Source organism: Microcaecilia unicolor, chromosome 2, assembly GCF_901765095.1.
Source record: "Microcaecilia unicolor chromosome 2, aMicUni1.1, whole genome shotgun sequence".
NCBI lineage: Eukaryota > Metazoa > Chordata > Amphibia > Gymnophiona > Siphonopidae > Microcaecilia > Microcaecilia unicolor.
In genome coordinates, this window is record NC_044032.1 from 390,355,108 (window position 1) to 390,427,196 (window position 72,089).

The 72,089-nt window shown below is 44.4% G+C and overlaps 2 protein-coding genes across 2 annotated transcripts; both read right to left on the reverse strand.

Moving 5' to 3' along the window:
- Positions 1-876: 876 nt before the first annotated feature.
- Positions 877-37,696, reverse strand: ENOPH1 (enolase-phosphatase 1). The gene is given in 10 exon segments (XM_030192138.1): positions 877-1,455; positions 9,428-9,590; positions 14,365-14,488; positions 21,424-21,556; positions 23,323-23,342; positions 23,344-23,381; positions 23,384-23,520; positions 29,303-29,310; positions 32,517-32,618; positions 37,530-37,696. Coding segments are annotated over 9 exon segments (789 nt in total). The 5' UTR covers positions 37,617-37,696; the 3' UTR covers positions 877-1,455; positions 9,428-9,450.
- A 13,202-nt stretch (positions 37,697-50,898) lies between these two features.
- On the reverse strand, positions 50,899-54,882 carry LOC115462101. The gene is given in 4 exon segments (XM_030192139.1): positions 50,899-51,348; positions 51,350-51,615; positions 51,618-51,673; positions 54,671-54,882. Coding segments are annotated over 4 exon segments (984 nt in total).
- Positions 54,883-72,089: the final 17,207 nt, after the last annotated feature.

The window sequence follows — 72,089 nt, forward strand, 5'->3', positions numbered from 1 at the left end:
TGTCTGGTCTGGGACTGGGTAAAAAAAGATACTATAAAGTCATGTACGTTATCAGAGTTGGAGCAGCTGGATGAGACATGTCTCCATTTGTGCCTATGAGTACAGCAAGACAGGAGAATGGTCCCTTTCCCTTAGGCACTGTCACTTGGTGAAATGTGCCTACATATGTAATACAAATCAAGCAAATATTGATCTCTGTAATATTAACATACCAGCTGGAGTTTAGGAATGGTCTTTTCACTAGTTGTGGTACAGCTGAAAGGGATCTGAAGTACAGTGTTCTACCCAGCAGTGGTGGAAGATTTCTGGCACATTTATTTATTAATTTACATTTTGCTCACACTTTTTTTCAATAGTAGCTCAAGGTGAGTTACATTCAGGTACACTGGATATTTCTCTGTAACTAAGGCAATGGAGGGTTAAGTGACTTGCCCAAGATCACAAGGAGCAGCAGTGGGATTTGAACCGGCCACCTCTGGATTGCAAGATCAGTGCTCTAACCACTAGGCCACTCCTCCACTTAGCCAGTTCCTTTGGAGACAAGTATGTAGAACCAAGTATAATACAGGCTAGTGGCTTTCAAACCAATAATGCTAGCTGAGCATCATAATGGTACAACGTTGTGGGATGATGAAGGACAGGGAGGGCATGCTTCACTTTACATTCAGACAGCAGGCTTAATGTCATCATTTCTGGTTTCCAGAACTACAGAAGCCAGGCTGTCCTTTAAGTTACCTTAAGAGACAGGGTTAACAACATTCAGTCCTGGACGGCTACAAAACCAGTCTGGTTTTTAGGCTATCTGTAATGAACATGCAGACATTTTATGCATATTCATTATTCCCCCCCCCCCCCCCCCCCATTAAGTAACTACACATTATTTACTATAAACTCTTTATTAGTATCAAAATCTACTTATAAAACCAACAACTTTTCTAATCCTCTATGTCTTTTACATAACATTCTATCCATGCATACTAAATCATAACCATCTCCATTTATACTATATTCCACCCACAATCACTTTACCCTTAAGGAGCTATGAAGCTAACTCTTCAATATAACACCTCTTATCAATGCACAAATACATAACATTATTATTACAAATTGGTGTTCTATATTAAGTCCAAAATGTTATAAGGAATCCTCTCTGTGCTGTAGAGCTTCTCTTGTTGCAATCATTAATGGTGTATATCAACCAAAGTTATTATATAAACGCTCTTTTTTAAATGGATGTTATAGCTGTTTTCCTTTTGTCAACACCATGTTGACTCCTCGAGTCACTTTTCAAATTCTCCTTCGGTACCTCAGTGATGTTCTTCCATTGTCATATTCAAATCTGCAAACTTAAACTTCCATTGCTGTAAGCTTTCTTCTCTTGAACTAAAGTACAGTTGTCAAACAAAAACGGTATAGGATTTGAATTACAAACTTGTTGACCTGATCATGTATACCCTGGAAGAAAGGAGAAACAGGGGTGATATGATACAGACATTCAAATATTTGAAAAGTATTAATCCGCAAACAAATCTTTTCTGGAGATGGGAAGGCGGTAGAACTAGAGGACATGAAATGAGGAAGGGGGGCAGACTCAAGAAAAATGTCAGGAAGTATTTTTTCACAGAGAGAGTGGTGGATACTTGGAATGCCCTCCCGCGGGAGGTGGTGATGAAAACGGTAACGGAATTCAAAAATGTGTGGGGTAAACAAAGGAATCCTGTTCAGAAGGAATGGATCCTCGGAAGCTTACTGGAGATTGGGTGGTAGCACCGGTTGTTGGGAGGCGGGGCAAGTACTGGGCAGACTTCTAAGGTCTATGTCCCGAAAATGGCAAGGATAAATCAAGGTCAGGTATACATATAAAGTAGTACATATGAGTTTATCTTGTTGGGCAGACTGGATGGACTGTACAGGTCTTTATCTGCCGTCATCTACTATGTAAGTTTTAAAGATGGATCATTAGAACCTTTCTCAAGTGGAAAGAAAAACTGCACATCCTTCAAACCTGGCTGTATAGGTGTGTCTTGAGAACTGGTTAAGAACCCTGATCTAGATGAGTGGTACTAACTCCTAGTCCTTGAGGGTCACAAATGGGTCTTGTTTTCAGGATATCATACTCAATATGTAAGACAGAGTTGCATAATAACGACATCCATTGTATGCATATTCATTAGGGACAGCCTGAAAATCTGATACAGTTTGCAGCCCTCGAGGAGTGGCAGTGAATGCCACAGCTCTATGAAAAGAAATTTTGATTAAAGATGTGAAAGCCTAGCCACACTACAACAGAAGTAAAGACAAGACTGTACATCAGTGCTCCAAATCACCTGCTGGGAAAAAAAATGTAGTCTAAGTCAGCGTTTTCCACATTGGTTTTCAGGATATCCACAATTAAGTATGCATGAAAGATTTACATAAATGAAGACAGTGTATGCAAATCAATCTCCTACATATTCATTGTGGATATCCTGAAAACCTGACTGACAATGGGATATGTCCAGGATGGACATGGGAAGTAGTGCTCTAAGGGGCCCTTTTTCTAAGCTCCGTAAGCGCCTACGTGGGCCCATTGCGCACCAAAATGGAGATACCACACAGCTACTGCATGGCTCTTATGGTAATTTCATTTTTGGTGCAGCAAATACTCGCAGCCAAAAAATAATTTTTATTTTCTGCCATGCGTATCGGACGCGTGCCAAGTAGCATTAAGCGCGCATAGGTCATTACTGCCTGGTTACCTCATGAGACCTTTACCGCTAGGTCGATGGATGGCGGTAAGGTCTCAGATGCAAAACGGGCACACGGCAATTTTGATTTTGCTGCAAGTCCATTTTTGTCAAAAATTTTAAAAAGGCTTTTTTCACAGGTGTGCTGAAAAATGATTCTGCGCGCACCCAAAACCCACACAGGCCATTTTTCAGTGCACCTTAGTAAAAGGACCCCTAAGTGAAAGTTACCTACTTTCTTTTACTTTAAATTTACTGGTAGTTTATTTCTGGGTGAGGAAGCCGTCCTCTGCATAGTATATCACAGGATAGTAAAGATTACTACTACAGTAAATGAACACTTACAGTATAGCTTGCCATCAAAAGCCATGAGTTTAGGATCAGATTCGTTTTTTTTAATTCCTTTTATTTTTTGTTATTGTGGTACAGCATATAAAATGAACTCCAGCCAGCCATGCAGGAAACTAATGATCACTTAAGGTTACGATGACATTGTAAGCCATTGAGATTTATAGTTGAGTGACTTCAGTGACAGCAGCAACAGGAAATGCTTGTTTTGAGGTAAACTGTGCTTTAGCTGAACTTAGTTCTTCAGTTTTGGATAATTCATAAATTGTATTTAACAGTCCAAAATCTGTCCTTATTTGCCTCCTTGCTTCAGAGGACTTTCATGAATTGGATCTTCATTATGGCCATTGCCTATATTTTTAGCAAGAAAATTCAGTCTACTCTCAGCAAGTATTGATTGATCTGCAAAGCCCTGTATTCTTACCATTATTTCCCACAACTGTTATCATTTGAATTTCTGAGCCTCAAGGGAAAATTAGGTTCTTACCTTGGTAATTTTCTTTCCTTTAGTCACAGCAGATGAATCCATTAACTGATGGGTTGTATCCGCCTACCAGCAGGTGGAGATAGAGAACACTATGTTGTTCCTGGATGCCCCACTCCTGCCTTCAGTATATGAAACTTCCAAAGCAGAGTGAATAAAAAAGGCAATATAACAAACTTTCCTCACAGAGAACAAACGCCCCAGAACCGGGGCAATAACCAAACAAAGGAGGGATGTTATCAACCTCCTGCAATAAAAACAGCATGTAGAAACTCTGATAGCTTGTCTTCAAGTACTCCTGATGAGGCACAATGTCTGTACAAAAGTAAAGTCAGTCAGGGAGGGATCATGGATTCATCTGCTGTGACTAAAGGAAAGAAAATTATCAAGGTAAGAACCTAATTTTCCCTTCCTTGTCATCAACAGCAGATGAATCCATTAACTGATGGGATGTACAAAAGCACTCCCTAAGTAGGGTGGGAACAGGCAACTCTGCAAGCAAGCACTTGCGCTCCAAAATGCGCATCCTGCCGCGCTGCCACATCCAGCCTGTAATGCCGCACGAAAGAGAGCTGAGAAGCCCAGGTAGCCGCACGACAGATCTCCTGAAGAGAAAAAACACCCATTTCAGCCCACGAAGAGGACATTGCCCTCATAGAGTGCGCTGTAGATGCTTCAGGCAGCGACCACCCTGAAAGCAGATAAGCCGAAAAAATGAGTTCCTTAAGCCGTCGGGCTATAGTGGCCTTAGATGCCGGAAACCCCCGTCAGGGACCTGCCAACAGAACAAATAAATGATCAGAATTCCTAAACTCATTTGACATCTGCAGATACTGCCACAGAGCCCTGTGGACATCCAAAAGGCGCAATTGCTCAAAGGAGTCCGGAAACTCCTCCTTAGAGAAGGAAGGAAGAAAGATGGGCTGGTCGAGGTGAAAAGCTGAAACCACCTTAGGCAGAAAAGAAGGCACCATACGAACAGTTACCCCAAATTCCAAGAACTGCAGAAAAGGATCCCGACAGAAAAGAGCCTGACGCTCAGACACTCTTCGAGCCGACGTCATTGCCACTAAAAAAATTGTCGAAAGTCACATCCTTCTCAGAAGTCTGTTTAAGAGGCTCAAACGGAGATCGCTGGGGCACCTTCAACACGAGCCCCAGGTTCCAAGCCAGACAAGGCAACAGCAAAGGAGGACGGAGACGAAGCGCCCCTTTGAGAAAACGGAGAATATCCGGATGAGCTGCAAGGGACAATCTGGAGACTTTCCCCTGGAAGCAGGCCAACGCTGCCACTTGAACTCTAAGGGAATTGTAGGCCAGGCCCTTTTGTAGCCCATCCTGCAAAAAGTCCAGCAAGAGCGAGACTGTCGCCAGAGTCGGCGAGATAGACTTTTGCATACACCACGCCTCAAATGTGCACCAGATCCGAGCGTAAGTTGCAGAGGTAGACCGCGTGCGAGCCTGCAAAAGCATGGCAATAACCTTATTAGAATAGCCCTTGTCCCTCAATTGCGCCCTCTCAAGAGCCAGGCCGTAAGACCAAAGTGGCAAGGATCTTCCATAGTCACTGGACCCTGAACTAAGTTTTGGAACCCGAGGCAAAGGAAGAGGCGCGTCCACCAGCATCCGCCAGAGAGACGCCTTGGCCAATCCAGGGTGAAGAAAATCACCAATCCTCGGTGCAGACGAATCCGAAGTAGAACTCGCCCTATCAAAGGCCAAGGAGGGAATACATACAGGAGGCCCGAGGGCCAAGGTTGAGCCAGAGCATCCAACCCCGCCAAGCAAGGATCTCTCCTTCTGCTGAAAAAGCGAGGGACTTTGGCCTTTACGCTTGATGCCATGAGATCCAAGCCTGGAGTCCCCCATTTGGCACAAATCTGAAGAAAAACTTCGTCTGCCAGTTCCCATTCCGCCAGGTCGATTTGATGTCTGCTAAGGAAATCGGCTTGCACTTTGCTCTGACCGGCTATGTGAGCCGCAGAAAGAAGCTCTAGGTGGCGCTCGGCCCAGTCGCAGATCTGAGACGCCTCCGCAACCAGGGCCCTGCACTGAGTGCTGCTCTGGCGATTGATGTAGGCCACTGCTGTCGTGTTGTCCGACACAACTCGGACAGGAAGACCCTTCAGCGTCCTGTGGAAGGCTAGAAGAGAAGCGACTGATGGACCATCCTGCTTCTGCGGTGGACCACAGACCCTGAGCATAGCATCCCTGGCAATGAGCTCCCCAGCCCAAAAGGCTGGCATCCGTTATCACCAGACACCAAAAAGGAAGAGCCAGTGGCATCCCCTGCCGCAGCCTGCTGTCAGAAAGCCACCAATCCATACTGCGCTGGGCCGCAGGAAGCCACCGTAGTCTGCATTGGTATTCCTAGTCTCATGTGAGCTCTCGCCCAGGGAACCGCCTCTATGGTGGCTGTCATCGATCCCAGGAGCTGAACAAAGTCCCAAGCACGAGGGCAAGGCAGCCGCAGAAGCAGGCAGACCTGATTCTGAAGCTTGAGCCGCCTGCTGTCGGGAAGAAAAACGAACCCCGAAGCCATGTCGAACCGGACCCACAAATACTCGAGAGACTGAGAGGGGGTCAGGTGACTTTTGGGCATATTGACTACCCAGCCCAGAGTCTGAAGAACTGTAACAACTCTGGCTGTGGCAAGTTGACTCTCGTCTGCCGAATCTGCTCTGATGAGCCAGTCGTCAAGATAAGGGTGAACTCCGATACCCTCTCGCCTGAAAAAGGCAGCCACTATCACCATGACCTTGGAAAAAGTCCGAGGGGCAGTCGCCAGGCCGAAAGGCAAGGCGTGAAACTGGAAATGTTGGCTCAATACCGCAAACTGGAGAAACCGCTGATGCGGTGGCTAGATGGGAATATGCAAGTACGCTTCCTTGAGGTTCAGAGACGTGAGAAACTCTCCTGGCTGTACCACCGCAATGACGGAGTGCAGGGTTTCCATGCGGAAGTGTCGCACTCCTAAGGCCTCGTTGCCTCTTATGTCGAGGATAGGTCTGAACGACCCGCCTTTTCGAGGCACCACAAAATAGATGGAGTAGCGACCGCAGCCGCATTCAGCGGGAGGAACCAGAACCACCGCTCCGAGCTTCAGCAACACCTGCAAGGTCTCGTATACTGTCGCCCTCTTGACGGCAGTGCCGCATCGGGACTCCAAAAACGTGTCTCCTACTGGGATGGCAAATTCTAGCCGGTAACCTTCTCTGATCAGGACTAGGACCCACTGATCCGAAGTACCCTTGATCCACTCCTCGAAAAAGATGGAGACGACCCCCTACTGCGGGAACCGACGAGTGGACCGGAGCCCCATCATTGTGGAGGACGCCCCTGAACTCCTGCACGTTGCCCGGACGACGACGCACATTTGTCCAAACGAAAGGAGTTCCTCTGCTGGCAACGGGTACGTTGACCAAACCCCATACAGTGCCCCAGGTGATACCTGCGAGCTTCACGAAAATGTGGCCTGGAACAGGAGGGAAAAGAAGGACTTTTGGAAGAAGGCCTCGGCCTATCCTCAGGCAACCGTTGGGACTTAAGAGTCCCCTAGGTCCTTAACAATCTTCTCCAAATCCTCCCCAAATAAAAGAAGGCCCCGAAAGGGTAACCTCACCAGCCTTGTATAGAGGCCATGTCAGCCGCCCAATGCCGGAGCCAAAGAAGGCGGCGGGTAGCAACCGCCACAGACATCTGCTTAGCCGAAGCTCAGACCAGATCATAAAGGGCATCAGCCAAAAAAAGACAGGGCAGACTCCATACGCGGGCCGACCTCAGCGAGGGAACCCGCTCCATCGGCGGGCTGCTCAACCGCCTGCTGCAACCAGGAAAGGCAGGCCCGGGCTGCAAAGGAACTGCAAATAGCCACCTGTAAGGAAAGGCCCAAGATATCAAAGGACCGCTTCAGCGCGGATTCCAGCCGCCGGTCCTGCATATCTTTCAAAGCAACCCCTCCCTCCACCGGGAGAATAGTCTTTTTAGTCAAAGCCGTGACTAAAGCATCCACTTTAGGCATCCCAAAGAGGGTCAACTGACTTTCCCTCAGGGGGTAAAGGTGACACATAGCCCTGGCCACCTTCAAGGGACCCTCAGGGTCAGACCATTGAGCTGAAATAAGCTCTTGGATGGAAGCATGCACAGGAAAAGCCCAAGAAGGCTTCTTAGTGCTAGCCATCCTAGGATTAATAGAAGAGGCAGCGCCCTCGTCAGGATCTTCAATACAAAGGGCCTGTAAGGCATCAGAAATGAGAGCTGGCAGCTCGTCGCGGTGGAAAATCCGAACCGCTTTAGGGTCATCCAACTCCTGTGGCAAGCAGCCACCCTCATCTGGATCATCACTCCGTGAGGGCCTGCCAAACCCCTCAGACTCCCCGAAACTAGACCATGGGGGAGAACAGAATGAAGAGTCCCCCCTCAGACGGGGTATTCACTCGTCAGCTTAGCGTCAGCCAAAAGCTCGTGGGAAGAAATAAAGTCTTTAGCAGACGCTGGGCTATCAAGAACCGGAGGCAACCCAGACCGACAGGAATTGTCAGGAGCTTCAGGCAGTGCTCTTTTTAACATAAAAGCCTTATGCATCAGCAGCACAAATTCAGGGGAGAAAAACTCACCTTGTACATCCACCCCCACATTGGGGGAAGCGGAGGCAAAAGCTCCTCTAGAAACCTCAAAACGAGGCGTCCCCTTGCACTCAGACCCCTCCGCAACCGCGAGGGTCGAGTCACGCGGTACCTCCAAGATGGCGGCCGCTGCCAACTCCGGCGGACGGGAAGAATCACCGCCCGCCACGCTTGTGGCAGCATTAGCATCTAGGCAGCATGTGCTGCAAAGCCCGGCTGCTGATCTGCGTTTCCCACAGTGGAAGCAGCGCTTAACCCCTTCAGCAGCCATCAAATACAGAAAACAAAATGGCGCCTTCGCACCAAAACTTACCCCGCACAGAGCGCTATCAGCGGGAACCTCCCCGGAGGAGCTGGGCACCACTCTCATTTCAGGAGTCCGAGTCAAACGAGCTGCGGTCAAGCTGCACCAAACCAGGAGCTCAGGAGAAAGCCTCTCTCTGTTTTTTTTTTTTACTGTGAGGAAAGTTAGAGGCAGGCAGCCACAGAGAAACTCTGGGAGGAGGGGGAATGGGGTAAGGCAGGGACAGGGATAACCAAGTATGCCTCTAAAGTGGGCACCACCAGCCACAACACCCCCTGCTCTACTGGCAAAGCACAGGAGCCACCCCAGGCAGAAATCCAGGAGCTGAGAAGCGACGTCCACACCTGCTGGGAGACAGAGATATACTATACTGAAGGCAGAAGGAGTGGGGCGTCCAGGAACAACATAGTGTCCTCTATCTCCACCTGCTGGTAGGCGGATACAACCCATCAGTTAATGGATTCATCTGCTGTTCATGACAAGGAATATGTTGTTTTTACTGAATACTACACACGCTGGAACCTCCTCAGTTGATACCTCACAATTTATGTTAATTTTTTCTTCTTCCTTTAATCAAGGAGTTATTTTCTCACTTTCGATGCACCTCAAGTCATACCAACAGTGTATTTATATCCCAGTTCTCTGGCAGAAAGAGAGGGAGTAATGTGGCTGGAAATTATTGAAGTCTCATGAGCAAAACTATATAAAAGCTGGTTGGTTATTTTTCATTGGTGAATGGTCACGGTCATCTCGTGTTCTTGTGACATCACCTTGCCTTTCAGGTCATGACTGATCATGTTCATTTAAATCCCCAACTATCAGTGCACACAGCACAAGCGAAATTACACAAGTGTTGGTCCCTGCCTCGAGCAGCTTAACAGTACAGTCAAGCTTCACGGCAACAAATAACTCCTTAAGGGTGACACTACTTGGTACTTACCCTTATATGCTTCTGATCATCTCTCACAACAAAGGCAGCAAGGAGAGGTCACTGAAAGACATGATAAGACTGTAGTGTAATTTCTCATCATCTGTTAGTGGTGCATTCCCAGGTCTCACAACCATGGCCACGTGTACTCCTGCTTCCTCCGCCGCTTTTGCCTCTGTTGAAACAGACTGAATAACTTAGGAAAAAAATAATGACCTAAGTGTTCTTTGACACCTGGATAAAATTGTTGTTAATTCAATTTAAATCTCTGGTCAAGTAGGTTATGTTCAATCATCCTTTTCTACTAAAAGTAAATTCTGTTCTTTGATATAACCTTAATACATACTCATCGATACTCAGATGTAGGATGCATTTTTAGAAGGTAAGATCTTTAAGTACACACCACACATAAAGCGTATGGTTAATATCTCTGAATGGACTGAGCACAGTTTGGTTTTCTTTGTGAATTTTAGAAATTTTTAAATAAATAAACAAACTTGGGCTCAGCACAGGCAGAGTTACAATATACAAATGCATTTTATAAAGCGCACACACATACATTGTAAATCTACACCAATGCATTTGGGTGCATTTACCTGATTCTTGCTGAAGGTTTGTGAGGCTATTTTACAAAAACGCATACAGACACCCAAGTCACCTTTATAAAATAGCCCTCTCTTAGCAGTTCCAACCTAGGCAACCTGTCATAAAAATTACCCTCTTGAAAGTAAAGTGAAGATACTTACCTGTAGCAGGTATTCTCAGAGGACAGCAGGCTGATTATTCTCACAACTGGGTCGACGCCCGCATTGGCCAGGGAATCGGCATTTGCAATAGCAAAAAGAAAAAATTTTTGCCACAGCCTTCTGGTACCCGTGCCGTAGCGCACTGCACATGCGCGGACTGACTTCTCAGTTAAGGTCTAAAGCAAATGGAAAACAAACAACTCCAAGGGGAGGTGGGCCGTCCTCGGAGAATACCTGCTACAGGTAAGTATCTTCGCTTTCTCTGAGGACAAGCAGGCTGAGTTGTTCTCAACTAGGGTATCCCTAGCATCCAGGCTCCAGCAAAACAATAAAGTTTGGTCAACTGGCCTCGCAACGCCGAGGACAAAACGTAGATTAACCTGAAACTATATATAGCTAGCTGAGAGTGCAGCCTGGAACAGAATAAAATGGGCCTAGGTGGGTGGAGTTGGATTCTAAATCCCAAACAGATTCTGCAGCAGCAACTGTCGCGTCAGGTATCCTGCTCAAGGCAGTAGTGTGATATGAATGTGTGGACTGAAGACCACGTTGCAGCTTGGCAAATCTCTTCAATGGAGGCTGACTTTAAGTGAACCACCAACGCATCCATGGCTCTGACATTATGAGCCGTGACATGGCCCTCCTGAGTCAGCCCAGCTTGGGCATAAACAAAGGAAATACAATCTGCTAACCAACTGGAAATTGTGCATTTTCTGATGGCAACTGCCTTCCTGTTGGGATCAAAAGCAACAAACAACTGGGCAGACTGTCTGAAGGGCTTTGTCCGCTCCACGTAAAAGGCCAATGCTCTCTTGCAGTCCAAGGTGTGCAAGCTGCTTTTGCCAGGGTGGGCATGAGGACAGGGAAAAAATGTTGGCAAGACAATCGACTGGCTCAGATGAAACTCCGACACCACCTTTAGCAGGAACTTAGGGTGCGTGCAGAGGACTACTCTGTTGTGATGAAACTTAGTATAAGGTGCATCCACTACTAGGGCCTGAAGCTCACTGACCCTAAGAACTGAAGTAACAGCCACCAAGAAAATGACCTTCCAGGTTAAGTACTTCAGATGGAATTCAGTGGCTCAAAAGGAGCTTTCATCAGCTGGGTGAGAATGACGTTGAGATCCCTTGACACTGATGGAGGTTTGACAGGGGGCTTTGACAATAGCAAACCTCTCATAGAGCGAACAACTAAAGGCTGTCCAGAGATAGGCTTAACCTCTACACGCTGATGAAAAGCACTGATTGCACTAAGGTGACCCCTTACTGAGTTGGTCTTGAGAACAGACTCCGACAAGTGTAGAAGGTATTCAAGCAGGGTCCGTGTAGGACAAGATATGGCGTTGCTGTCACACCAGACGGCAAACCTCCTTCATTTGAAAGAGTAACGCCTCTTAGTGGAATATTTCCTGAAAGCAAGCAAGACCCGAGAGACACCCTCCGAAAGACCCAAGGAAGCAAATTCAATGCTCTCAACATCCAGGCCGTGAGAGCCAAAGACTGGAGGTTGGGATGTAGAAATGACCCCTCGTTCTGAGTGATGAGGGTCGGAAAACACTCCAATCTCAATGGTTCTTCAGAGGACAATTCCAGAATAATTGTGAACAAAATCTGATGCGACCAGAAGGGTGCAATCAGGATCATGGTTTCCCTAGGGCCTTTAGGTCTAGAATGGGACGCATCCCAGTTTTCTTCTGCACAATAGAATCCCAGCCCTTCTTCCCCTGGTGGTTCGACTACATGGGCCTGTAGAAGAGCGGGGAGTTCCTCTGCAAGTACCTGGCTGTGCTGGGAGCTGTATGAATGAGCAATCTGGAGGTGTGGATTCCAGATTGAGGGCGTATCCTAACCGGACAATTTGAAGAACCCACCGGTCGGAGGTTATAAGAGGCCAACTTTGGTGAAAAAACTTTAACCTCCCCCAAACTGGCAAGTCGTCCGGAACGGACACTTTTATTGAGGTTATGCTTCCCTAGAGCCAGTCAAAAGCCCGTCCCCTGCTTTTGCTGGGGAGCAGCAGGGGCCTTGGGTACGCTACTGACGAGAACAAGCGCGCTGGGGTTGAGCCTGAGTAGGCTGGTGGGATGCCGGAGTGTACAAACGCCTAGCATTGGAATAGGGAGCACTCCGCAGCCCCCCAAAACCTCCTAGATAAGGAGGATGTAGCAGAAGGCACCCGGCGGGAGAGAGAAGCCATAGCATCAGTGTGCTTCTTAATCTGGTCGACCAGTTCTTCCAACTTCTCTCTGAAAAGGTTATCCCCCCGGCAAGATACACCTGTCATCCTCTGCTGGACCGAATGGTCTAGGTCAGAGATGCACAGCCATGAGAGTCTGCGCATCGCTATACCTTGAGCAGAGATTCTGGATGCCACATCAAAAGTGTCGTATGTGCCCCTGACCAGGAATTTACGACATGCCTTCTGCTGCCTGACCAACTGGTGAAAAGGCTCGGCCTGCTCCAGAGGGAGGGCATCGACCAAGGTAGACAGCTGCCTCACCGAATTCCGCAAGTGGATGCTCGTGAAGAACTGGTAAGACTGGATATGGGCAGCGAGCATAACGGCCTGATACGTCTTCCTCCCAAAAGAATCCTGGGTCCTAGCTTCTCTGCCTGGGGGCGCCGTGGCATAGTCTCTAGTACTCTTGGCTCTCTTGAGGGCGGAGTCCACCACCATGGAGTTATGGGGTAACTGAGACCTTATCAACCGAGGTTCACCGTGGATCCGATACTGGGACTCAGTCTTTTTAGGGATCACGGGGCCAGACAGAGGGAACGACCAGTTTCGCATAAGGACTTCCTGGAGTACCTTATGCAAAGGAGCCGTTACTGCCTCCTTAGGTGGAGAGACGTAGTCCAGGACCTCGAGCAACTCAGTCCTGGGTTCATCCTCCACTTCAGCAGGGAATGGAATGGCCTCAGCCATTTCCCATACAAACAAGGAAAAGCAGAGGCTCTCAGGAGGAGACAGTCTCCTTTCAGGTGGAGGGGAAGGATCAGGGGGAATCCCAAAGGACTCATCGGAGAAGTACCTGGGATCTTCTTCTGACTCCCATGAGCACTCCTCCTCAATATCGGAAAGCACTTCCTTTAGGGATGTCCAAGACTGAGCCTGCCTCGGATGCCAAAGACCGATGTCTTCGATGGTGGTGTCAAGTGGCCGACGCCCGCATGGACTGCAGTGAAGCTTCCTCCACCAAGGTCGGGCAGTCAACCTGGGTGGCAGCCAACATCGGAGCGGCAAGCAGCACTGAGGTCAAGGACCTCACCGCAGGTGAAGGGCCAGATGCAGCTACAGCAGACAGCACGGCAGGCGCAAGCACCCCTGACGCTGAAGCAGACTGGTGCAGCCGTCCTTCCAGAGGCTCTAGAATTAAGGCCCGGATGTGCTCGTCGAGAGCCGCCATTAGAGAAGGCTGCAGGGCCAGTGGAGCAGTCGGTGGCAGAATTGGTTGAGGCTCGGGAGCAGGAACCGGTCTGCTGGGAGGCCGACACGTCGGCACCTCCTGTACGGCGGGGGAGCGGTCCTCCCGGCGCCGACACTTCTTGGGTGCCGAATCCTTCGACGCCCCGGAGCTCCCGGTACTGTGTGTTGAGGGGGAACGGTGACGGTGCTTCTTAGCCTTTGCTCGATGCACGTCATTGAGACTCCTCGGTGCCGACGAGGATGATGTCGAATCCTCATGTCATCTTGGGGTCGGGTCCAACGATGGACGGTCCCAGGGAGCATGCATAGAACGAGACCTCGAGACAGGTGGAGACCAAGTCGATGCCTCACTGCTCTCAGCATGCCGTGGCCTCTCAGAAGCCATGCATACCTCTACTCCCGACGTCGATGCGTCCCTAGATGACGATGTTGACTCCGCCGATCTCGGTGCTGATGCCAAAGGACCAGACCGAGCCCCAAAAGGTTTCTCTCTCTGGGCTTCTTGAGCAAGTGATAAGTAGTAGTAGTCCTCTTCTTCATACGAAGACAAAGGGCACAATGAGAAGTACAAAGGAGGCAGGGTGAGGCTTAGGTGCCCTGGGGGGACTAATTGGGTGTAGGGAAGAGGGTGAGAAGGAGTTAAGGGGGTAGCGTTCTGTTTATTGCTTCTTGTTTGCTAACTGATTATACGTGCTAACTGTGATAAAACTCATCACTGAAGTTTTGTTGGCTGTTAAACATAAGTTAAAAAAAAATGACAGTCAAGTCTCTTACCTTTAGAGACATCTGTTAGAAACAAAATGTTCTCTGGGCAGCAGCCAATGCTTTCTGCAATTCTCCTGTAACTCTCACTCTCCACTTTGTGTCCAATTGTCGTATCAAAGTGGCCATCAAAAAGCTGAAATACAAGAATTTGATATCCCCTTTAGCAGCTCAGAAGCAGGTCTATCAGTCTGGCCTCTCACTGGTGGGAAGTGAGATTACAGTATATTGCTGAAGATAATTTTAATCCACATTTTCTCAACCTTTCATACAACAGGAACAGCGTCCTAATTTTAGGAATTAAGAGGATCTCCACCCCCCATCCCAGACACTTTTATGTGGAGAGACATAGGAGAAAACATAGAAAGATTTCTATACTCTAGGTGTAAGCTATTTATTGCTTCTTTCTATGTGTGTTTTAAACTATAATTAAAGATAAATCCATTATAAGAATTCTCTGGAAAAGGAGAGAATAATACTTTTTCCATAAACCACTGGCACCCAGTTGAACAACGTATAATATTAAAACTCTTATACTTACTTTCAAGTCACTTAAGATAGGGCTGTCTCTATACTTATCTCTCCCAATTCCATACTCCCCAGTCTGTTCACTTCGTTCTTTCAATGACCATTGTCTTGTGCTACCAGGTTTGAAACAGGCTCACCAGGACTCTACCAGGAGCCGGGCTTTCTTCTTTGCAGCTCCTTCTTTATGGAATTCTTTGCCACGTTCTACTCGAGCTGAGTCGTCCCTTAAAAACTTTAAAAATCTGGCTGTTTCATTTTGCCTTTGCACCTCCCTAGGTTGATTGCAATTCCATACTACTGGGTTAATGCCTTTTTCTTCTCCCTACCCCTTCGTTTCTGTCCTCTTTCCTTTTATTTTACTCTGCTCTGTCTGCCTTTTTTAGGTTTTCGTTTGGTATGAATGGAATTTATACTTTGCTGTCTAATTTTTGTACTTCCTTTATTGCTAATTTGTTTTGCATTTTTAAGATTGTAAACTGCTTTGATCTACAAGTTAGCAAAATTGGTACAGCAAATGTGAATAAACAAACAATAATAAAACCAGGATTAGCTGAGGATGTTAGCATGCATCTTTAAGAAAAAAAAAAATATGCTGTTATATGTCTTTATGCCTGTAATGAATTATATTAGTTTGGTGAGTTTAAAATATATTTTATGTTAGTTTTGTTATTTTGCTTCCTTACCTTTATGGAGCATTTTTGCTATTAGGTGCCTTACAAGTCTAATCAATGAAATGAAATCTTCAAAAGGGGATACTTAACTGAGATAATCAGATTAAAACAGTAGTATTTTACCTTTGGGTGGGGACTGCTCTCTGTTTTAGCTATAATTGTATATATTTTCTAAGGTCATAAAACAACAGAGTCCCACAACTTTATTACAAGTATTTTCCAATTTTTCAAGATTTTTCTGTTAAAATGTTAATATACAATTGGGCTCATTTTCAAACAAAAAAATATCTAAATATCTCACAAAAACGTCCAAATCAGTATTTTCAAAACCAATTTTTAGATGTTTTTCTTTGAAGTCTGTCAGAAGTGGGCGTGTTCAGGGCGGAACTTGGGCGTTCCAGAGACTTCATTTTTCAGCTATAATGGAAGAAAGCAAAAACGTGCAGGACTAAAAGACATTTTGAGCTAGACCTGTTTTTATAACGAAAAAAGGCACAAAAAGGTGCCCTAAATAAACAGATGACCTCCCCTTATTCCCCCCAGTGGTCACTAACCTCCTCCCACCCTCCCAAAAATGTGATGAAAAATATTACTTGCCAGCCTCCGATGTTATACTCAGGTCCATTAGAACAGCATGCAGGCCCCTGAAGTAGTCTAGTGGTGGGTGCAGTGCAGGTGCTTCTACCTCCCTCTACCTGTTACACTTGTGGAAGAAACTGTGAGCCCTCCAAAACTCACCAGAAACCCACTGTATCCACATATAGGTGACCCCCTTTACCCGTAAGGACTATGGTAGTGGTGTACAGATGGGGGAAGTGGGTTTTCGATGGGTTTGGGGGGGGGGGTGCTCAGCAGACAAGGTAAGAGAGCAATGGTCAGATGTGTACCAGGAAGCATTTTAAGAAGTCCACTGCAGTGCCCCCTAGGGTGCCCTACTGCTTTCCTGCGATGTCAGGGGGACCAGTGTACTAAAAATTCTAGCTCCTCCTACATCCCAATGGCTCGATTTTGTGCATTTTGCACTTGGACCTTTTTATTTTTTTTTTCAATAATGGACCAAAAAATAAAACATCCAAATCACAAAACCTTCTATTTTCGAAAACAAAATATAGACGTTTTTCTTTTTTTAATATGACCTTGTTTGCTATTTAGATTTTGGACATTTTTTGCAAAACGTCCAAAGTCGGACTTAGACGTCATATTGAAAATGCCCCTCAATATAATCTTCACATAGACTTTTTTTTCATAGGGGTGACATAATGGGCCAGAAGTACTCAGCATTTCCCCATGGAGACTTCTTTTCATGCTGGGGTGGGCGTTAAGGTTCATGGATCTAAACTGGACTACAGGACACTGATCCGCCCACTTTAATGACATTTATTGATTGAAAAAAACAATGGGCTATACTGCCCACCAGGCAGCAGCTTTGCGGTTGTCCCTGCTGACATCAAAGGCCTAACATTGTAGACCTTTGATGACTATGATGTGTATAGGGATAACCTGTGAAGTGGGGATCAATAATAAGACTCCATCTTTTGGGCCTGGAAGAACCAAATGCATGCACCGATGCTGCTGGAACAAAGAGAGGCGAGCAAAGTGCTCTCCTAAACAGAACGTTGTTTCTTGCAATTTGGGATGTTTATATTCAATCCCTACCTTATACAGCCAGGAACTTGATTCTTAATACATTTTAATCTATTTTTCTTTTCACATGCCATGGATTATTTTATTTATTTAGTTAATTTATTTAGATTTTGCTCACATCTTTTTCAGTAGTAGCTCAAGGTGAGTTATGTTCAGGTTCACTGGGTATTTCCCTGTCCCTGGAGGGCTCACAATCTAAGTTTGTACCCGAGGCAATGGAGGGTTAAGTGACTTGCCCAAGATCACAAGGAGCAGCAGTGGGATTTGAACTGACCACCTCTGGATGTCAAGACTGGTGCACTATTCACTATGCTACTCCTCCAGTCCACTCACTTCCCTTAGTAACAGGGAAGTGTGTGTTTTTATTTTCATTTTCTCTGTTATGTATGTTATCCTTGGGAGTCTCATGATGGTGATGGGAAGGATAAGAGTACACCCTTTCATTTCTTGCTTTGGAGTGAGGTAGCTATTATTTTCTTACTATGAGATAAATATTCAAATAAAATACCATGGGTTATTTTGTCTTTTTTTTTTGGGGGGGGGGGGGGGGGGAATGGGTAAATGTATGTTCTTTTGGGATTTTATGTATAAGATATATTTGAGAATATAACTGTTGACTGTTGAATTTATATAATTGTTCAATAGAATTGTTTTGTTCTAAAAGGGGGGAAGGGGAGGATTTGAATGACTGCAATACTGAACTATATGAATTTGGGTCTGAATATTTATAACTTTTATTCATTAGGTTCAATAACATTTGTTTACCGTTAGGGCAACCTATGAAGTCCCACTGCATGCTTGCAAATGGCTCAGCTGGGAGGGCAGGTGTCTGCTCTATCCAGAAGCAGGAGTCAGTGTGATTACTCCTACCTGTTCTACGGTTTCCATTTCCTTTCAAAGGCCATCTTGGTTGAGAACACTTTCTACCCTGATTTGAATATATACATAGATTTCACCTATCATAATTTGCCAGATCATACTCCTCTACTATCTACCTCTGTGTCTGTGACCCTGCTGAGTTCCTGCTATTCTCTGGATCCTGAATTCCATGCTGTCATCTTGGTATTCTCTAGCTCCCAACTCCCTGCTGTTATCCTGTTATATGCTCCTGCCTGGCCCTCCTGTCGTAAGCTTCTTCAGCTGTATATGTGTTTATATCTACAATTTTGCTGTGTCCAGTACCGCCCCTCCCAACACCGATTTTGTATAACCAGATTCTGGTGATTGCCACCACCGGAGTGTTCAACCTAAGATGAAGGTGGCTGCTTCAGGTAGAAGTCCATATCTTCCACACTGCAGTGCTCACACCCTATAACTACATGAAAATATCTGTGCTTTAAGCTGAGAAGACTTAGCTGGAACCCATGCTGAGGGGGTCATTTTATAAAGCTCCCCCCCCCCCCCCCCCATGTGAAAAGGTGAAATTTGTTCTTACCTTTTAATTTCCTTTCCTTGCTAGACCAGTCCAGACCTATGAGTTACATCCCTTTACAATGGAGGCAGAGGCTTGACGTTTCTGACGACATCATTAGTATAACAGGTTAACATGTGGTACAGCCAGAACATTCCAGTATGCTAATGCCAAAACCACTCAACAAACACAACAAAACCATTACGAGGAAAAAAACAAGAGAACCAAACTAAATCCAGAAGAGGCCCCATCCTTTGCAAGATTGACTATAAAGATGGCAGCAATCATGTACAATGAAGGTGCACTGATTTCGTACAAAAAGTAGTCAGGTCAAGGGGAAGGGAGTAGAACAAGCAGGCTCTATCCAAACACAAGGGAGACGTATGAGTTTCCAAATCTTTATTGAGGAACAATCAAACGATTCGACGTAGCTACTGTGTTTCGGCGCTGATGCGCCTACGTCAGGAATCTTATGATGCGATAACCTGGCGTTTCCTTGTTACACAATGTAATTACAAAAAGAAATGCGCAGTTAAAAATCCCAAGAATTGTGATATGCGAGATGTCCAGCAAGGAGTTCTAATTCAAGTGGAAAAGCCTACTTGTCCTACTCCCTTCTCCTTGACAAGACTGACTATATATAGACAGGTGGCAGACCCAAGAATCTACCAATAAATTCAGTCTTCTGAAATGGGTCCTGGATTGTTACTATACTATAGTCTTATGTTCCGCTTATCTCATTCAAAATTCTAAGTGGAACAACAATAAAACAATAAAGAGAGCTACAAATGCACTAGTAATCCTTCCACAACTTATATCATTAAGCAATTAAGGTAATGATTTTGAAAAGAAATACGTTTTTAAAGCTCTTCTAAAGAAGGGATAAGAGGACAATTCTCTAATCTGTTCTGTCAGACTAGTCTAGACCTATGGGGTGTAACAGATGTTGCAAACTGATGTAACACAAAAATTGTTCCTGACTTCATAAGGGCTACATCCAGGGACAGGAGAAGCCACTGGACCCAACGTAGAACCCCTTAGGCCATGTTACCACCACAAACTGCTGCCTGTGCCCCCAATACCAAGAAGGTGAACACCTGCTTAAGCAGTAACTCAATATTATAGTTGCAGGTTTCTATAAAGGTTGTACCACCTTTATAGACTGCCGTCACCATAGCGTTAGCCTTAGAGATCTTGAAAAACCTTTCAGGTTATCCTGAGGAAGGAGATAAAACATGTTCATCAATCTTGTCCCCCTGAGAATTAGGGTCAGGGTACTGGTTAGCACAGGGGGCTGAGAACCTGGGAACTGGGTTCAGGTCTAGAAATGTCAAGTAGTAGTAGTAGTTCCCACTGTGGCTCCTTGTGATCCTGGGTAAGTCACTTAAACCTCCACAGCTCCAGGTACAAAAACTTAGATTGTGAACCCACTAGGGACAGAGAAAGTGCCTGCATACAATAAATGTAAACCACTTTGGCTGAACCACAGTAGGCAGTATATCAAACCCATGACTCTTTACCAGCACCAAGATCAATAGAGCCTCGTGGAAGGGAAAGGCTTTCAGAGGGCCCTTCAGGCCACCTCCGAGGCAGATTCTGCCACCACCGAGAGAATTGCAAGGAATGTCAATACTTCTCTTTTTGACAAAACAAGCATACCAATGGGAATTGAGTCCTTGTCAGAAGAGACCTCTCCAGATTCCAGACAGAAGCCCCCAGAGGGGTACTCCTCTTGGGAAAATCAATCCAGTTCCTAAATATCCTCATGAAGGAGGCCAGAGGAACCTGGATGAGCCAGCAGCTCCCACCACTTCTAGGGGCTATGGTCCATTTTGTCCCTGGGAGCCCCCCGGGATCCAACCCCTGAAATGGCTCTCTACCGACTGTGCGCTTGAAGCTCTGAGAGCACCCGCCTAAGAAAATCAGAAGGGCTGAAACCCTGTGCTCCAAGGCTCAGCAGAGGAACCCCCCCCCCCCCCCCCCCACCCCAGTAAACCATAACCCCACCCCTGCCAGTGAATACTCGCCTCAGATGCATGCATCTGAAAAATGCTGTCCAGGAACAAAATCGCCATCGTTCCACCAAATTTAATTCAGCCACAGCTGGAATAGAAACGGGCCCCAACCCAGCAGAATGGCCTGGGTGCTCTCCCTGCAGCTTCTCCATGTAATGTGGTGCCATCCCTACTTGCACCACAGTGCTGCAAAAGAACAGGCTGCCATGATTGTATGCTGGGACCCACATGGACAGAAGCTCTGGACAGCATCACACCCTGTGCAACTGCAGACATGCATCCACCCCCAAACAGGCAGATATCGGCTGCCCCCAGATCCAATTACAAGAGGCCTATAACCTGCCTAGCAAGGTTGGGCAAGACTGCACCAATCCCGTGATTGAACACCATCTGCTGGAAACAGAGAAAACACGGACGAGTGGTTCAGCTGCATCAGCTCACACCACCTAGTGATAATGTCACTCAGAAAGAAGTGGTTCTCTGGCTCCATCTGCTGACAGGGTGGCATAAACCCATGCATCGGGATTGGTCCAGCAGGATGAGGAAATTACCATTTTTAATCTCCTTTATCGTGCCACTCTCCCCTCCACTCCTACATCCAGCTTTCACCACATAAAGGCCCAATGACATGCTTCGTTAGGCCTTCCCTTGCAGCAGCTCATGTCACCAGAGTTAAAGTAACTTTCCTGGTGCGCACACTGCACTGCAGCTGGTCCCATTTCCTACTCCCACCAAGCTATTATCTTTCTACCTTCATCATGCAGAGAGGAAGGTAAAAAGTTTAAAACAGCATGTTACTTACATCCAATAAATTTCCCTGGACAGAGTTTCCAAATAGCAGTTTCTGAGCCTCCACACAGCCTGAAGAGTAGATATACACCTTCTTCCCTGCTTTCCTCCACTCTCTAATTGCTGGCACCACATCCCCGTACACACTGCAGTCAGTGGGAGAAGGGAACATTAAAACTCATATTAATACTGCACCATGGACCACAGTGGCTGGCTGGCTAAGCACAGTAAAAGAAGGAGCAGCACAAAGTTGGTTGACATTTATCCTAAATGAGATATGGTTATTATTGCTACAAACAGGGCTTACGCCAAGTACTGAGTCAGAGACTGAGGCTTAAGAATAAGAAACTAAGGAGTCTTGGTTGTATATTTACTTTTTGAAAGCACCAAAGCACGTTGGGTAGATCAATGAAACAAACTCCTACTTTAATGTATTTTTTAATTGTATTTTTTTTGTTTAGAAAGCAGAATGCAAATATATAACAATAATAATAACCTGACTTTACAAGGTACTGTGGAGGTCATTTTCCTTGTAACCTACTTCTTGCATAATTGTACATGCAGTGCAATCAGGCATGTACCTGTACATGGTTTTTAGGGAGTAAGATGTTCACGGAAAAAATATGGGTGTAGGCACAGGTGGAGTTGCAATTTATACATATATCCCCCCATAGTCAAAGCTATTTAACCAGCACACACATAGCCGTGACTGGTAAGTAGCGTTTTACTACCCTAATCGCGGATATTCAGCAGAGATAACTGGTTATCCCCACTAAACTATCCGCGGTTAGCAGCTAGCCACACAACATAATCGGTTAGGCATGGATATTCAGCGCAAACTGGCTATGTTTACTGGTTAAATAGGCCACATAAATAGCAGGCTATCTTTTAACCGCTAAAAAGTTAACTAGTTAGCACTGAATATCGGCTTAACTGGTTAACTTTTTAACAGTTTTTTTTTTTTATAAACCCGGATATTCAATGTCAGTCGCCGGAAATGGCCCAGCATCGAATATATGGGTTTAACACCAGCGGACAGCAAAAGCACTGCCTGCTGAATATCGGGCCCATAGTTTATATGCTAACATTTAGACCTGCTCCCAAGGAAGAGCAAATATGAGCATCCTCAATCTAAGCACTATTTAAGCACGATATACACTAGTATTTTACGAAGACATATAGCTACCTATGGGGCGCTTTTATTAAGCTGCGGCAATGCTAACGCGCGCTTACTCCAACTTAATGGCATCTTACAGTAAATTTCAGATCGGTGCATGCTAACTGCACATTAATATATTAATCTTTTGTTGGATGGGGAATGTCTGGGGGTGGAGAGTAGGTGTTCCTTCACTAATCAGTTAGCGCGCCGGCATTGCTGCTGCTAAATGGCTAGCGCAGGATTACCATGTGAACCTTTACGGCCTACAAAACAGGTGTCAATTAAGTGTTCATGTGGTAAGTGATCCTTGCAGTACAGACTTGTACCCTAACGTATATATTAACATTAGTGCATGGCCATTAATAGGAAAAAATAGAAAATCAGCCATTTTCCAGTTGCAGTAAAATGGCCTTAGAGGATTAGTGCATAAGGGTATGATAGGTCACTTTTTATCGCAGCTTATAAAAGGACTCCTATTGTCTTTATAAAATAGGCTGTAAACAGGTGCTTTTTTGCCTCCACAAATAGGCAACTTTTATAATTTTATAAATTACTCTCTATAGGCAGGCCTCGTCTTGCTGTCACTTGGATGGCTCAGTCACTGTTAAACAGTTCATCTTCCTGCCCCATCCCGCACACCTCCCCAGACCCCAACTTTTCCCACTAGAGGACAGTCATCTTGAGGAAGCGATAGGCCCGCTGCCTAATCCGGACACCTGTATCCAAAACAAAAGATCAAGCTTGGTTACTTACTCTCCCTTCACATGTCCAGTGCCTAAATGCTTCCCTCCATACGTGACCCTGCAGTTGTTCAGTGCTGTGGTCTTTCTATCCTGCGACATCTGCCAATGGACATTGCTCACCACTGCCTGGATTACAGAGTCCACAGCTGCCCCCTTCTCAGATTCTGGCGGAATAGGCACAAATCCATCAAGCTTGCATCCTCCTCGCCTTTGTATCATGAAAAAAAAACACATGGGACAAGATCTCTATCTGTATACTCTGGAACAGTGAGAAAGGGGAGATATGAGAGAAAATGCCCTCCATGGCACGGATGCACAGGAGGCGAATCTCGTCCAACTGAAGGGAACAGACTCGGGAGTAATCTAAAGAAATATTTCTTTACAGAAAGGAAGGTGGATGTTGTGAATGGCCCCCTAGCAAAGGGTAATGGAGAGGAAAGGGGAAAGGGAAATGGGACTTGATCTACGCCTTTCTGAGTGTTTTTGCAACTACATTCAAAGCTGTTCACATATATTCAGGTACTTATTTTGTACCAGGGGAAATGGAGGGTTAAGTGACTTGCCCAGAGTCACAAGGGAGCTGCAGTGGAACTTGAACTCAGTTCCCCAGGATCAAAGTCCACTGAACTAACCACCAAGCTACTCCTCCACTTGTATGTGATTCAAGAAAGCACGAGACCAGCACTGAGAGCAGATGAAGAATTGTATAGCCTAGTAGATGGAATGGGTGGGCAGACTGGAGAGGGTCTTTATCAGCTGTGTTTAGAATAAGACACAAATGGCAATGCATCTTGGGAGAAGGACTAATTGTCTCATCTTGCCCACAGATCTTCTTATTTAATTTGGCATTTATAATCTGCTTAACTAGCAAGTTCAAGGCAGAGAGCAATCACACATTGTAGCAGAGTGCTTTCTCTTGTCCCTAGAGGGCTCAGTGTCTTGTTTTTTGTACCTGAGGCAATGGAGGGTTAAGTGACTCACTCAAGGTCTCAAGGAGCTGCAGTGGGAATTGAACCCAGGACGCTGAGATCACATTCCCTCAGCACCAACACTACAACTTGCCCCAGTGAAAGGGCAATACTAACCATGGTCCACCCCTTCTTTCTCTTTGAGGCACCAGGAAGAGCTGGTGCAGCCCTGAACTGGAGAAGTAACCTAGTGGTTAGTGCAGTGGCCTGAGAACCAAGGAAACTGGGTTCAGTTCCCACTGCAGCTCCATGTAACCCTGGGCAAGTCGCTTAACCCTCTACTGTCCCAGGTACATAATAAGTACCTGTATATAACGTGCAAACAATTTTAATTGTAGCCACAGAAAAGCGGTATATCAAGTCCCATCCCCTTTCCTTTCCTTGCTCATTAACAACTGTGTTTAATTAGTCTCCTTCCTTTCGGGCTTATTTATTCATTTATTTTCAAAAAGATTGGTGAGGTTCTTGATGGGGGTTTATGTATTACTCACAAGCATAATCATGGGACAGAGAATGCACAGAATCATAAGGAGATTGTCTGTCGTCATCCCTTTATACTGTGCTATGCCACCTCCTGTCCCCATCCCTCATACTCCTGGACACGGGCTACAGAGCTCACGGCTGCCAAATCCAGAAAACATTTTACTGACAAGTTTGGAAAGTTTTTTTTGTTTTGTTTTCTAATGACAAGCCAACTGTTTGGCTGCCTGTCATTACTGTGTAAGGGTTAGGAAGAAAGCATAATGGGGAGAGAAAGGGGATGGGATTTGATATACTGCCTTTCTGTGGCTACAATCAAAGCGGTTTACATATTATAGACAGGGACTTATTTTGTACCTGGGGCAATGGAGGGTTGAGTGGCTTACCCAGGGTCACAAGGATACAGTGGGACTAGTTTCCTTGGTTCTCAGGCCACTGCACTAAACATTAGATTACTCCTCCACTCCACCAGGGATCAGCTGACTGGTACCATTTCTCTCTCCCTGCCAGCATTGGCACTCTTGGCAATCTTTAGCTCTCCCTCACATAAGAATATAAGGCAGACACAAGAAACCAGGAGGTTCTGCTCAAGATATGTTCAGGAGGTTTATGTATTAGCATTTGAAAGTTCCTCCCAGTCCTTACCACCTGTTGTCTGCACATATTATTTGCCTCCTTTAAGAAAAAGGCTGGAGAAGATGGACAAGGTCTTCTTTTCACCAATTTCCCAGGACAGTCTGGACTTAACTGCCTTCCTGGAGTCGTCCAGGGAAAAGTTGGTCACGTCGACACATTTCTGGTGATACTTGCACTGGATCCGGAGAGAGACTGGCTCTTGCAGCTATTTTAGATATAAAAATTCCCCTTTTTGTCACTGAATGTCAGAATTAGGGACGTAGCCAGACTTCGATGGGAATGTGGGGCAGAGCCCAAAGTGGGAGGGGCACATTTTGGCCCATCTCCCCGCCGCCATCCCCGCCACTTCCGCCCCCCCCCCCAGCTACCACTCTTCCCCCCCCCCCCCCCCCCCCGCCACCACTACAAAGATACCTTGGCTGGCAGGGGTCCCCAACACCTGCCAGCTAAAGCATTTCCCGTGCTGGTCTCACATTGCCTGGCACCCTCTTCTGTTTTCAGTCGCTATGCATGCTCATTTTAATGAAACTGAAAACAGGACAGGGCGCCAGGCAATGCAAGACCAGTGCGGCACATGTGCTTTAGCTTGCGGGGTTCGGGACCCCCACCACCCAAACCAGGGGCCCCAGAGCCAATTTGGGGAGGCCCAGACCCCTATGGCCTCCCATAGCTATGCAAATGATCAGAATGTTTCCTGATGTACCCAAAAGAGATATAAGCAATTTTTATTGCTGCGTCCCAGAGTATTGGATACAGAGGCTTTCTTTATATTTAAATTTCCTTTTAAGTACTTGATAAAATATCAGACTAACACCTAAATATTCTTTGAAACATCTCAACTTATGTTATACTCTTGAGTAACAAAACTGTCCAAGCAGGAGGCATGTCCCAGGTTCAGGAACGAGACAGAATAAGATTTATTTATTGCTTACATTTCTATCCCACATTTTCCCTATTTGCAGGTTCAATGTGGCTTACATAGTACAGTGACGGCATTCGCCTAGACCGGTAGAAAAACACAAGGTGATAAAGTGGTTGAATAATGGTACATGTGGTACATGGTACAATGGGATCGAGGGAAGGAAATACATAAGTATTGCCATACTGGGAAAGACCAAAGGTCCATCAAGCCCAGCATCCTGTTTCCAACAGTGGCCAATCCAGGTCACAATATATATATATATATATATATATATATATACCATGTGCATACATACATGGTAAAGAAAAGAATACATTATGGTATTGCATGAAGGTTCCTGAGTAATAAATTGGATTGTAACATACATTAGGTCATCGACTATAGAGATCATATTCGACGTAAAGATTAAGTATTAATGGTTGTTCATAATCGCAAATAAGTTAATCAATCAAGTGATGGGATTTCGGTTTTGTCTAGAACGTGTTAAGTCTTATTATCTAGTGTTTAAGATGGATGTTTGTGGTATGCCTTTTTGAACAGATCAGTTTTCAGTAGTCTTCGGAAGATATTTGGGTCTTGCGTTGTGTTTATATGGCTTTTGGTCATGGTTCCCAAAGCTGCGTGCAAATGTATGAGAAAACTGGTCGCGTATGTGGATTTATATTTTATCCCTTTCAGTTAGGGTAGTGTAATTGAGGAATGTGCGTGCTGATCTTTTTGCGTTCCTGGTAGGCAGGTCTATGAGATCCGACATACAGGTCGGGGCTTCCCGTGAACGATTTTGTAAACCAGGGTACAGACTTTGAACGCAATTCATTCTTTAATGGGAGCCATGTAGTTTTTCTTAGGGGTTTGGCACTTTCATATTTTGTTTTCCCAAATATGAGTCTGGCTGCTGTGTTTTGAGCAGTTTGAAGCTTCTTAATGATTTGTTCTTTGCATCCGGCATAAATGGCTTGCAATAATCTAGGTGGCTTAGCACCATTGATTGTACTAAACTGCAGAAAATTTCCCTTGGGAAAAGGTTTGATTCTTTTAAGTTTCCACATTGAGTAGAACATTTTCTTTACTGTATTTTTCGCATGGTCCTCAAGTGTGAGATTCGGTCAATTGTGACTCCCAAGATTTTCAGGCTGTCTGAGATCGGAAGGGTGTAGTCTGGGGTGTTTATGGTATTGGGTTTATTTGTATTGTATTGTGAGGACAGGATGAGACATTGTCTTTTTTCTGCGTTTAGCTTTAGTTGGAATGTGTCCGCCCATTAGTTCATTATTTGGAGGCTGTGTGTGATTTCGGTTATATCTTGTTTGAACGGGATGTATATCGTGACATCATCTGCAGAGATGTACGGATTGAGTCCTTGGTTGGATAACGATTTGGCTAAAGGTATCATCATTAAGTTAAAAAGGATAGTGAAAGCGGTGATCCTTGTGGTACTCCGCATTCAGGTTTCCATGGTGTTGATGTTTGAGTTTGAAATCACTTGATAAGTTCTTGCTGTTAAGAAGCCTTTAAACCATCTCAGTACGTTTCCTCCAATTCCAAAGTTGTCTAGGATGTTCGAGAGTATTTGGTGGCTGACCATTTCGAACGCACTGGACATATCAAATTGTAGGAGCAGCACATTGTTTCCAGTTGCAATTAGTTGCTTAAATTTGGTTATGAGAGTGGTTAATACTGTTTCAGTGCTATGGTTGGATCGGAATCCCGACTGTGATTCATGTAGTATTGTGAATTTGTTAAAGTAGTTGGTAAGTTTTGGTTACCATACTTACTTCCATTAGTTTTACTATTAGGGGGATGGATGCTACTGGTCGATAGTTGGTTGTGTCATTTAATTTTTTCTTTAAGTCTTTGGGTATGGGTGTAAGTAGTATATTTCTTTTTTCCTTGGGGAAAAGTCCGTATTGTAGCATATAGTTCAGGTGTGACGTAAGGTCTTTTATGAAGCGTGTAGGGGCGGACCTTATTAGGCTATTGGGGCAAATATCCAGTTTGGAGTGGGTTTTGGAGAATTTGTTGAGTGCTTGAATGAAGGTTTCTTCGGTTAGCAGCTTGAAGTTAGTCCAGGTTCGGTCTGCTGGGTATTCACCGGGAGTTGGGTCCAGGCAGTCCATAAATTTTTCATGGTCAGTGGTAATGTGGATCGAAGTTTTGTAATTTTCTCATTGAAGTATTTGGCAAGTTGGTCTGCCGATGGGGTGTCTGTGCTAGATGTGGTAACCGGTGTGGTGTCTATTAGTTTATTCACGAGTTGGTATAATTATGTGTATCTTTGTAGTCTGGTCCTATTTTGGTTTTATAGTATGCTCTTTTAGTTTGTCTTATTGAGTATTTGTATTTTCTTTGCAGTTGTTTCCAAGCATGAAGTGTCTGATCATCTTTCAGTTTTTCCATGCTCGCTCGTGTCTTCTAACCTGTGTTTTTAGTCATTTCAATTCTGCGTTGAACCAAGGTTTGAGTTTTGTCTTCTTGTAGTCCTTTTTGTAGTGGTGCAATTTTGTCTAGTGTACTCCTACATCTGTCGCCCCAGTTCAGCAGGTAGTGTTTGGAATCTGTTTGTGCTGTCCATTCGTTAATGTAGAACTGTTGCCAGAATGTTGCAGGGTCGATTTGGCCTCTCGTAATGTAGGTTGTGGGTTCTTGCTTGGGGTGTGTACCTTTTTCCCCGCCATTGTAGTGTGAAGTTTAGTTTGTAATGGTCTGACCATGGTATCTCTGTCCATTTTGTATTTGTTAATAAGGTTCAGGTCTGAGGATAATTTGTGTGTGAAGAGATCAATAGTGTGTCCTTTGGCATGGGTGGCTTGTATGCTAGGCCAGCTAAGGTCCCATAGTTGGAGGAAATCTTTGCATTCATGTGTGTTGGTTGCGTTAGGGTCTTCTAGGTGTATATTTATATCCCCTTATGAGTAGGTTTGAGTTAGATACACAGGTATTCGATATGAAATCCATAAAGTGTGGTTGACATTCTTGCCAATTACCTGGTGGTCTGTAAAACAAGACAAGGGTTAAGTTCTCAAGTGCAGTATGGTTAATTCTAACTGAAGCTATTTCAAGTTTAGGTGTAATAGACTCGGCAGTTGTTGTTACAGTAAAGTGAGATCTGCAGATTATTGCTAGGCCTCCTCCTCTTTTTTCTTTCCTTACCCAGTGGGTAATTTTGTAGCCTGGGGGGCACAGTTCTAAGATTATGGGGTCCTTGACGTCATGAATCCAGGTTTCGCTGATAATTAGTAGGTCGAGATTGTCTGCTGTCATCCAATTGTTTTTTGACTACAGATCTGGCATTTATGTATCCCACTTGAATTTTATGGTATGGGTCCTGTTTGATGATGTGTGGATTTTTATTAGTTGTCGTTCCTTTATTTTAGTAGGTTCTTTATTTCCCTTCTGTTGTGGTTGTCCATGTGTTGATGTTTTATTGTTGTTTGAGTTCTTGTCGGTTTGATAGGGTGTTTTGTGTCCAATCAGTCTTTGGTGGTGTGTAGTATGGGTATCATGTTTCCCCTGTCTGTCTGGCTCATCTGTGGGGCTCCAGCGAGGCGTTAGGGTCGTGCGCCAGGCGCAAAGCTCTATTCAATCAGCCTAGTGATATGCCGCGTGAAGGTTCCGAGCGTCGGCCCAGTATAGTTTTCCCGGTGCTTGAAGTACACGCTACCGACTTCGCTCTGTTCCAGCGTCTCTCCTGTCGCTCTCGGGGCTCCAATGGAGCTCGGGGGTCAGACGGAGCGCAGATGGATGTGACTATTTCTGGAGTGTTCTGGTCAGATATTCTCCATTGAGAATACTGACCATTTAACCCTACTCTCTGTTTTCTTTTAACCAGTTTTTAATCCACAATAGAACACCTCCTATCCCATGATCTCCAATTTCCTCTGGAATCTTTCATGAGGTGCTTTGTCAAACACCTTTTGAAAATCCAGATACACAATATCAACCGGCTCCCCTTTATCCACGTTTGTTCACCCCTTCAAAGAAATGTAGTAGATTGGTGATGCAAGATTTCCCTTCACTAAATCCATGTTGACTTTATCTCATTAATCCATGCTTTTGAATATGCTCTGTATTTTGTTGTTCTTAATAATAGTCTCTACCATTTTGCATGGCACCGACGTCAGACTCACCGGTCTATAATGTCCCGGATCTCCTCTGGAACCTTTTTTAAAAATCAGTGTTACATTGGCCACCCTCCAATCTTCCAGTACCACTCAATTTTAAGGATAAATTACATATTTCTAACAATAGCTCCGCAAGCTCATTTTTCAGTTCTATCAGTACTCTGGGATGAATACCGTCTGGTCCAGGAGATCTGCTACTCTTCAGGTTTGTAGAACTGGCCCCATTACATCCTCCAGGTTATATATTGTCCATTACGAGCTTTGGTTTTACTATATCGGACTGGCTGATCCCTCATTAAGAAGTAAATAGTTTTGTGGTCCCCTTAGATACATAAAATTATAAAACAACAAATCCTATTACATCTCATTGCTTAAACTGTTTTGGTCTCTTGGATCTCTCCTAAATTATGGACTAGTGATAGGTTGAAATATTAATGATTGTTTGAATCAGAATTATGCTTTTTATTTTTCTACTTTTCAACTGATTTCTGTAATTTGTTTAAAAATTGAATTAAAAAAAAAAAAGAAACCCACACCCCTAATTCTATAAAACCAAAAATGATGCACCCATTTTATTTATTGGGATTTATTAACCACCAAGGTGTTGTACAGCAGGTACAATTTAACATAAAACTTACAATTTTGTTAACAGCATAACATAGTAAAATAACCAAGAATAACTTAAATAGAATAAAATGAGGTAAACTTGAAAACAGTAAATTGTGGAGGAGTGGCCTAGTGGTTAGGGTGGTGGACTTTGGTCCTGGGGAACTGATGAACTTGAGTTCGATTCCCACTTCAGGCACAGGCAGCTCCTTGTGACTCTGGGCAAGTCACTTAAACCCTCCATTGCCCCAGGTACAAATAAGTACCTGTATACAATATGTAAGCCGCATTGAGCCTGCCATGAGTGGGAAAGCGCAGGGTACAAATGTAACAACAAAAAAAAATAATAGAACTACCGTCAAACAGTGTCAAAAATATACACATTTAACAGCACTTGGAATTCAAATACCAGAGATATAACACAATGTTAGCAAAATACTAATGATACCACCTAATAAGCATGCATTAAAACATTCAACTAACATAGATATGATGCTAAAGATTTTCTACAATACGGTTTACCATATAGCTGAGGGACCAAGAGCAGAAATATGATGGGAACAAGATGCGTGGTACAGAGTATATGGGAAAAATTTGATGGTTAGCTAAACTCAAGGCATGTTCTTTGTACAGTTAAGAAAGAGATAAGGAACTAACTGATCTAAGTTACAGTATGTGTAGCAAGTTAGGTGCAATTCCCAGGCGTAAGTGCTATTATATAACTGTGCCTAACTTTAAGTGCAGTTTATGAAAAGCGTGTCACAATTGTGGCCATGTTTCATGCACTCATTCATTTCGCCACCTGGTGGTCAGACCTGGTGGCTGTAATGGACTGTCTGGTTGCTGGTTCCCATGTTCCAGAAGTCATGCCGGTCCGGATCTTCCAGCCTTCCAGACTGTCTTGGGATTTTTGGAACTTAGCAGCACCCTTACCTGGTGACTCCCTTGTCGGTTACCTTTATGAACCACCTGGAAACTTTCTACTTTGCCTTGGCAACAGAGGTCATCTGATGAGCCTCTCATCGGTGAGAGTTGTTGCAGTGCTACCTGTTCTCCTTATCCTGTGGTGGACCTGCCCTGCTTGTTTCCCGGGGTTTATTTCTCCTGCTTGCTGCCTGCCCAAGACTCGGCGTGTTTCCTGGTTTATTTCTACTGCTTGCTGCCTGCCCAAGACTCTGTTTGGTTTCCTGGAAGCTTCGACTGTGCCCTGCCCTGCCTGTTCCAGCTTGCTCTACTTCAGCTGCAGCTTCAGTCTGGCTGCTCCAGTCCTGGTTGTATCTGACTGTCTGTGTTCTGCCTTGTCTCTTGTTTTGGGTGATTCTCCTGCCACTGCCGCTCCTCGGCAGTGGCCAAAGGGCTCACTTCTCCTCACTAGTGTGACAAAGCGCTTTTGGTACTGAGATTTTTGTAGAATCCAGCCCCAAATATCCATGTGAGCATCTGCACATCATTGTACTTTGCATGACCCTACCTGTTTTCTCAGCTGACAGATGTCTTCCCGGCACTCTGCTTCATCCCAGTGAGCCAGCAGATAGTCTTCAACGTTTTCCTTAATGTAGGGAAATAACACATCCTAGTAAAGAATGAGTGGGGAAAAAACGATTAATAACAAAAACAACCTGGATGCTATAAACCCATTCCCCTGCTACCAAAGAGCATTCCAATACACCCCAATTCTGGAACCTCCCATAAATTACAACCCTGTGGTGAACTCAATATATTATCACTGTGGTTCTCAATCTGTGTGGCCGTGACCCCATGATAGCGGCCAAATAAAACTGCGTGACCCCTTGAAAGTGCAGAATAATAATGCACCTATGGACAGCCCACCCAGATTGTGACCCCAATTACGGGTTGCGAGACCTCATTGGGGTCCCAGACCACATTTTTGGAAGCTCTGCCTCATTATTTAATACTGCATATTGGATGGTGATGCACGTAGTGAGGCAGTGCTTCTCTAAACTCAAACTTGCAGGCAACAAGACCTTTCATACAAATTAGAGATATCTAACACGTTTAACTTATAGTGACACACTTCTGAATTTGCACCATTGTGTATAGACTGAGGAGGGTCTGCGTCAACAAATTTATGTATCCGTTAGAGATGGACTGTTTATAGACTGAAGACAAAGATGGTATGAAATGTCCTTGGCCAGCCCTTGTAGCTTGTTTTCTCTTCAAATGTATTTATTTATTTAAAACTTTATATACCCTGTCTTTTGGAAATGCCAATCAAGGTGGTGTACATAAATTAAACATCTTAAACAATCAGAAGGAAATAAAAAATGTTTCAAACCCATTCTAAATAACAATAAGGACACATCCCCTTTTAACTCTTCAGCGAGTTTGTTGCATCAAATTGGCATAAGCATTTTGAAAGCCTTCCTCCTCCAAGTCTCCTTTTTCATCACATCTTTGCAGATGTATCATTTGACTCTTCCGTGAAGATCTTAACACATGATTACAAATATGCTGTTGTACACATTCAGATAAAACTTTGGGTGTTTGGTTTTTAATCACTTTAAAGGTTAGAACCAACAATTTAAACATACAGTGCCCCCTAACTGACAACCAATGGAGCTCTTTTAAAGGAACCACACTGTCCCTCTTGTTATTTCCTATCAAATACCTCAAGGCCGATTCTCAGAACTCCGGAGCTGTGGGGAACAGCGCAGAAAAAAAACCCTTCCCAATGCTCAACATTAATAGCATGCAAATTATATGCACGCTGTTAGCGTTGAGCGCTGGGAGGTTGAAGAGGAGGGATATGCCTGGAGCATGAGCACAAGAGCTATGCAGTAGGCACAGATCATGTGCACATGCTCGGTCAAAAAAAAACAGGTGATCCCATCTGCCCGGCACAAACTGCTGCATGTACTGGTCCCAGGCTTCATTTCCCAGTCCACTCCTAAATCTTCAGTGTCGGCACAGATCTTATGAGCACTATCTGGGGGCAGATCTGGCATATGCTCTGCCCCCAGGGGGAGGTACCTGGTACTACTGCTGAGAAATAGCAAAACTGTCATTTTGGACACAAGGAGAGAACTCGGGGCCAAGAGCTGCACCAGCAAACCCAGGGGCCCATGAGAAATCCCTCTTCAGACACCCTAACGGTTTTTGGTGGTAAGGACGGCTTTGTTTTGTGCAATTTAGGCAACGACCTACTTACCACTGGTTCAACTATATGGAGTGGAGGACTGTCCTAGTGGTTAGAGCTCAAATCTCACTGCTGCTCCTTGTGATCTTGGGCAAGTCACTTAACCCTCCACTGCCTCAGGTACAAAATTAGATTGTGAGCCCTCCAGGGACAGAGAAATACCCAGTGTACCTGAAAGTAACTCACACTGAGCTACTATTGAAAAAGGTGTGAGCAAAATCCAAATAAATAAAATATTTGGATAGCGTTTGCTGCCCACGCTAGAGCCCCTCTGAACATACTGTGCACCCTGTCAGTGCTAGTCCAACATTGGCATTAGGTTCTGAGAATCAGCCCCTACCATATTCTGAGCCATCTGTAACCTTTTAAGATCAGGCAAGCCTACATATGCTGTTAAAATAATTCACTGAACTTCTAATCATAGCCTGCAAGACAAACCTAAACACAGGGGCTTTAGAAAAAAAGGGCATTTTTTGTTTTCAACAGAGCTAACTTAGCAAAAACCTGATCTACTACCCGAGAGATCTGCTGTTTACCAATCCTAAAACTTACATAGTAACATAGTAGATGACGGCAAAAAAAGACCTGCACGGTCCATCCAGTCTGCCCAACAAGATTTTATTTATTTACGGTTCATTGTATCCCAAACTATGTGCTACTTTTTGTGTTTACCTTACCTTGATTTGTATCTGTCATTTTCAAGGCACAGACCGTATAAGTCTGCCCAGCACAATCCCCGCCTCCTAACCAGCCCCCCCTCCCACCACAGGCTCTGCCACCCAATCTCGGCTAAGCTTCTGAGGATCCATTCCCTCGGAACAGGATTCCTTTATGTTTGAATTCCGTTACCGTTTTCCTCTCCACCACTTCCCGTGGGAGAGCATTCCAAGCATCCACCACTCTCTCTGTGAAAAAATACCTCCTGACATTTTTCTTGAGTCTGCCCCCCTTCAATCTCATATACTTTTAGGGGAAAAATAAGCAGTATGTCTGACCTCCCAGCCCTCACCTGTAAACTTAGATCCTGTCAATCTACATCTTCAAAACATAACAAGGCAGATTCTAAACCATTCCAAACCAACCCACTGTGGAAAACCAAGCACCCACTGTTTTCATACCCACAGTAAGCATTTATCCAAAGTTAGTAAAAACTGAATATCATCTGCATTCAACTAAAAGCCACACTGTCTTGCCAGTTTTCCTAAAGGGGATATATAAATATTATAAAGCAAAGGCAAAAAGGAGGGAGACCCCTGTGGGACACCCCATTTCAATGATTTCACATAAGTATTGCCACACTGGGACAGACCAAAGGTCCATCAAGCCCAGCATCCTGTTTCAAACAGTGGCCAATCCAGGTCACAAGTACCTGGCAAGATCCCCAAAAAAGTACAAAACATTTTATGCTGCTTATCCCAGAAATAAGCAGTGGATTTTCCCCAGGTCATTTTAATAATGGTCTATGGACTTTTCCTTTAGGAAGCCTGTCCAGACCTTTTTTAAAGCCCACTAAGCTAACTGCCTTTACCATATACTCTGGCAACAAATTTCAGAGTTTAATTACACATTGAGTGAAGAAAAGTTTTCTCCAATTCGTATTACATTTACTACTTTGTAGCTTCATCGCATGCCCCCTAGTCCTAGTATTTTTGGAGAGATCATTTACTTCTATACCACACTTTATATCTTCCATCTTGTATAAAACATGTAATCCACTGTAACACCAAACCTATGATCCTTAAATCAACATACATTTCTAAGAAAATATTAGTGACTACCACATCAAAAGAGGCACTTAGATTAATAGAGATCAACAATACCTTTTTACTCTTATCCCTCCAATGAAAGACCTCATTCGGCAAGGACTCTATACTAAAACCCCTTCTAAATCCTGCCAAACAAGGATCCACTAAATTATTAGTATCCAAATATGTACAAAGTTGAAAACACCACTTCTTTTCAATTATTTTGGTTAAAGAGGGCAAGTTTGAGACAGGTCAAAATTCTCACTATGACCTAAATCTAGATCTTCATTTTTTTTAAAAACTGGACTCACTACAGCTTCCCATGAATGTTAAGGAAGTCTCCATTATATCCTGCATAAGCCAGGGTAAGTTCCATGGAATGATTAGTGTATTGGAGATGTGTCTCACTCTAATAGTACTCTTCATTAATAATTGACTCTACTGTTTATTATGCTGTTTCTCCCTCCCTTTTTTTGCACTTGTTCAGAAGTATCTCCTTTGTATTTCCTCTGATAATCATTCTGACGAACAGAGTTTTCTTGAACACACTTCTGTTATTTCTATATGGTTATTTTATAGTTTTTAATTGAATATTACAGAAAATAATTTTGATTGGCATGTTAGTGCACTTCAATACGATAAAACAAGGATGAACAAGTTGTAGGCATGCTTTTTTATTGGATTAACAATATATGATGATCACTGCACCTTTGCCCTAGTTTGACACTTTATGGCACTGACAACAAACTGAGGGGGTCTTTTACTAAAGCTTAGCTCGAGTTATCAGCAGCAGGGCCTATAGGAATAAAATGTGCCCTGCTGCAGATAACTCGAGCTAAACTTTAGTAAAAGACCCCCTGAAAAACTCTTCCCAGTTAACCCGAGTGGTGAGTGCCAATCTGCAGGTAGGGATCCCAAATGGGGCTAGAAGATTAATAATAGATGGGGGGTCACAGAAACGAGGCAGCTTCCACGCCCTATGGGCCCCCACTATGATCTATGCTCAGTAGAGCGCCGGTGAATCGTTAAAAGTTCATAGGCCACGTCCCTCCCTTCTGTTGAGGCTTCCTAGACTGCAAACCCTTGCAAAAGACACTGAAACAGAGGATCCTCCTAAGTGCTGCTACTGTTGCTTTCGTGATTTGGAAAGGCTAAAGAAGAATGGGGGTGTGCTATTCGTTTTCATAATCATCTTGGGGTCGCACTATATAAAAGTTTGAGAAGGACTAAATTAACGTTCTGATCTCCTAACGGACCCCACTGTTTACAAAGCCACAATAGCGGTTACCGGTGCAGTAATGCCGACACAGCCCATTCAAACGACACTGCCCATTCCCTTTGAATGGGCTGTGTCGGCATTGCCGTGCGGTTTTGTAAGCAGAGGGGTAAGAACAGCCCCCTGAGAAGCTGTCAGCCTAACTCCCCATGGTGGCACTACATAACGACCATGTTTACCCTGGCAGACAGGTTTACTGGCACATTAGGTTGTTTGTCTTTGTTGAGAAACTTGCAGTGTTGCAGGAATTTACCACTCCACTCAGGCATGCATGCAACTCCAGGTCCGAGGATCGCTCTCCCTCACCTTCACAAAGGTAATAGCCGTGGTGGTACCCTCGATATCTAGCAGGATGACCGTAACTTCGGAAGGAACAGCGCATACCCCCATCATTACCGACACTGCTACTACCTTTACCGCGACGCCCCCGGCCCCAAGCAAGAGCTCAGCTCCACGTTAGTTCTCTCGGGAAAAGGAAGAGGGAGGAGGAGTCGCAAATGTCCTATTCTGATTGGCTGACGGCAGAGGCTTTCTGTCGTCACAAAGGGGAGGTGTTATATGGTGTAAGAAAGTCCTTGGTACGGTAGAACTGAAGAGGTTAGATTGTCTCAGAGGTTGAAGAAAATAGGAACGGAATGACGTCACAATGTTGAAGCCAATTAGGTTTGTCCCTCTTTCCCTTTCTCCGCCCGTGCAGCCGTCATTGTACTCAAAAGAAAGCAAGCAAACCTGAACTGCCCTGCTGCTGTTGCTGCATCCTTGTTGTCGTTCTTTATTGTTGGTAGCATTTTATTTAATATTGCTTATATTTTCAAATATGCTGGTTTGTGCAGCATGCGAATGTATACAGAGGAAGTGTTGGTTTCATCGGTTTCCAAAAATACTGGGACTAGGGGGCATGCGTTGAAGCTACAAAGTAGTACATTTGAAACGAATCGGAGGAAATTTTTCTTCACTCGACGTGTAATTAAACTCTGGACTTCGTTACCAGAGACTATGGTAAAGGCAGTTAGCTTAGCAAAGTTTTAAAAAGGTTTGGATGGCTTCCTAAAGGAAAAGTCATAGACCATTATTAAATTGGACTTGAGGAAAATCTACTATTTCTGGGATAAGCAGTATCATAGGAGGAGCTAACTTTTCAAAATTATTGGGGGTGCTAAGCCCAGTGGAAATAACCCCGCCCTGGACACATACAAGTAATTTTCTCAATATTGGGGGTGCTCAAGCACCCACAGAGTCGGCTCCTATGGGCAGTATAACATGTTTAGTACTTTTTGGGGATCTTGCCAGGTATTTGTGGCCTGAATTGGCTACTGTTGAAAACAGGATTCTGGGCTTGATGGACAGTTGGTCTGTCCCAGTAGGGCAATACTTACATACTTATGTAAGTACTAATTTGTTCTACATTTTAAATCATTGTGTCATTTGGAGGGGCTGGCTATAGGGACTCCCTGTATTCATGTTTTCACCTAGTAAAGGGCCACCAAAACAGACATCATGTTATGAGAATCAGGTACTTAACAATCAGACTTACTATTTGTAAGTACAGTTTAAAAAAAATCATAAAGAAAAAGATGGCATGAGGGAACTTTCTCCTTTTCTTTTGTGAAAAGCAGTGCTTATTATAAAAATGCACTTGCCTTTTTTATTACTATTATTTCTCTGAGAGGTATTGAATAATGAGGTAGGGGCTTCCTTCATGTAGAAATTCTGTCCAGAGGCAGACTAAATGTGCCAATATTGTCCAGTTCAGCACACTATTAGCCTGCAAGTTCATGCAAAGTTAATTATGTTCAAAGGAAAATAAATCTGTTGGCTCAGGCTGCTTGCTATGTGAATATTCCATCACTGTTTCATTATTGATACCAAATATTACATGGTGTATGCATGTGATAATATTTGAATAACTGTCAATACTTATGGCTACGCTTTCTGAACATGCGGCATCATTAAAGGACAGACTTAAATGCCCAGCTGGTATGGTAATCTCATCTTTGTCAAATGTGTCAGACATATTATCCATGTACTTGCTCCCATGATATAATTGAATTCTATTATTCTGTCTCACTATATTTTCAAAGTAAGCCGCATTGAATCCGAGTTTTACTTGGGATAATGTGGGGTATAAATGTAAACACAAGTTTACATTACATGTGGGGTATAAATGTAAAAACACAAGTTAGGAGATACGAACGAGCATGGAACAAAAGAAAAGATGAACACACATTAAACGCATGGAAACAAGTGCAAAAGAAATACAAATATGCAATACAACATACCAAAAGGTCCTACTACAAAACCAAAATTGGGCCTGACTACAAAGACACGCATAAACTTTTCCTACTAGTGAGCAAACTTCTAGATACCACCCCAGTCACTACAACTAGTACAGACACCCCATCAGCAGACAATCTTGCTAAATACTTTAATGAGAAAAGATTCGACTCTATCACCTAATACCACCGACCACGAAAAATTCTTCGACTGTTTGGATCCAATTCCCGAGGAATATCCGGCTGATAATCTGGTCTAACTTCGTTATTCTTACTGATGAATCCGTCACCCAAGCGATCAATAAGTTCGCTAAGTCCCATTGCAAGCTGGACATATGCCCCAACAACCTAATAAGATTCGCCCCTCAACGCTTCATAACAGACCTCACAAAGTACCTAAACCATATGCTACAACATGGACTCTTCCCTAATGATAAAGGAAATATATTACTTACACCAATACCTAAGGACATAAAGAAAAAAGCAAATTATATTACCAACTACCGCCCAGTAGCATCCATCCCTTTGGCAGTCAAATTAATGGAAAGTATGGTACCCAAGCAAATTACTGATTACTTAAATAAGTTCTCGATTTTACATGAATCACAATCAGGATTTTGATCCAACCACAGCACAGAAACAGTACTAATCACCCTCCTTACCAAATTTAAACAAGCAATCGCAATTGGTGACAGCATACTTCTCTTACAATGTGACATGTCCAGTGCGTTCGACATGGTAAATCACAAAATACTACTAAATATCTTAGAATATTTCAGAATTGCAGGAAACATACTTAATTGGATCAAAGGCTTCCTAACAGCAAGAACATACCAAGTAATATCAAATTTGATTATATCACCACCTTAGAAACCAGAATGCGGAGTACCTCAAGGATCACCGCTCTCACCGACCCTTATATGCAGATGATGTCACAATCTATATCCCGTTTAAACATGACCTAACAGAAATCACTAAAGAATTCAATCACAACTTCTAAATTATGAACTCTTGGGCGGATACATTCCAACTAAAACTCAATGCAGATAAAACTCAATGTCTCATCCTCTCATCACAATACAACACGTAGAAACCCACCATTTTAAGTACCCCAAACTTTACCCTTCCTGTATCAGACAGTCTGAAAATTCTAGGAGTCACAATTGACTGAAATCTTACACTAGAAAGCCATGTGAAAAACACAACAAAGAAAATGTTTCACTCTATGTGGAAACTCAAAAGAATAAAACCTTTCTTCCCAAGAGAAACATTCTGCAGACTAGTACAATCAATGGTACTAAGCCAACTTGACTACTGCAATGCAATTTACGCCGGATGCAAAGAACAAGCCATTAAGAAACTTCAAACTGCACAAAATACAGCTGCCAGACTCATATTTAGTAAAACGAAATATGAAAGTGCCAGACCCCTAAGAGAAAAACTACATGGCTTTCACTAAGAGAACGAATTGCGTTCAAGGTCTGCACTCTGGTTCATAAGATCATACACGGTGAAGCTCCGGGGTATATGTCAAGCCTTATAGACCTACCAATCAGGAATTCTACTAGATTATCACATACATTCCTGAATCTCCACTACCCCAACTGCAAAGGTCTAAAATATAAATTAACATATGCTTCCAGTTTCTCCTATGTAAGCACGCAAATATGGAATGAATTACCAAAATCCATAAAAACAATACACGACATAAAACATTTCTGAAAATTACTGAAAACCCTATTCAAAAAGGCATACCACAAAGATCCATCGTAAACACCAGTAATAAATTTCCACCATAACTATACAAGTCATAACCTTTAATTTTCTGATAGTTCAAACTAATCTATTCACGATTGAAGTGTATTATTTCTCACTGTTCAAGCTGATTTATCACGATTGAAGTTTAATCTTATACCTTTTATTTCTCATCACGAAAATGAACTTTCTACACCTGGATATCTAACCCATTCTGTCATCTCCATCTTAACTATGTATTTCTCTATTCCGGAATTGGTGATCACCATTACGGAACAATGTAAGCCACATTGAGCCTACAAGTAGGTGGGAAAATGTGGGATACAAATGGTACAAATAAATAATTAAATAAACAACAAAATCCGTTATCCTTCACCTTTTAAGACACTGCCTATCCAGCTAGATGCTGATGGCACAATGAAAGCAAGTTTGGTCCAATGAAGACTTCCTCAAAATCACCTGTGCCTTAGCTGGGCCCTAGTATTACAACATTGAAAATGTGACCATACCATGTCTCTGTGGTTATGTTGCACTAATAAAGTTAAACAATTAACTGGCTATCTTGAAAGGTTTATATAACTTTTGGATGCATGACTAGGGACACAAATATATACTTATTTATTCAATATCACAATTCCTCTTGTACTGCCAGAAAACAACTTTTTAGGGTGGATAGTGTTATAAACAGCTCCCAGATAACCTGAGAACTGAATTGATTTTGCACTTTTCTGCTTACTGACAGGCATGACCCATGACCTACATAGCTAAAATCTCAAACTTCATCTTTCTGTATTTTTGCTGAGAGCTGTAAATACAAGGTCACACTGTACCGGCAAAGAGTGCTCTTCCCTCTCCCCCCGTACAGAAATGGTGCCACTGACTCTAGCTCAGAAGAATATGTTTACAGTTTGGGAAGGAAGAAGTGTTGAGGACTTAGATAACACCGTGATAAGACCCGGGTGTTAGGCAAATTCCTGTACGAGGTGGCGACTGAAAGTCTTTGGTAAAAGAGCTTTGGACTTATTTTAAGATGCTGGTTCTGTAAACATTCAGATAGTATGTTCCATTTAATGTAAACAATAACATAAGACAGAATTTAGCTGATGTTACAATACAAGTGGCTGACATTGCAAGTGGTACACTGGTTGGGAGGGGGATTGATGCTCCATCCACTGTATATAAGTGGCTGTGGTACTGAATCTACTACTACTACTACTACTATTTAGCATTTCTATAGCGCTACAAGGCATACGCAGCGCTGCACAAACATAGAAGAAAGACAGTCCCTGCTCAAAGAGCTTACAATCTAATCTACAATCTAATCTAGTCAGAGGAGGAGATGATCAACCGAGAGTAACTTTTTACAGCAGTGGTCTCTCTCCCTCTTGTAACAAATTGCTATGGCCTGATTTCTTTGCCATTTATTACTTTACCTTTCTTTGTCCAATTACTTTATCTAATTGCTCTGTGTATATCTAATTGCTTTGTCCAATTACTTGACCTAATTATTCTGTCTAATTACCTAATTCCCTACCTAATTACACTTCCTTAATTCCCTAATTACTTTACCTAATTCCTTATCTAATTACCTAATTACTCTGTCTAATTACTTTGCCCAATTACTTTATCGCCTGATTGCTTTGTTATTATCTATATTGGAATAAAGACTTACACCTTGGAAAGAGCATGGCCTATGTCTTTTCTATTACTCCATATCTTGGAGGTGGCTGGTCCATTGTATCTTGGGTGTGTGTGAGGAGGTAGAAAAACCCTATTTACCACATATTTCCAAATTGTATATTTCTTATGGTAACTAGGTATATCAGAGAAATAATTCCCACATAATTACAGCCCTCACTGATACTAGGTTGTCAGAGGGGGCCATGTAAGAACAGACTCCGACTATAAACATTTGGTAGCAGAGGATTTGGTGTGAACACGGGTTCAAAAGTGGAGTCAGAGTTTATGCTTTACTTGTTCCTCTGGGATTAAATGTTGTAGTGTGTCTTTGCCAAATTTAAATAAGATCTGAGATAGGGTTATATTTCTAAAGGTTAATAAATGTGGAGTTTGTTGGACTTTACTAGTTGATTAATAACGGGGGATTATCCGTTTATTGACCGGTCCCTGATTTACTTTCATCACTTAAATTTTAACTTTCATTCATATGCTCTATACCTTTTCTGTTTTTCTGTTTTTTCATCTTAGACGCAACTATAAGTTGACACGATTGGCATTCACTGATACCTGTGTGACGGTTTACATCTACTGATGAGACTTATACCTGTCTGAAGGAATACCATCTGTGGGTGACAGTGACTAAATTTAGGTATTTGATTTTTAGCCCATTTTAGGGTTTTCCTCTAGTGAGGTGTTTTGTTTCGCGTATCATGCCCACCGTCCATGGATGGCCGTTACCTCCACCGTGGACTAGACGTCCATCTGGATTGACCCTGGAGTGCCTAGACGGTGAGGTGCCAGGAGTTTCTGAGTCCGAACATTTAGGAACGGGAAGAGGGGTAAGTATATTTCTCTATTTACGTGTCTAACTTTATTTTCTATATTACTCCATATTAAGGTTAACACTTATTCTACTTTGCGAGTAAATGCTTGTCCTTTTACGCTCTAGATTATGGGGAGTCCTTTGCCATCCTATTTTGTAAGTAGTGAAAATCTTGTACAAGTACTTTGATGATAGAGGAGGTTCCTAGTTCTTTGGAGTGGCTATAAAAGGACTAGCCATTAAGAGATATTTGAGTCAAAGAAAATAAGTAATGCAGATATAGTTTAGGGAATATTTGGCACAGCACGGCCCCTCATAAAAGACTGTGTCTTGTTACCCAGATATGCGGGGTTCTGAAGTAGATGTATCCTTTCGAGGGCGAATCGTTATTGACCTCTGGGACGCTGGAGGGACTTTAACGGTCTCCATGTGTTCCTGGCGATCGTTTCCACGTTAGTTGTGGTGACGTGTCAGAGAGTTAATGGTTTTTTGAATTATAATATTATTCTAAGAATTATTTCCGAGATAACAGTGAAGTAGATGAACAGTGTAAAAGGTGTTTTAAAAGCCTAGGTTTGTTATTAGGTTTGCTGCAACCTAAATAAGTGTTTTCCAATATTAAGGTTCCCTTATTCAAATCAGGATTACGCCTCTTAGTGATAAATTTCTTTCCAGGTGACCAAATGATTGTTATTAAATTTTGTAATACCTGGTATCAATGGAATCAAAAATGGCCAGATCTTTCTTGGCCTCGACATAGTTCTTTTAATCTAAAAATTCTACACAAATTACTTAATTATGTTGATATTCATACGACAGGTTGCACCCGCAGTAATCATCTGCTAATTCTCAATAAATGGCTTTCAGCCGTTTTTAAAGAATTGACACCTCTGCACGTTGATCAAGAGCCCAACACCCCCCCCCCCCCCCCCACTGAGCCTAATCCTATGCAACCTCGCACCTATTGCCCCAATCGACTTCATTCCACCATTCGGTGTTGGCAATGCTTCAATTTTGGCCACTATGCCCATGAATGCAGGCTGACTCTAAAACTATGGAGCGAATCTAATTCCAACACTACCACTAGTCAATCTATTGAATCCCTTTCCTATGTGAGGACCAGAGGAAGAGGGGATTCCCGTGGTAGACCAAGGGGCTTTCAAGGTAGCAATAGAAATTATACTCCGAACCCTAGTCTCTCACGTAGATACAATATACAGTGTTTTAAGTGTAATAATTTTGGTCACTTTGCCACTGAATGTAGGGGTCCTCAAAGAGGGGGGGGGGAGCCTGGGATCATTCATATTCTAACACTCCCCCTGGCAAGAATTCCCACGGACAACCTTTTCCATCATGGAACCCTGAAACACAAAACAGTGAGCATGATTTCCAGTGACTAGGCATGGTTCAGACAACTGCTGGATATAGTGAACCATAAATCATCTTGTTAATTGAAGATATCCCTGTTACATTTACACTCACACTGCAGCCACTTACCATTTGTTTAGATTTCCAAGTGTTACGTACACCACTTCTTTATGCTCCCTTATGCCCCATTCATTTGTTAGGACGTGATTTACTTGCACAATTCCAGTTTCAAATTCGTTTTGATCTTCCTGAACCTACCCCCTAATACTTTCTTAATTTTAGCTGTTACTACACTGCTTGATCAACGTGTCACGCGCTTTGAATAATTTCCCTTCATTTCTTTGAGCTACCTCTGATTATCCTTATAGCTTAGTAGATACTGTTTGAGCTACTAGTGCTACAGGAATTCTAACTTAAAACAGTTCCTTAGACTGTCCCTATTTTTTATAAAATGAAACTGTGTGCAAGGTCATTTCTTCCGGGAAAACTGCCAAAGCAAGATTGTTTACAGAATGAGTCCTTCATGTTCCGTAAACAAAGATAACATAAGCAATTCAAGCCTTTAGTGGTTTGAGATGCTGAAACAGAAATGGAAAAGTGAGTTTAAATGTAATACTGGGATGTATAATTGTAGGTAACCCCAGTCAGAGTTCTTCTAATAGTGAAACTAACCCTAACACTCTGCTTGCAGCAAGGTAATGATTTTCTTTAAACTGTATTTTATTACCTCTAGCTCTTGGGTTGAAACGGAATTGAAAGCCACTTTCTTCCATGATTCTGAAACTTACATCTCCTCCGCTGGAAGCCGACGGAAGCCCCTTGCCTGCCTCTTTCAACTTTCACTTGAACTTTTGTAACTCGGAAATGTGTAATTCACGGATATTTCCTGTCAGCTGTCGGCTTTGCTATTCTAAGTTATGTACGCGGGATTCCCATTGAAATAGCTTACTGCACTTCTTAATTCCACCTCAAAATGCAGAGCTAGCTAGATATGTTTTGCAACTTACAGCCTTGAAACAAAATTTGCTATGCCTATTTTTTAAGTTTTGAAGCTATTAGATTGAAGATTAGAAACTGTCCCATATATACAGGAGCTGAGTCTTTGTGTGCTCAAAACTTTTGTTAGCTACTTTCAATGTTTGTATTTGTGTACAGCAAGTGGATGGAGACTGATCACCTCTACCCACTTTGCTTTTTGTGTTGTCTGTTTATCTCTTATTTCACAGGAAAAATTTGTAAATTCTGTTTGTATCTTTCTTTTTGTCTGGCTGTTTATTGTGCTTCCTTTTTTTCTGCTTTTTGAATCATTAACAAAACTGTAACTAGAGACAATTCCTTGCAAGGAGTCTTTTCTCTCAATTATGAAAAATAATTTATGTTTCATGGTTATGGAATTGATGTCTATTCTTTGAAATATGCTAGGGTAAATAACAATCTTTAGCCATGTTCTTTTGCTAATTGACATAGCTATACCAGTGGAATATAAAGAAGTATATTTACTTCCTTTAAAAAAACAGTTATTTCAATGCACTCCATTGGGGTTTCAGCTGCAGTTTAATCCCGATGGAGACTTTAAATGTTTTTGTCGCCCCTGGAATAGCTTTGCACACAAGAAGTACTAAGTTCTGGTTCTAAGAAACCATTTTGGTGATTTATCATATATACTTGTATATAACACCATGCCTATTTTAGAAATTATGCCCAGTATTGAATTTTGATAGCATGGTCTAACTTATAACCTTTTATTTCTTTTTCTTTTATTTGTTAGTTTTTCTGCTTTATAGAAAATTGAGTATTGAGTTTCATTAATAAAACTTCCTGTTGGTAACAGTGAAAACATTCCCCACAAGTCTTTCCTTGCTAACTCAATCTATTTTACTGTCCCTATGTCTTTATTTTTCTTTTTCCGCTAGTATGTACCATGGTGAAGACATGCTAATGTTTTGGAACTGGTGCCTAGCAACTATCTAACCCTCTTCTCTATTATTCCCCATTCCTAAACTTCCATCCTTTTTTGAGGTTGGTAATCACTTGTTGTTCCGGCGTATTCTCGAGGGCGATCTTCATGCCAGTAATTCTTACTGTACTTCCATGAGATTTATGTCATTTCAGCTATCATTCTAAGTCTCCCTTCTTCATAAAAGAGAGCTTTTCCGTTACACAAGGCCTACCCCGGCCTCTCCCAGTACCAACTTGTGGAAGGTTAAATATATTATTCAATTTTTTATTTACATACAGTCTGTTATTTGCTCACCAAGAACTGTTTGTGTACTAGTACCTTTGCTTTAAGATAACTGTACTTTACTTTCCTAGTTTCATACCAGTGGTGGAGTTAAAGATGCAGCTCTGTTTTGTTTTTATTCTCTTCTCTCCTTTATCTTTCAATTTTGACCTGTCTGTTTTTCTTTAAGGAAGACATGTGTCCAGTATCATTTTGTATTTTACTCAAGTCTTCACGTGCATTTTACATTTCAACTGCTTTGTGACAAGGGCCCGTGCCACACAGCAGAGGTATATTTGAAGTACAATGCAATTTTTAACTCCAAATTATAGGCTATTGCAGTTTTATTTGCCTCAGTATGATTTGTATTTTTTAACAGCTCAATTTTATTAGATTAGGTTAAAAGCTTGCCATTGCTTGATCTGCCTTCTCTGCCATGGTAGCTTCCTGCCATACTCATGTTTTTCCCTTTAAATTTGATTACCAAACATATTTGTCACCTTAATTATTCAATGTGTTTGATTTTTGTGTCTCATGCTAGTGTTATGCATATGTGTGTTCTGTTCCCTAGGTAACTGAGATTTCACAGACCTCACTCCCAGAACCACAGTCCATAAATGAATTTTTAAATAGCCATATGTCATTAATGAAAATAGAATAATGGTCACATCAGTATTCGATTTTCAAAAATACAAACTAATGATTTTTAAGCAGAGTCTTGTTGGTAACATATCTGATTACCCAGTAAACCTGAATTAACTATGACCAGAACTGAATAAAAATCTGACAACACCATTATGCTAATGGTATTTTGTTAGGCAATTGTGCACACTTTGAGTGAATTGTTACTTGGGACCTTAACAGAGGCCCTCATTGTCCTACTCTGTTTAAATTGATTTTTTGTTTGAAGTCCTTTTCTTTTTCAGATTTGTAAAATTATCCTTTCACCTAAATGACCATTTCCAGTACTAGTCATCGCTGCAATTGTACTAGGACTGCTGTCCTACCATTACAGAATCAAGGTTGACCACTGCAGTTTCCTCTGTCCCAGAACTGACCGCCTATCACTGCAATGATTTTTTGTTTGTTTTAAGTAACGCTTCTTCGACTGCTTTCTATTAGTGAACAATTATGTACTTTGCTTATTTTTCTTCTGCCTCTGCTTAGTATTTGGTTTTCTTTGTATTGCTCTTCTTTTCCAAAGCACTATATTTACTTACTTTTCCTTTGAGTCATGTTGCAGGTTTGCCCTATTCTTATTTTATGTTGACTTCATCCAGAAGCAGCAGGCTGTTTCCCGTGTGCAACCCTGGCTGCAATCGTATGTCGTTTAACTAAACTAAACTCAGCTATACTTCATACTGCTAATGGTTCTAGATTTTTCAATTATTTCATTTTTTTTTTTTTCATTTTTCTCATTGCCTTGCTAACCTTTTAACTTTGAGTTGATAATATTGCCTGGAGTCCTTACCTCAGGTTTTATAATCTTACTTTACCATCCCTTTACTGCTTCCATTCTGACTGCTTTTCATTTTCTGTTACTGATCAGTAGTGGCTACAGATTCTGAACCTATTGAGCTCGGAAAGGTCCAAGCAAGAGACTGGGTCCTAATCAAGGTCATCAAGAGGTCTAAGGAAACCAGATTAGACCAACTTCTTGCGAGGGTAAGCCCGGCTGCAAAGGGGAGGTGCTTCAATAGGAACCCTCGTCTCAAACCCGGTGAAGAAAACAACAACCCAAGCAAGTATTTAGGGTCGAAATGGAGGCCTTAACACTTGATCCAGTTGACACTGCTCCTATCCAATCTGGACACTTTTGAATTTGGACTCTTACCCCAACATCATCTTTCCTTCAGGGACTTTCTTCCCGTAATCATCTAACTGATCTTTGCCCATCACCTACTGTTTTGTCTGAATTTTGGACTTCATATTTTGGCCTCTTGCCATGATGAAGTATTTGCTATACTAATGAAATTGTTTTTGTATTCTTACAACTGTTTGTTTTTCTCCTATTCTTGTTGCTCACTCTACACCCTCTGTTTCTCTTCTTACCATTAATACTCCTCTTACTATGTCTGTTGCCTAGTTTTCTAATGCTTCGTATCATATGCTGTCTGCTGCTATACTGGTTAACTCTTCTTCTATTGCGGTTAATTGTACTGAATTCTTTATTATGTATTTCATTTTCTGCTACAGGTCAGCACTTAGGTCAAGTATTGTCTTATGTGACCACTATTCCTTTTATTTCTATTCGTGCTATTTTTCCTTCTGTGGATATTTTCTGGCATTGTTCCACTCCTTTATACCCATATCTTCTTGGGAATACTTCTGGTATCTGTAAACCTGTCTGTTTGATTTTCTATCCTGCTGAATTTTGTTTATTTTCTATCACTGACCTTACTGCAGTTTTATTTTCTCTTTACTCCTAACTTGCAAGCCGCAACTAATGCTAAGTGGCCTCAGAAAATTTCATATGACCTGTTGCAATTTCTTACTTTACTATTACATATGCTAATGCTCTTCCTATTATTTTTCCTAATTGTTTTATTGCCTAATTAGATTATTGTCTAATTGCTTTATCATCTTATTGCCTTGTTATTATCTGTACTGGAATAAAGACTAGCCCTTTGGAAGGAAAATACCTTCTGTCCTTTCTATCACCCCTTACCTCGGGGGTGGTTGGTCCATCATATCTGGGGTGGGTGTGAGGAGGTAGAAAAACCCTATTTACCCCATATTTCAAAATCGTATATTTCTTATGGTAAGTAGGAATATCAGAGAAATAATTCCCACATAATTACAGCCCTCACTGATACTAGGTTGTCAGAGGGGGCCATGTAAGAACAGACTCCGACTATAAACAGAACTTATTTTAAAAAAGAGCTTATAAAACCAGATTTGTTAATTAATTTATTATTTTAAAATACACCTTTGCAAAGATGGTTGTCTCTAGAGGCACACCCCTATGTAATGTTTACAGGTTATATACCGTTTCTTTTCGGTTACATTAAGTATCTGCCCCTAAGTTTCTCATTGGATATTGATCACATTTGCCAACCCCTAATACATCATTGTTAATTATCATATGACAGTCCTCTAAACATTTTCCATCACCCTAGCAGCTGAATCCCTGTCCATTGTTAGTTCTGCTTGGTCTGCATTTTTTTTTTGTATCTTTAAACCTTTATGTGAGAACTTTGCATAGTTCAGCACATGGCATAATCCACCTTCCATAGTCTTACAGCTTCATGGTCTCATGCTTAGATACATTGTTGTTTCAGCTCTTTGGGCTTCTTACCCCTCCCCTCTCTCTCTCTCTCTCTCTCTGTGTCTCTCTCTCTCGCTCAGCACTTTTATCACTTTGCACACATTACTTTAAACTAACAGGGTTCCTTTTGTTAATGATTTTAACAAGCTATAATATGGTGGTTTCCGTTAGAAAGGGCCTACAGAAGTATAGACCATCTGTAAAGAGTTCCTTTCTACCAGGGCATAAGTTATTTTGCAATTATGTTAAATGAAAAAGCAATATATTTACATATTTCTCACAACTCCCTACTCTTCTTCTTTGATCATTTTATTGCCTTTTTCATCTACATCACAACACTCTTCCAGTCTTTTTAACATAGTTTCACACTCTTCATCATTTTCATTGACCCTCTGTTCTCCTAAGAACATTACATTCTCTGAATAGGATGGTGGGCCTAAAGGCATTTTCTTTGAGATTACTGTTTCAATCAATCTCTGTGTTAACCCTCTGACACATGGGATTACACAACATCCTAATCCCACTAGGACCCCTGCCACCACTATCAGAGATGTAATCACAGATATTGCAATGTTCTTCCATTTTCCAAACCATGTATCTAAGTATCCTGTTAAAGAATTGTCTATTCCTGAATTTTCTGCCAATTCATCTGATAGGGTTGTAAGTCCTAGGAGGGCTTTAGTGATTGTCCTGTCAGGAGCTGTGTTATTGGGTATGAAAGTACAACATTGCCCCCCCCCCCCCCAGCATCACGCAGTCCCCCCCTTTTTCAGCTAACACAATGTCTAGTACCATTCTATTTTCCCATGCCATTGTACTGGTTGCATCTAACTGTTCGGCTATGCCCTTTACTGCATTTCTGGTGTAGTTTATGAATCTTTGTTGGTTGTAATATATATAGTTTATCCAATCTACGTTCTTGTTGATGGTTGACCACCAAAGAAGGGCAGATTCAAATTCTGCAGCTATCTGATTCCTAGTCTTGAACTCATCTGGTAACCCTTAGGAACCCCTATACTGTCTATATAAATTCTATCATCAAAAGAGGTACTTATGGTAACTCTCTGTCACGACTGTGACTTTTTCTTGGTTTGTGCTCCTCTCGCCCTCTGGTGGCCAGAACCGGTGGCTGCCATAGACTTTCCTGACTCTCTTTTCAGTCCGATCCAGATATTTTAGCCCTCCAGTCTTGCTTGGAAGTTTGGCTCTAGCCTCACCCTTAGCTGCCTTGAGATTGCTGCAGCTGAGCCTCAGCTACTGATGGGATTATTAGCCACCTGGAAACTTTCTGCTTTGCCTTTGCAAACGCCAAAGGTCCAGGTTCGTGTTTGGTGCTGATAGGAGCACTTCTGTCTTGCTGTGTTGTTAGGAGCACTTCTGTCTGCTTGTTTGAGCTTCCCTGCTTTATCCTTTTGGCTTCCCTGCTTTACCCTTCTGGTGCTGATAGGAGCACTTCTGCCTTGCTGTGCTGTTAGGAGCTCTTCTGCCTTGCGTGTTTGAGCTTCTCTGCTTTACCCTTTTGAGCTTCCCTCCTTACCCTTTTGGTGCCGTTAGGAGCACTTCTGCCTTGTCTTGTGTCTTACCTGTATGCCTTGTTCTTGTCTGGGTGCCTGTGGGCACACCTGTTTTGAACCCTAACCTTGTTTCTGTCAAGCTTGTTCTGCATCTTATTTCCTGTCTGAGAATCCCATATCCTCAGTAGTCCCGAACCCTGTGTTAGTCAAGCTTGTTTAGTATCCTGTGTCCGGTGTGAGAATCCTGTTGATCTAGTCTGCCTGCAAGCTAGGTCCAGTAAGTCCTGCCGGCCGCCAGCACCTGGGGGCTCAACCCCTGGGGAATGGTGGTCAAGCGCAGGTGAAGACCGGTTGCTCTGTCCTGCTTATTCCCTGCTTGCCTACTGCTGTAGTTCTAGTCCTGTGGTTCCAGTTCAGTTGTTCCAGCTTTGCCTGTCTACAGTTTCTCCTGCCTTGCTTGTTACCCAGTCCTGGTTGAGGGTCTTGCCTACTGCTGCCGCAGCGGGCCAAGGGCTCACGTGGTGCCAGTGTCCGAGAGCCTGAGACCGTGACAGATTGCAAAGGCCATGAGCTCGGCAAGATCGTCCTGCCAGCTGGGTTCCAGCTCAGTCATTGCTTGTGACCCTTTCATGACACTTCATAAATATCGGGGTAAACTTCTGTCTCATCCGGTTTGGAAGAAAACTCCTGAAGCTGCAGCAGAGAGGAGACGCATCTGGCAGCTTCCTCTCGGTAGAAATCCAGTTTCTGATATTGACCCCTTTATCACGCTCTCTGAATATCGCCGCAAACTTGTCTTGAATCCAGCTTTGTGGGATACTCCTGAAGCTGTGGCTGAAAGGAGGCGTCTTGGAGATCCCATGCTCTGGGCTTAGCTGGAGTTCAGCCCTCGAGTGGTGCTTCTAGCCAAGCCTCGGAGTCCAGTCCAAGTGGCGCTTCCAGCCAAGCCTCGGAGTCTGGTCCGAGTGGCGCTTTGAACTGAGCCTCCGATTCCAGTCCAAGTGGCGCTTCTAGTCAAGCTTCTGAGTCCAGTCCGAGTGGCGCTTCGAACAGAGCCTCCGATTCCAGTCCGAGTGGCGCTTCGAACCGAGCCTCCGATTCCAGTCCAAGTGGCGCTTCCAGTCAAGCCTCAGATTCCAGTTCGAGTGGCGCTTCTAACCGAGCCTCCGATTCCAGGCCAAGTGGCACTTCCAGCCAAGCCTCAGAGTCCGGTCCGAGTGGCACTTCTAGCCGAGCCTCTGCTGAGTTCCAGTTCCAGCCAAGATGCTGAGTCTATTCCGAGTTCCAGTTCCAGCCGAGATGCTGAGTCCACTCCGGGTTCCAGTCCCAGTTCGTCTCCTGATTCTAGTCCTAGTTCAAGTTCTGATGCTAGTCCGAGTTCCAGCCCTGATTCCAGTCCGAGTTCCAGTCCTGATTCAAGTCCTGATGCCAGTCCGAGTTCCAGTCCTGATGCCAGTCCGAGTTCCAGTCTGAGTTCCAGCCCTGATTCAAGTCCTGATTCCAGTCCTGATGCCAGTCCGAGTTTCAGTCCTGAGTCCAGTCCGGGTCCCAGCCCCGGTTCGGTTCCTGAGTCTATTCTGGGTCCCAGTCCAGCTGATGGGCTTATTAGCCACCTGGAAACTTTCTGCTTTGCCTTTGCAAACGCCAAAGGTCCAGGTTCGTGTTTGGTGCTGTTAGGAGCACTTCTGTCTGCTTGTTTGAGCTTCCCTGCTTCACCCTTCTGGTGCTGATAGAAGCACTTCTGCCTTGCTGTGCTGTTAGGAGCACTTCTGCCTTGCTTGTTTAAGCTTCCCTGCTTTACCCTTTTGGCTTCCCTGCTTTACCCTTCTGTTGCTGATAGGAGCACTTCTGTCTTGCTGTGGTGTGAGGAGCACTTCTGCCTTTCGTGTTTAAGCTTCCCTGCTTTACCCTTTTGGCTTCCCTGCTTTACCCTTCTGGTGCTGATAGGAGCACTTCTGTCTTGCTGTGGTGTGAGGAGCACTTCTGCCTTTCGTGTTTGAGCTTCCCTCCTTATCCTTTTGGTGCTGTTAGGAGCACTTCTACCTTGTCTTGTGTCTTACCTGTATGCCTTGTTCTTGTCTGGGTGCCTGTGGGCACACCTGTTTTGAACCCTAACCCTGTTTCTGTCAAGCTTGTTCTGTATCTTATTCCCTGTCTGAGAATCCCGTATGCTCAGTAGTCCCGAACCCTGTGTTAGTCAAGCTTCTTTAGTATCCTGTGTCTGGTGTGAGAATCCTGTTGATCTAGTCTGCCTGCAAGCTAGGTCCAGTAAGTCCTGCCGGCCGCCAGCACCTGGGGTCTCAACCCCTGGGGAATGGTGGTCAAGCGCAGGTGAAGACCGGTTGCTCTGTCCTGTTTATTCCCTGCTTGCCTACTGCTGTAGTTCCAGTCCTGTGGTTCCAGTTCGGTTGTTCCAGCTTTGCCTGTCTACAGCTTCTTCTGCCTTGCTTGTTACCCAGTCCTGGTTGAGGGTCTTGCCTACTGCTGCCGCTTGTTGGCAGCAGTCCAAGGGCTCACGTGGTGCCAGTGTCAGAGAGCCTGAGACCGTGACACTCTCTTTTGTCTATTATGTAACTTGGGCCCTTTTTCAAATGCCAGGGTGAATGGTATAACCAGTTGTACTAATGCACATGTTCCTGCCCAGTCTGCAGACAGGGTTGGCCTGAGAATTCTTCCCCCGCAATACCACAACACATCTGCTCTGGCTATTTTCATGTTTGAATAGTTTCCATTAGCCTGCTTCCCAGTCACATTCATAACTTGTGTGCATATGACTAAAACTCCTACCTGCCTGGTTGCCCCATCCCCCCATCTTGAGAGACAGGATGAATGGTTCCCCTGGCCTGGTGAGACGACTAGTGGTATTCGCACATATTTAAGGCTTGGTGCCGGGAACAGCAAAGCTAACAATTCATAGGAGTCATTTCCCCATGCTCCTTCTTCCTGAAACAGAGCCAGCATACATCCTGTTGGTCTAGTCTGCCTGCAAGCTAGGTCCAGTAAGTCCTGCCGGCCGCCAGCACCTGGGGGCTCAACCCCTGGGGAATGGTGGTCAAGCGCAGGTGAAGACCGGTTGCTCTGTCCTGCTTATTCCCTGCTTGCCCACTGCTGTAGTTCCAGTCCTGTGGTTCCAGTTCGGTTGTTCCAGCTTTGCCTGTCTACAGCTTCTCCTGCCTTGCTTGTTACTCAGTCCTGGTTGAGGGTCTTGCCTACTGCTGCCACTTGTCGGCAGTGGTCCAAGGGCTCATGTGGTGCCAGTGTCCGAGAGCCTGAGACTGTGACAGATTGCAAAGGCCATGAGCTCGGCAAGATCGTCCTGCCAGCTGGGTTCCAGCTCAGTCATTGCTTGTGACCCTTTCATGACACTTCATAAATATCAGGGTAAACTTCTGTCTCATCCAGTTTGGAAGAAAACTCCTGAAGCTGCAGCAGAGAGGAGACGCATCTGGCAGCTTCCTCTCGGTAGAAATCCAGTTTCTGATATTGACCCCTTTATCACGCTCTCTGAATATCGCCGCAAACTTGTCTTGAATCCAGTTTGTGGGATACTCCTGAAGCTGTGGCTGAAAGGAGGCGTCTTGGAGATCCCATGCTCTGGGCTTAGCTGGAGTTCAGCCCTCGAGTGGTGCTTCTAGCCAAGCCTCGGAGTCCAGTCCAAGTGGCGCTTCCAGCCAAGCCTCGGAGTCTGGTCCGAGTGGCGCTTTGAACTGAGCCTCCGATTCCAGTCCAAGTGGCGCTTCTAGTCAAGCTTCTGAGTCCAGTCCGAGTGGCGCTTCGAACAGAGCCTCCAATTCCAGTCCGAGTGGCGCTTCGAACCGAGCCTCCGATTCCAGTCCAAGTGGCGCTTCCAGTCAAGCCTCAGATTCCAGTCCGAGTGGCGCTTCTAACCAAGCCTCCGATTCCAGGCCAAGTGACACTTCCAGCCAAGCATCAGAGTCCGGTCCGAGTGGCACTTCTAGCCGAGCCTCTGCTGAGTTCCAGTTCCAGCCGAGATGCGGAGTCTACTCTGAGTTCCAGTTCCAGCCGAGATGCTGAGTCTATTCCGAGTTCCAGTTCCAGCCGAGATGCTGTCCACTCCGGGTTCCAGTCCCGGTTCGTCTCCTGATTCTAGTCCTAGTTTAAGTCCTGATGGCAGTCCGAGTTCCAGCCCTGATTCCAGTCCTGATGCCAGGCTGAGTTCCAGTCCGAGTTCCAGCCCTGATTCAATTCCTGATGCCAGCCCTGATTCCAGTCCTGATTCCAGTCCTGATGCCAGTCCGAGTTCCAGCCCTGATGCCAGTCCGATTTCCAGTCCGAGTTCCAGCCCTGATTCAATTCCTGATTCCAGTCCTGATGCCAGTCCAAGTTCCAGGCCGGGTCCCAGCCCCGGTTCTGTTCCTGAGTCCACTCTGGGTCCAATCGACCTGATGGGCTTATTAGCCACCTGGAAACTTACTGCTTTGCCTCTGCAAACGCCAAAGGTCCAGGTTCGTGTTTGGTGCTGTTAGGAGCACTTCTGTCTTGCTGTGCTGTGAGGAGCACTTCTGCTTTGCGTGTTTGAGCTTCCCTGCTTTACCCTTTTGAGCTTCCCTCCTTACCCTTTTGGTGCTGTTAGGAGCACTTCTGCCTTGTCTTGTGTCTTACCTGTATGTCTTGTTCTTGTCTGGGTGTCTGTGGGCACTCCTGTTTTGAACCCTAACCCTGTTTCTGTCAAGCTTGTTCTGTATCTTATTCCCTGTCTGAGAATCCCGTATGCTCAGTAGTCCCGAACCCTGTGTTAGTCAAGCTTGTTTAGTATCCTGTGTCCGGTGTGAGAATCCTGTTGGTCTAGTCTGCCTGCAAGCTAGGTCCAGTAAGTCCTGCCGGCCGCCAGCACCTGGGGGCTCCACCCCTGGGGAATGGTGGTCAAGTGCAGGTGAAGACCAGTAGCTCTGTCCTGCTTATTCCCTGCTTGCCTACTGCTGTAGTTCCAGTCCTGTGGTTCCAGTTCAGTTGTTCCAGCTTTGCCTGTCTACAGCTTCTCCTGCCTTGCTTGTTACCCAGTCCTAGTTGAGGGTCTTGCCTACTGCTGCCACTTGTCGGCAGCGGTCCAAGGGCTCATGTGGTGCCAGTGTCCAAGAGCCTGAGACCATGACAGATTGCAAAGGCCATGAGCTCGGCAAGATCGTCCTGCCAGCTGGGTTCCAGCTCAGTCATTGCTTGTGACCCTTTCATGACACTTCATAAATATCGGGGTAAACTTCTGTCTCATCCAGTTTGGAAGAAAACTCCTGAAGCTGCAGCAGAGAGGAGACGCATCTGGCAGCTTCCTCTCGGTAGAAATCCAGTTTCTGATATTGACCCCTTTATCACGCTCTCTGAATATCGCCGCAAACTTGTCTTGAATCCAGCTTTGTGGGATACTCCTGAAGCTGTGGCTGAAAGGAGGCGTCTTGTAGATCCCATGCTCTGGGCTTAGCTGGAGTTTAGCCCTCGAGTGGTGCTTCCAGCCAAGCCTCGGAGTCTGGTCCGAGTGGCGCTTTGAACTGAGCCTCCGATTCCAGTCCAAGTAGCGCTTCCAGTCAAGCTTCTGAGTCCAGTCCGAGTGGCGCTAGGAACCAAGCCTCCGATTCCAGTCCGAGTGGCGCTTCGAACCGAGCCTCCGATTCCAGTTCGAGTGGCGCTTCTAACCGAGCCTCCGATTCCAGGCCAAGTGACACTTCCAGCCAAGCATCAGAGTCCGGTCAGAGTGGCACTTCTAGCCGAGCCTCTGCTGAGTTCCAGTTCCAGCCAAGATGTTGAGTCTATTCCGAGTTCCAGTTCCAGCCGAGATGCAGAGTCTACTCTGAGTTCCAGTTCCAGCTGAGATGCTGAGTCTATTCCGAGTTCCAGTTCCAGCCGAGATGCTGTCCACTCCGGGTTCCAGTCCCGGTTCGTCTCCTGATTCTAGTCCTAGTTCAAGTTCTGATGCTAGTCCTGATGGCAGTCCGAGTTCCAGCCCTGATTCCAGTCCTGATGCCAGTCTGAGTTCCAGTCCGAGTTCCTGCCCTGATTCTATTCCTGATGCCAGTCCGAGTTCCAGTCCTGATGCCCATCCGAGTTCCAGTCTGAGTTCCAGCCCTGATTCCAGTCCTGATGCCAGTCCGAGTTCCAGCCCTGATTCAATTCCTGATTCCAGTCCTGATGCCAGTCCTGAGTCCAGGCCGGGTCCCAGCCCCGGTTCGGTTCCTGAATCCACTCTGGGTCCAATCGAGCTGATGGGCTTATTAGCCACCTGGAAACTTTCTGCTTTGCCTTTGCAAACGCCAAAGGTCCAGGTTCGTGTTTGGTGCTGTTAAGAGCACTTCTGTCTTGCTGTGCTGTGAGGAGCACTTCTGCTTTGCGTGTTTGAGCTTCCCTGCTTAACCCTTTTGAGCTTCCCTCCTTACCCTTTTGGTGCTGTTAGGAGCACTTCTGCCTTGTCTTGTGTCTTACCTGTATGCCTTGTTCTTGTCTGGGTGTCTGTGGGCACTCCTGTTTTGAACCCTAACCCTGTTTCTGTCAAGCTTGTTCTGTATCTTATTCCCTGTCTGAGAATCCCGTATGCTCAGTAGTCCCGAACCCTGTGTTAGTCAAGCTTGTTTAGTATCCTGTGTCCGGTGTGAGAATCCTGTTGGTCTAGTCTGCCTGCAAACAAGGTCCAGTAAGTCCTGCCGGCCGCCAGCACCTGGGGGCTCAACCCCTGGGGAATGGTGGTCAAGTGCAGGTGAAGACCAGTAGCTCTGTCCTGCTTATTCCCTGCTTGCCTACTGCTGTAGTTCCAGTCCTGTGGTTCCAGTTTGGTTGTTCCAGCTTTGCCTGTCTACAGCTTCTTCTGCCTTGCTTGTTACCCAGTCCTGGTTGAGGGTCTTGCCTACTGCTGCCGCAGCGGTCCAAGGGCTCACGTGGTGCCAGTGTCCGAGAGCCTGAGACCGTGACACTCTTTTTTGTCTATTATGTAACTTGGGCCCTTTCTCAAATGCCAGGGTGAATGGTATAACCAATTGTACTAATGCACATGTGCCTGCCCAGTCTGCAGACAGGGTTGGCCTTAGAATTCCTCCCCCGCAATACCACCGCACATCTGCTCTGGCTATTTTCATGTTTGAATAGTTTCCACTAGCCTGCTTCCCAGTCACATTCATAACTTGTGTGCCTATGTGTAAAACTCCTACCTGCCTGATTGCCCCTTCCCCCCATCTTGAGAGACAGGATGAATGGTTCCCATGGCCTGGTGAGAAGACTAGTGGTATTCGCACATCTTTAAGGCTTGGTGCTGGGAACAGCAAAGCTAACGATTCATAGGAGTCATTTCCCCATGCTCCTTCTTCCTCAAACAGAGCCAGCATACATCTCATTGCATTGGGATATGAATTCCACCCCAAAGGAAAAGGAGTAACATGAGCCACCGGCCTACTTGAGGCACATGCATAGCAATCACGTTTGTTCAGACTTGCCACTATAAATTTGACCCATTCAACCCAGGCATTTATTTCCCCATATCCTGTTTCTATCTCAAATGTTTGTCCCATATCCTTCACCTCTATTACTTGCACTACCTTAGGATCATTTAGAGGTGGTTGAAATGGCTTTATTATAGGCATGTTTGTTGCAATTGGAATATTCTGAACCTTCTTTTCCACAATAATCTTTAAACAGCATGCTAAGGGGTCTCTTCCTGATACATCTATTCCCATCCCAAGCAGAGTATTATGTATGTCCTTGGTATAGGTCTTACCATTAACCTCTTCTGTCCACTTTGTACCAATGATTGTCATGAAAACAGCATTACACTCCTACTACTTCTACTATTTATCATTTCTATAGCGCTACAAGGCATACGCAGCGCTGTACACCATACACAAAAAGACAGTCCCTGCTCAAAGAGCTTACAATCTTATCCTTACAGTCAGACTGGGGTGGTCCCTTAAGGATAGAGATCCGGGGCTTAGTTATTTTTGCATCTTCTCCACTAGGTGTAGCAGTCTATCTCTGTGCCTGTGTAGTCCACAATACATAATACCAAGTCTTACAGGGTGCATCTAGACACATATACTTATCTTCCCTACTGTATTTTCTCTGTGCTTGTAAATCTCCACAGTCAATTAGGTTGCACACGCCAAACCTAATTACCTGGGGTTTAGTGGTTTCATTTATCCTTATTGTAAGCTTCACAGGCTTATTCTGAATAGAATGGACTGACTTCGGGAAAGTGGTGTATGCGACCATGAAAGCATTAACATGACTCATTAACATCAGTATTATGATTACCAATAAGGAAAGGCTGAGGTCTGGTTAAAGGTAACCAATTCCAAATAATCTCCTTTGTCCCCCTTAGGTCTCCCCCAAAGCCTTTCCTTATTTAAGCAGCAGAACAAAACTAATCCTACAAGTTGCAACACCCTATGCTAAAGGAAGACAGTCTTCTAATCTTAACAAGCCTAAACAGTTCAATAACTCTATCCCCTCTTTTTCTGAGAAAGTACCAAGGTTGCCAACCCCATCCCAGTATTTCATATGTAATGAGCCAAAATGTTACCAGTTCACCTGTGTTGGGTCGGAGTAGTGATATGTTTCCCTGTTCAACCCTTATTTTAGCACGCCTGTAGAATATGTCCCCTTCCACTATAATAGATGTCCCTGGCCCTGTAGTCCAAGTGTCTATTAAGGGTTCACACAGTCTACAAAACCTGGTCACAGGATCCCAGGCAGGATTATCATCAGGGCCTGTATCCCAGTTCAAAGCAGGTCCTTTGTAGGAATTGTTCATGTAGTGTTTTCAGTCTTTCTTTTAATCTGTATCTTGAGAGGATCCTCTGTCTTTATCACTGTCTATCTGGGGGAATTTGCAGGTGCCTCTTCTGGTCCCTTGATCCTGGTATAGTGCACTCAACCCTTCTTGACTGTCCTGACTGCAGTTTCAGTGGTCAGCAAGGTTTGATAAGGACCTTCCCAGGAGGGCTGTACCTTGGACTATTTCCAGGACTTGACCAGTACCCAATCTCCCGGCTGGATCTTGTGAACAGCAAATTCAAGTGGTAGAGTTTGGGCCAGTAACCCTTTCTCCCTTAAATGAGATAAAGAGGAAGACAGTGCCAGTATATCATTCTTTAAATATATATCTTTGGTTTCAAATGTGGGTAACCCCCCCTTTTCATCCCATATAAGGTAACCCAAACAACATTTCATAGGGGGTAATTCCCAAGTCCCTTCAGGGTGCAGACCTGACTCTTAGTAGTGCAATTTGGATTCCAGCATTATTTTAGAAATCTGCTTTTTCAATGTTTGATTCATTCTTTCCACCTTCCCAGAGGAGGGTGTGTGCCACGGGGTGTGGAAGTGCCAAGTAATTCTCAGACCCTCTATCACTCCCTGCAGGACATTTGAGGTAAAATGGCTCCCTTGGTCTGAATCTATATTTTCTACTAACCCATATCTGAGAATTATTTGTTCCAAGATTATCTTTGACACCCCTTGTGCTGTGGCTGAGGCCATTGGAATTGCCTCTACCCAGCCAGTGTTTGGGCCTGTTGGTTCTGGGTCTCGGAACCAAAACCCAACGCCTCAACCCCACAAATGCCCCAACTGATTTCTTAGAACCTCCGGCTTGATAAGTACCAAAAACAACTATATAAGAGAAGTTTCTCACATTTACCAAAATTTATTCTTACCCAAGAACATGAAAAATAAGAAATAATAGAAAGTTAGTAGCACATAAGAAGCAGGGTAGTGTGGGAACATACCAAAAAGGGGGAGCCATGAAAATGGTCGCATATTCCTTAATCTGTTGAGATAGACTTAAGGAAGATTTTCAATGACCGCCCTCCTCTTTCAGTTCAGGCATTTATATAGGCTGAAACACAAAGAACTGGTTCTCAGGAACACATCATACGTCATGCAGGATATGTCATTTGTTTCTTATAATTGCCCAAAAGGTACATAAAAAAATATATATTGCATTTCCTTAAAAAGTTACATCCTCAGCACATCCTCAATAAAAGCAATCTTTACTTCAAAGGATTCGGGACTCAGTTCCCATGACCCCCCTGCAATTATGCCATTCTCCTATCCCGTCCTGACTGCAGGATTTCTGTCTTCTCTCCTCTGCCAGGTATCCCGCTCCTTTGTCACCAGGGACTTCCTTCTGCATCCTAAAAGTCTCTCAAAGGCTAATTGAACACGCTCATCCTAAACAGTGAATGGCAATGACTCATTGTCTTTCAATTGCCTGCTCAGAGGAAGGTAGGTAGGAGGTGGGATACTTGTTCCACACCTGCCCTGCTCAATATCATTGTGATTCACAGAAAAAAAAGAAGTCTCCACTTCTCATCATCTGTATATTAATTCTTAGATATTAGATATTTAGCAGTACTGAAACTGCTTGGTCTAGGCCTTCATACGTACAAAGTACACCTCCACCAACACCAGTCAGGTGATCCACAATTACCAGTAAATATTTTAATCTCTGCACCGGGGGTAGTTCTGTAATATCCACTTGTATACTTTGAAAAGGTCTAAGCCCTGGTTCCCTTCCCCCAGGGATAGCTTTTCTAAGTAACTTTTTATTTATTTTCTGACATATCACTCATCTTTCACAAATTTGTTTAGCCACAGTATACATTCCCAAGCCTCCATATCTTCTTAGTACTACATCACACAGGGCCTGAGTCCCCCAATGGCTCCCCCTGATGCAGTATGGCCATCACCTCTCTCAGTACAGCTTTATTTAACATTTGCCTGCCATCAGGCAAAAACCACTTTCCTTCTTCTGTCTGTACAGCCCCTAGCTGGATAAACTTATCTTTCTCGTCCTTAGTGGAACAGGGTAACTGTTCTGCTTCTGGAATCGTAGAGATTAGGACACATATTTTTGTGGGCTGTTCCTGGAGAGCAGCCTCCTTAGCAGGGCCGATCTTAGCAATTGCGGGGCTCTATGCAGACCAGTTTAGTGGGGCCCCGCGCCTGCACCCCCCCCCCCCTCTGCGCCCGCCAACATAAGCCATAATTTATCAGAGTTAAAAAGGAGGTTTAGAGCTCTCAGAACCCCACCTCACCCAGCACCTTGATATGCATCCACCACGTTTCAGTAGAAAGCGGCAGACAGCGGCATCAAATTTCATATCCTGTCAGGTGCCAAGCCCAGATCCTCCTCGCTGCTGCATCCTGTCATTGCGAAATCAGGAAGTGACATCAAAAGGGGGTGGGACGCAGCAGCAAGGAGGCTCTAGGCTCAGCAGCTGACGGGATATGGAAATCACTCCCGCTGCCTGATGCTCTCTACTGACATGTGGATGCAGGGAAGTGTTCTGAGACAGGAGGACAGACGTGCCAGAGATGCGGGGCCCTTAGGAGCGCAGGGCCCTGTGCGACCGCCCCTGTCGCCCGTGCCTAAGACCAGCCCTGCTCCTTAGCTGCTTCATCGGCTAACCTGTTTCCCCTAGCTTCTGGGGTAGATAATCTCTGATGCCCCGGGACATGCACCACTCAATCTCCCTTGGCAGCAACAGATTCTTGAGCACCTGTGTCACTAATCTCTCATGTACCAATTCTTTTCCTCTACTTGTGAATAATCCCCTTTCTTTCCATATTTTCCCAAAAGTATGTATCACCCCAAAGGCATATTGTGAATCAGTATAGGTGGTTCCATCCTGTTCCTTCAGGATTAATAATGCCTGACTGAAGGCATACAGCTCACAGGTCTGAGCTGACCATGTATTGGGCAGTCTTTCTGCTTCCAATACTTCCTGGGAGTTTCCATCTATTGCTGCATATCCACTATCCTGCTTATAATCGAACGAGAAAAACGCCCAAGTTCCGACCTAAATCGGGAGATGGACGTTTATCTCACAAAAACGAATAATGCGGTATAATCAAAAGCCGAACTTGGACGTTTTCAACTGCACTCCATCACAGAAGCGTACAAAGTTGACGGGGCCGTGTCGGAAGCGTGGTGAAGGCGGGACTGGGGCATGGTTATCACCTGAACAGAGATGGGCGCCTTTCGCCGATAATGGAAAAAAGTATGCGTTTGTAGCCAGAATTTAGGGCACTTTTCCTGGACCCTGTTTTTTTCACGAATAAGGCCCCAAAAAATGCCCTAAATGTGGCCACCAGAGGGAATCGGGGATGACCTCCCCTGACTCCTCCAGTGGTCACTAACCCCCTCCCACCACAAAAAATGATGTTTCACAACTTTTTATTTTCACCCTCAAATGTCATACCCACCTCCCTGGCAGCAGTATGCAAGCCCCTGGAGCAGTTGTTAGGGGGTGCAGTGGACTTCAGGCAGGTGGACCCAGGCCCACCCCCCCACCTGTTACAATTGTGCTGCTTAATGCTTAGTCGTCCAACCCCCCCAAACCCACTGTACCCACATGTAGGTGCCCCCCTTCACCCCTTAGGGCTATAGTAATGGTGTAGACTTGTGGGCAGTGGGTTTTGAGGGGGATTTGGGGGGGCTCAACACACAAGGGAAGGGTGTTATGCAACTGGGAGCTCTTTTACCTTTTTTTTTTTTTTTTTTTTTTTGTAAAAGTGCCCCCTAGGGTGCCCGGTTGGTGTCCTGGCATGTGAGGGGGACCAGTGCACTACGAATCCTGGCCCCTCCCACGAACAAATGCCTTGGATTTATTCGTTTTTGAGCTGGGCGCTTTCATTTTCCATTATCGCTGAAAAACAAAAACGCCCAGCTCACAAATTGTCGAATAAAACGTGGACGTCTATTTTTTTCGAAAATATGGTTCGGTCCACCCCTTCACGGACCCGTTCTCGGAGATAAACGCCCATGGAGATAGACGTTTTCGTTCGATTATGCCCCTCCACATCTTTTTCCCTCCAAGACCTGGGAAGATCCATCCACAAATAATTGTCTCCCTGTGTGCAAAGACCTATCCCTTAAATCTGGCCTGATTTTTGTCTGATATTCAATGATATCTAAACAGTCGTGTGATATGTCTTGATCTCCATTCTCCCCTTTTGATAGGAAGGAAGCCGAATTAACACAATTCTCTGTAGTCAGGACTAAATCATCCTTTTCCATTAATATGGCTTCATACTTTAACAACCTAGAATCAGTTAGCCACCTGTGGGCTCTCTGAGTAAGTATGATTCTTACAGAGTGAGATGTACTCACTATCAAGGCTCCCCCAAAGGTGAGCTTCTGGTTTTCTTCTACCAAAATTGCGGTGGCTGCCACTGCTTGAATACAGCTGGGCCACCCTCTGGAAACAGGGTCTAGCATTTTTGAGAGATATGCTACCAGGAGTTTCTTCCCTCCCCATGTCTGTGTAAGAACCCCCAAAGCCACCCCATCATCTACTGACACAAACAAGTGAAAAGGTTTTTCCAAGGATGGCAGGGCTAACACAGGAGCATGGATTAAATCTTAAGCATCTTATCCATTCTTCCTCCTCCTTTTCCCAAATCTATCAGTGGGACTATCCACTAGCTTTGCATACAGTCCCTTTATCTTTTGGGCAAAAGAGTCTATCCACAGCCTACAGTATCCTATCAGACCTAGGAATTTTCTTAACTCTTTCTTGGTCTTTGGGAGCTGTGTTTCTACATTTCCTTTATTCACCTCTGTCCTTCACTGATTAAATGTCCCAGATATTTCACCTTTTTTTCCACATACTGTAATTTTGTTTTGGTCACTCGCAGACCCTGTTCTCCCAGAAAATGTAGCAAATTATCAGTGACTTCTTTCACCGTATTTTTCTTTTTCCCTGTAATCAATAAGTCATCTACATACTGGAGAAGGGTGAATTCAGGTTGCAACTGGAAGAAAGGAGAAGTGTAGTTTCCTCAATAGTAACTTCAGGAAAGGAGGAAAGGGAATGAGGGGAAGGAGAGAGAGGGGAACGGACTAGTGGAGGGAGAGGTGGTGAGGTAGAGAAAGCAAGGTTTATCTTTTGAACCTTGTTGTGAAAGAATTCAGCAAGGGTCTGAGGAGATAATGAAGGGGGAGTTGGGGGAGGGGGCACCTTGAGGAGAGAGTTCAATGTGGTGAAGAGAAGTCGAGGATTAGAGCCAAGAGAGTTGGTCAGTTGGATATAATAATCCTGTTTGGCACGTAAAAGAGCAGATTGGAGGGAGGTCAGCATGAACTTAAAGTGTAAGAAATCAGCAAGGGCCCGAGATTTCCGCCAGAGGCGTTCGGCGGAGCGGGTACAGGAACGTAGGTAGCGGATATTAGAAGTCAGCCAAGGTTGGGGTTTTGTACGCCTTACAGGGCGGGTCATCAAAGGTGCAAGAGTGTCTAAGGCAGATGATAGAGTATTGTTGTAAGAAGAAACAGCCTCGTTGACAGACGTGGATGGTGCCACAGTAGAGAGGAGGTTTGAAACATGGGAGGATAGAGATGAAGGGTCAATATCGTGAAGACATGAGTGAAAACAGCGACATATGAAACTGTCATATATACCTAGTTTCAATTACCCTTGCCCGACAAAACAAGTTATTAGTTCAACACTAAACCACAGCAAAGTACTGCATACAAAAAATTTTTTCATAAGTATCATAATTAGTGCATTTAACTTGTCTATTGCTTTGTCTTCAACAGCAACTGCAGTTTTTTGGAAGAGTTTTCACAGCTCCATGTACTGGACAGTTCTCAGTTTGGGACTATTTTGAAGACAGCTTTACTTCTTCTAAATTGGTGCACCCTCTTTTCCTTCAGGTGGTCATCTTGAGCCTGGGCCTGGAGCCTTCCCCATTTGACTGTTATTTATGGCCCATTGAACTTCGTCTGCAGTGATAGGAACATTTAATCGTCCTTGCTCTGATTCTGACAGCTACGGGTGATTCACTCCTTCTAAATAAAGATAACCTGGCAGCCCTGCCTCCCCTTCCTCTGCGTACAACTTATGATAGAATTTTTGAAAAAACGCTCGAATTTCAGAATCAGTATGACATAATTTGCCTGTGCGGTCCTTTACAGATAACACCAGTCGGGAGGCCTGCCTCCGGGCAATCAACCGAGCCAACATCTTCCTTCCCTTATTGCCAAATTTATATAATTGAAATTTAAAGTATTCCTGGGATTTCTTTTCTCTCTCATGAATGAGAGAGTTCAATGCCACCTGAGCTGCCAGCAAATCCGATCGCAACCGGTGACTTGGACTCTCTCCATATTGTTTCCGCATTATTTTAATTTGTTTCTCTAATCTTAAAATTTCTTTATCTCTTGCTCTTTTGAACTGGCTGACAAAACTGATAGTTTCTCCACGTAGCACTGCCTTAGCAGCTTCCCAAAACATTATGGGATTAGAAGCCGTGTGTTCATTGAAGCGCTTATATTCTGCCCAGCTTTTATGTAAATGTTCACAAAAACCTACATGATTAACTAGGTAACTGGGGAATGTCCACTGTCTAAAGTGATCTCCCCCACCCCCCGGGTTCTACGTTACCCATACCTCAGCATGATCAGATATGCCATAAGGTCCTATCTGTATTTCTCCCATGAGTGAGCATGTTACTAATAAATAGTCTATGCGTGACTGTGTGTTGTGAGCCCTTGACAAATGCGTGTAATCTCTGTCTTGGGGGTGTAATACCCTCCAGACATCCAGGAGGTCCACTAGAGAGCACATATTTGGAAGTTCTCTTGACGACCAGTGAGACGATGTGGGAGCAGTTTTAAATGTGGATCCATCACCATATTAAAATCACCTCCCAAAATCTGAGGGATTGAATCTTCTTTCGTCAAAAGTCTTATGAGTGTCTTGTAAAATTTGAGATCAATCTGGTTAGGTGCATAGATACTACCCAGCATTACTGGCCGTCTAGCCAGGATCGTGTTACAGAAAACATATCTTCCTTCCATATCTTTGACTACATTAGTAATTGGCCCTAGCACTCCCCTCCGAATCAGAATGGCCACCCCTCCTTTTTTCCCTTTTGCTGGGGAATCTATACAGTCCCCCACCCACCATTGTTTAAGCTTGGCATGCTCAGTTCCAGAAAGATGTGTCTCCTGCAAAAAGGCGACATCCGCCCTGATTCGTTGTAGGTATTTCAAGATTTTGGAACGTTTCATCGGGGAATTTATACCTCCCACGTTACACGTTACTATTTTAACCATATCAAGGAGGGCGTTGGCTTCTAATCCACCACCAAAAGTTATTATCCTCTAGGGGGAGCCACCCCAGCCCATGGCCTCCCCCCCACTTCCGGTCAAGCCCGCTTAGTGGAACCCAATCAGTGTAAATGTGTACATCCCCTCTATCCCCATCCCCACCTACCAGTTCATTCTTACCTAAAATCCTCGTCCCTTCCAAAACTACCTCCCCCCATGTTCTTCTCTCCCCTTTTTCCCCTCCCCTCCTACCCAATCCTTCCCCCCCCCCGTTTCCAGTCCCTATAGGACTAGTCACGTAATAACAACCCCTCTAACCTCCCCGATAGTTGCTACCCATCCCCCTAGTGAACCCAACCTCTCTTATATTCAGGTTCCTCTGTTTCCCCTTCCTCTCTTAGGAGGTCGTTGTCACCTTGAAGCTGTACCATCCCCACTGAGCAATTCAACATTGGGAATAACTCAATAAACATTGCCCAGATTATAACCACTTATTTGAGTATATGAACATTATTAAACTGCTAACATTTCTAGAGCTTCATAACCATAACATCTAACAAATTTTGCAAAACTTAGATCTCTTACTGGTAGAACATTAAGCTTCTATAAAAGCAAGACATTGATATAAAGTATTTAGTAAGCCTGTTACTTAAACAATATACAGCAGTGCACATCACTCCCACTCACGCAATGACAGCAAGATTTAGGTTATTGAGAATGCACTGCTGGTACACAGTCCAGATCTCACCTCTCCGACTCGTCTTAGCTTGTCATTAGTTCAGTGTAACCCCATTAGGGACATAACCGCTCAAGACACAATCTTCAGCATATATCTGCGCCTCCGCTTCATCTTATGTCCGCACAGGAGGTCCTGATAAAGATGGTATGTCTCTAAAAGGCCCCTCATGTCCAACAACCACAATGAAGGAGCCCGTCCGTTTCTCCACTGCCAAGTCTCCTTCCAGTATTCAAGACAGATATCATGTAGATCATAGCCAGAATCCAATATCCTCACCTGGCGGTCATATTCCTGCATCCAAACCCTTCCACAAAGAAACATGTCCAACTGCAAATACGACACCATCATCTACGCCCAAGACAAAATATTCCAAAGGTCTCAGATCTATGTCCACTTATAACATCCTTCTCCAGCACCATTCCAAGATTTATTCATCTCCAGTGTTTAGAATACGCTTTACATATTGTTGCGCTTCTGGCACTGAGGTGCATATTTGCGTGGAAGATTGATGGAAGATCTTCAACTTAGCTGGATATAAAAGTGCAAACTTAATTTTATGGTGTACTAGCTGGGAACAAATGGGAGAAAAGCTCTTCCTTTGAGCAGCCACTGCCATAGAATAGTCCTGGAAGCAGAGGATTTTATTGTTATTATAGCGCAGCGCAGCTCAGCTCCAGCTCGCATCTTTTACTTAACAACAGCTTTATGATTGAAATTAAGCAATTTGCATATAACCACTCTGGGCTTAGTAGAATTTTGCCTCACCGGACCTACCCTATACGCCCGTTTGATTATCAAAGGGCCCATGTCTGCAGGCAGATGGAGTTCTTTAGGGAGCCATGTCTCCAGGAAGACCCGCAGCTCTCTATCCCCGAGTTCCTCGGGGAGACCAACAAAACAAAGATTGTTTCACCTTGAGCGGTTCTCAAGGTCTTCAATTTTTTTCCGCTTGCGTCGCCACGATTTTCAGTAGTTTTGAGTATTGCTGTTCCACCGTATTGACCTGCTCCTCCACAGCTCCAGTATGTTGTTGGTAATTAGCCACATCCTGGCTTAATTGGGTCATGTTCGTTTTAAGCCCCTCTAGCTTAGCATCAAGTCCCTGCAATTTCTTGTCCAGAACTGCTTCCAAGGCATTTGTAACTTTTCCGACGATTTCAGCTGTCCAAGCCGAACTGACCGTTATTCCCGGTGGGCTTGCTGGGGCCGCCATCTTGTCTTCCACAAGCTTACTTTTTTCTTTGTCTCGTCTCAGTGTCTTTGCCGCCATCACCGATTTCCGACTCTAATTTTAGTGGTAGCGCCGGTAAGGTATGTTCGCTGACTGCCTCGATGCAGTTTTTCCTTTAGTTGTGGGTTTGGCAGCGGGGAGAGTTAGAGGGAGCACGGAGCAGATCTTTCAGCGACCGCTCGCGTGCTTAGTGTCATGTGACTCTCCCAGACAGCCTTTTCAAATGAGCCTGTTGTTGCTGAAGAACCTGTGCCGGGTCCACTAGTTCGGGTTTGTCCGGCGAACTCATGGCTTCGGCTTTCTCTCACGTTCGTGAGTTCCTGTGCCCGTTGAGACCACAGATACGATGCCTCAAACCTGCGTTCGTTGGGCAGCCAAGCAACCCCATGGCTTCACCTGCGGTGACCGCCGTTCCCCGAGGGTTGAGCCCCCAGGTGCAGGCAGCCGACAGGACTTCTGGATACAGGCAGGGGTCAGACGGCCGCAGGCCATGGGCAGAGAGCAACTAGATACAGACAGTCGTGGGTCAGGCACCAAACAGAGAGTAGTCAGGAACCTAGCAGGAACCAGGTCCATCGGCGAGCAGGGCGCAAACAGGATACAAGCGGGTATCAGATCAGGCGGCAACCAGGCAGTTGTCAGGACTCAGGCAGGTGACAGGCCAGGCGGCAGTCAGAGAGAAATCCGGAGTTCAGGCAAAGGTCAGATCAGGTCAGGCAGCAAGCAGTGGTAAATGAAGTCTCACAGGAACACTAGCAATTCTACCAAAGTAGAAGCCGAAGCAAACTGTGTAGGGAGATGATGCTCCTTAAATAACCCCCCAATCAGGGAAGCAGTTGTCAGCTGGGAGAGACAGGGAGACTGCAATCAGCTAGCCCGGGTGAGCGTGGATAGGCCGGCCAACAGGAGGAGGTGGAGCTCCAACACGAACAGCCAATTCGGCCACCGGAGGCGTGGCCAGCGTTCCCGGGCCCCGGGCCCAGAAGAGAAGAGCCCTCCCGAGACAACGCCGCCGCCAAAAATGGCCGGTGCCCCGAATGGCAGCGGCCCAAGGGTAACGCACATGGAATTCTTGGACCAAGTTGGGTGCATGTACATTACCAGCCGGTTCCCAGGTATTGTTCTCTGGACCAAAGTGCTTCCATGATAACAAATAAAAGAGTCTTCCCCTCTGAAACTTGGAATCCACAATTTCTTCCACCTCAAACTCAGGGTCACGGTCGGTTTCGAGGATGTTATCCTTCTTGGGTTTCAAATGCCATTCAGATGTCACAAAGGGTTTCAGTAACGACACGTGGAAGGTGTTATGAATACGAAGATTCCTGGGTAGGTGTAGACGATAAGTCACTGACCCCACTCGAGACAGGATAGGAAAGGGACCAATGAACGAGGGGCAAATTTCAGAGACGGCAGCCAAAGTTTTAGTGTTGAGCCATACCCTCTGTCCTTGCTGAAAAACTGGCGCGGCACGTCTTCTTTGATCAGCAAAATGTTTATACCTTGCTGCCGCTTGCTGCAGGTGTTGCTGAACCGCTCTCCAAGTTTTTTGGATGTCGCTGAGGGTATGGAGTTGAGGAACTGATTGATCTGTAGGAATCGGAGGAGGAAGACGTGGGTGTCGGCCATAGATGGTGAAGAAAGGAGACATCTTGGAAGCGGAGTGGGCTGTTATTGTAGGCAAACTCTTCCCAGGGGAGTAGTGGTGACCAGTTATCCTGATGATCGTTAGTGAATGCTCGCAGGAACGCTTTGAGAGTTTGATTAGTTCTCGCCGCCATTCCGTTGGTTTGAGGGTGGTAGACAGAGGAGAAGTGAGTAGCCACCCTGAGTGCTGCACACAGCGCCCTCCAGAATTTAGAGGTAAATTGGGAGCCACGATCGCTGACAATACGCAGCGGTAGGCCATGCAGTCGAAATATATGCTGAATGAAATTGGCCGCTAG